Raw genomic sequence first — 72,089 nt, 5'->3', positions numbered from 1 at the left:
GGTTCTAACGGAAGAAAAATAAGTTTTCTAATCCTGTTAACGCTTGGTAACGACGAAGAATTCCTTAATCATTTCTTTTCTTTATTATTGTCTATTATCTCATAACCAAAAACCCCTTTGTTATTTACTTTATCTTTCTGATCAAATAACCTATCAATTACATAGCTCTCTGTGGGAACGATCTTTTACTACCGCTATATTACCAGTTAATTAGTGGGAAATATCTTTATTAATTTGTTGTGCCTACGACAACCATCAAATTTTGGCGCCGCTACCGGGGAGCAGTCACTAATTGATTTGTTATTTGTTTAGCATGTTTTTATTTTTGTTTTTATATTTTTGTCTTGATTTTATTTTAGTCTTGTAGATATGTATGTGAATATCCATAAGGTACGCTTAGTTACCGGATTCTATTCAACTAAGCCGCCTTGAGGTACTCTTATAAGGTGTAACTCAATCGAACGCTTTAGGGTTTATGAATTTAGGTTTGATTCCAGCAGTTAAACTCAGTACGCTCGGTTCACTTACTGATGTTGTTTCCGCACACGATTGCTTTACAAATTGCCGCTGCAAGGTCTCATGTTTTCTACTTGTGTAGGAGATGCACAATAATTACGGATCACTCAACTCACTACTAGCAATAGAATGATCAATAGACTAATCTGGTTGCGCACCCAAACCAATCTAAGAATCAATCATAAACCCTAGATATAATGAAAATAAACGATGATGATTAAAACCTGAAATAGACTTGTATTATTAATAAAGCTTCACGCTTAGAACATTGAATTCATTCATAATCAACAAAGGATTTAGTTTCTCATGATTACACAATTACCCGGTTTCCCTCTAAAGGGGTAACCCCTAAAATATTAATGAAGAACAAAAGTATAATATGAGATGATCGATTTTACATGAACTAATACCTTTTTATAGGTTTACATTGCTTGTACATCAAGTATTTAGTTTGGTTCAAGAACCCGACCCGAAAATACGACATAAACGACCCCAAACGTGACCTTAGGCCTTCCAAGGTATGAATACACGTTTTCCTACTAGTTAAGTATGCGTACCAGTACGCAAACTTCAAATTCCAGCAGAAATTTTCGGAATTAAAGTATGTGTACCCGTTTGCATACTTTACTGTCTTCGGTATTTGATAACAGTTCGTTTTGGCCACAACTTCTTCATCCGAACTCGGAACGACCTCATTCTTTTTGCATTATTTTCCTCTTTCAATTCTCTTCAAGATAACGATGAGAAATCCTTAATTTCAATGAATGATTTAAACTTCTTTTATTTAAGGGCTTGATATTATGGGTAACCCATGGGTCGGGTCTTATCCTAAGTTTCCCTAAAGTGAAAGGGAACATGGTGCTATTGATAAGTGAATAATTCGTATGATTTTAGTGTCCATTCCATACTTATTTTAGCTATTATTCTTGCATATTTTCGTATTATTACTCTTGTTTCCTCTTATTTTCCTCTATTAGGTGAATCATCCAAAAAGGAGCTACAAAGTGCTGAAAAGAGGTATTCCAAGTATCCAAGTTCCTAAGTCCAAGAGAAGTGGAAGAAGTGCGACGAAAAGGAGCAACACGCTCAAAATCAAGAGAAGGTCCAAAATTATGCATATCGTTATATTTAAAGACGTTGATACCGTTATGCATATCGTCAAGCTCATAATTAAACAAAATTTAAATTTAGGCCCAAAATTATAAAAATATAGTGTGATGATGTTCCAACCACCTCCGACCACCACCATCAAACCACCTCCGACCACCACCGCCAGCCACCTCCGACCACCACCACCTTCAAACCACCTCCGACCACCAACGAAAAACCACCACCGCCATCCACCACCACCGCCAACCACCTCCGCCCACCTCCGACCATCGCCACCCACCACCTCCAACCACCATCCATCGCCACCGCCGACCACTACCAACATATGTACGTGTACATAGAAGTTACACATGCATATGACATGTGTATCCAGACGTTACACATTCATATTACATGTGTAGTGAAAAGTTACACTTGTATATATATGTGTACTCAGTATTACACATGTGTACGGAGAAGTTACACATGCGTACGACATGTGTAATTAAAAGTTACACATGCATATTGATGTGTACTCATTAGTTATATGCATGTGTAATGATGAGTTACACATGCATATGCCATGTGTAGTCCACAATTACACATGCCATAACAGTTGCACATCAAAAGAAACATAAAAAAGTTACATGTATTAGCCTTATTAATTATTTACAATAATTTCTCAGTCTACCAATTATAGTAATCAGTTGTTATTGATAATAATCACGAGTTAAAACACTTGATATGCAATACAAAATCCTAGAAATAACCACCACATCCAATAATAGAACTGTTCCCATCCATTCTTGCCTTCATCGATACCAAAATTCTTGCATATCTGCAACATTTGTACAACAAAAGTTTCAAAAGTGATTTCATATGACAATCTCAAATACCTAGACTACCTACACGAAATCACTTTCTATTATCTTAAAGGAAATGTCTATTCACTATGATAAAATATAGATCAACAATCAGAAAACAATTAGAAGAAATATAACTTACTATAATCACCACCACCTCCTAGAATCACAAAACCAATATAGTAGTTACAACACTCTGCAATTCCACCACCACCACTTAAAATAACACCTCACTTATTTCTCCACCACTCGCATTACCTCCATCTCCAATACGACCACCAGAAACACTTTGCAATTCAAAATCATAATCAATAACAATAAAAAACTAATCAAAACAATCAAAGCGAAATACACTTTTCATTGAACTCTACAAACACTGAAAAATAAGATTCATACAGAAATTCAGATTTAGTTACACACCAACTGACTTGTGTAACTGAGAGTTACACATGCATATAGCATGTGTAATTAGGAGATACACGTACAAATGACTAGTGTAACTTGCAGTTACACATGCAAATGTCTAGTGTAACTAGAAGTTACACATGCATATGGCATATGACATTTATCATGAACTTGGAAGTCTAAGTTACCATATAGTCACATGCAAAACAACAAAAGCTCAGAAGCCAAGCGTAAAATAATTTCATATAATTTATGGAAATACAACAAGAGAGCTTGTATGTCAAAAAAAAAACATTTTATGTAGTTGATCGCATGTAGTTGATCCAGACCTTGAGGTGGTGGGAACATCATGACACTACATGCGATCAAACAGACCTTATATCATAGAATTTCATTGTTGTAAAGTAAGCTCGTTCTAAATAAAAGTTTTTATGTTGAAGCATTGTTTAAAAGAACCAAAAGAGTTGATTTGGGAAACAAGCAGTTAATTTTTATATATGACAGATGGTATGAGTTCATTTGGTTTTGCTTCTGAATTAGTGATCTTACCGTAGTCTCCAGTAGTTGTTGCCGAAATTTATGTGGTGCCGCCATCACAATTAATGGATTATTGATTAGTCTCTGAAATGGAAGCAACATCAAGGTTACCATCCCATTACCTTTGTTAATTATTTTGGTCTTTACAAGTTATTTTATTTGCATCTCTAGTCTCAGCAAAATGTCCTTATGTTTCTGTTAGTTTGCTTCCACCAAGAACTCAATTTGATTTGTTGAGAGTAATTGCTGCAATGAAACAAGAAGATGATACTTATTAAGGTAAGCATGGACATCGATCATATGAAGTGCAACCTATGTATGTACTCTAATTGTGTTTTCGTCTCTGGTCTTATGTGTTCCTCTCTTGCGTAACTCATTTTTCTTTTTGTAAATCTCAGGCAAGAGAATTATTATTAATAATATTTAACCAATACTTTATCACTTAACTTCCAGCATTGCTTAGCAAACCCTTTGTATCAACTTAATCATGAATATAAATTTGTGATTGTTTTTAATTTTATCTAATTTCTTTCTCCAATCTAATTTTTATGATATCGAGTTGTAGTGACATCCATTTGTTCCGAATTGCAGAATGGTTTCTTCTCTGTTGAATGTTTCTAACTTACCGACCCTGGTTTATGCTTCTCTGAAGTCTGCAGCACAAGTGTGAAGTTGCTCTGTCCATTTGTCCACGTGGTTGGATTGTGGTTACAACAAAGTTTTTATTTAGGTAGAATTTTTTGTTCATACTGTATTTTTTTCCACCAAGTGTTTTTCTTGTTTTGTGTTTTCAACTTCATGAAAGGTAAATGTGGATGTGTATTTAACGGTAGATATTGAATGATTTTAAATATTTTTACAGTTTAATTTCAATTGGGTCGTATTTCTATTAAATGATTATTCTCAGGATCAGGGTAACCTGAAACTTCAGAATACAATCAGGCTGACTTGAAACTGCAGAATATCTGCTGCAGGCCACCTAACAACACTTTTATTTTTGTTTTTAAGTAATAAATTTGTAGCTGCAATCATATATGACAAATTTGTGACACCAAAAAATATGGATACGTGTCGTTTTCTTAATGGCATGTTAAATGGTATTAAGTTATGTTACAAAATATTTTGTGACAATTACAACCATAAGAAAAAAACACATGTCATTTTCTAAGTGCTCAGCTAAATTTCATTAAAATGTGACAAAATATTGTATAACAGTTTCAACCATAACGAGATTGATGATAAGTGTAATATAAATTTTTTGGTTAATCTATAACAAAGTTAATGTAATGGATTGTAGTTATAATATTAATTATATACCTCCCTCCGTCCTAAAATATTAGCCCTCTTTTACTTAGTCAAGATATTAAGGAGACCGGAGGAGTGTACAGAATTGCCCCTATTAAATGCTATGTGATTACCAAAATTAAAAGGAATATATGGATTATGGAATGTGTAAGAAAAATAAACATTTGCTAATTTTGTTATTTATAGAAATGTTTAAATTGAAGATAAAAATAAAAATCTTTATGGATTGATTTAATAGATTTGTTTCTTGTTGAGGAAGATATCACTTAATATTTTAGATTGGTTATATTTAAAATTAATTTTATAATTATAAAAAATTGAAGAGTATTTGAGAGTTTGACTAAAAAATATGACTATAAACAGAAATTGACCAATATTTTAGAACAGACGGAAATAGAATAGAAGACAGAAATTTTAGGACAAAGGGAGTATTAATTATTTTATGTGACTGATTCAGTTGTTATATTAAAACTGTAACACTAACTACCACCATATTTTATGTGATGAATACCAGAATCTCAGAGTTCTAAGTTCTAATTTATAATACTTACTTACTTATTGTGTCATTATATATTTCTTAATTTCTTTTCTTTTTTGTTTCGAATTATCATCTCTTTTTTTCTTCTTTTTTTTGGATCTGAGTACATAATCAGTATTGATTTGTTGCAAAAATTGCGTAGGTTTGATTTTCCTCTTGCTATTTCATTTTAGTTTTGGTTCTATCATTTTCTCAATTTTTAAGTTTACGAGTCATCTCAAATCAATCTCTAATTTTTATTGCTGAAAACTTTGTCTAGTACTTGATGATGAAACGGAGCTTGCTTTTTCATTTGCATAATCAATTTGAATTATAGCTATATGTTTACATTATTGTATAACTCTATGCCTAAGTGAAAACATTTTATTTATTGGATGGATTACATGTCTACAAAGATGTTCTACAAAGCAGTTTTCATGGCACGTGCCTTAACAATCACAGTTGATCCATGTTCTGCTTTTTCCTGTCCATAGGATACGTCGATGCTCCATGCCTTTATATGGATGCAGGAATGCTGGCAATCATCTCTTTAGTCTGTACTTTTCTAGATGATCTTCATTTACTTTATATTTATTTTAGATTCCGTTCAGTTTTCATAAATAAGTAAGCATTCTAAGTTCATATAATTCAAGTTTCAGTTTCTTTATACAATAAAACATCTCCGGAGGAATACTCCATATAGGAATAAACTCCAAATAAGAATAGAGAATTAAGGTCCCGTCTTAAGGAACCTACCTCCATATAAGAATAATTGACATCATAATATAAATATATAGCACTTGTCATACATCAAAGTTTAAGATGAACGGATTCTTGCAACCATATTAAAAGTTCATTTTGCTTCAAAATGATTTTTTTGATTTTTTGTGCACAACTTAATACGAATATCTTCATACTCATTTGATTTCATTTGTCAATTTTCGATGTGATAATTGTGATGTATGTAAATTTTTTTATGAAAAAGATTTGTATATACATAATATATAAAAAAATCCTCATTTGAATAGTTTTTATATATACTTAGATATAGTTTTGTGTTTCCTATACATATGCATGAATATACACAAATAGACATATGAAAAAAATTCTTATGGTTTATTCAAGTTAGACCTCCATATAAGAATAGCTTCCCTATATAAGAATATTTTTTTGTGGTCCCTAGGATATTCGTATACATAGGTTTTACTGTATTCGATCGGTTGTTAATTCAATTTTTACCAGATTCTCAAAATTAATTTTTTGTATTATTTTGTTATTAGGTTGCTACTGAAAACCCTTCCAATGTCAAATTGGGGGTAATTTTTGAGACCCTCTTAGTCATTTTCATAAACTTCATAGTTTTCTTCTATAGACATAGCAATCTCGAATTTCTGGATAGTCGTCGATGGAGAAAAACTTGTGAAAAAAGGTTTTGTCCCATAATTTCAAACACAACCTTAATATGTGGTAACTGATAGGTCAACGCCCTATCAAAAAAGTTCATTTTCATAGTACATACATAAAAATTTGTGGAGAAAAATTTGTGAAGAAAGGTTTGGGTTTGATTGGCGATCCATAAGCGATTCAGAAGAATCTAAGGAATGTACAACTCCACTCTTGAGAGAATTCTCTCAAATCTTACGAAGAAAGGTATGAATGATTATGCCATGAGAGGTAAAAACCCTAGTTCTGATTGGAAAGGTTTTTATGACTCCATTGAAGGTTCCGTTGGTGCTTATTTTAGGTTGGAACTATTGCATAGTAAGATTAAACATGCTAGAGATAAATATCATAAGAAAATGAAGAGAATGATGGGAAGGTGTTGCTCTCTCTGCATCTCAAGTAGTGTTTTTCTATTTATTGTCTTTTGAGTTTCTTTATGTTCCGTATGAATTCAATCAATACCAGAATCTCATAATTCTATAATTGTTTGGTTTGTTATTGTTAGGTTACCTATATGAGAATGGCAAATGTTTTTGAACCGTCAGAGTGAAGAGGAATCTCATATCGTGAAATGTTCTTTTGTAAAGTAAGTTGTGGAGTATCCATATAGGTTAGTCATGGAGTCAATATCAGATGAACGAGCAGATTGACAAAGTGTTTGGACTTTGGAGAGCAATCAGAAAACCTTTTCAGGTTGTTTGTTCAAGGGTATTAGATTCACTACATGGGTCTATTGCTTAGTGCATCACTTTGGAACTTCCTCTTAGATGTGATTATGGTGCAGGAACCTCTTCACTCATACACACAAACACTGAATTATGATATTACCTCTCAGCTCTTAATACTATGTAATTATTATGTTGTTTCTTGGCTTTCAGTTTCTTTATGTTCTGTATAAATTCAACTAAGACCAAAATCTCATAACCTATATATGTTTGTTTGGTATTGGATTTCATATGAGAATGTGAAGACATATTTAATGATACATGTATTTTAGCTGTCAGAAATAGGAGATTTATTCTCTGAGAAAAACTTCTAATAATTTGGTTGACATCTTTGTCGATATATTTTCTGGCTAGTCAAATTGTCGGAGAACCAATAATACCAACTTTATCAAGATTGACGAAGTGTTTGGAGAGCCATCATAAAAGATGCCCTTTAACTGCGCAGATTTAGTGTTAAGGCCTTTTTAGGTTGTTGGTGCAGGCTAGGGTGTTAGAGCCACAAGCAGGATCTATTTCCCAGTGCATCCATTTGGAACTTCTTTTTTGAAATTTCAATGCTCTAGTCATTAGCTATTTTAAACAGCTTCAACTTCCTCTGCTTACATCGCTAACATTGTCAAGAGTACCATTAAGATTTATAGCATATATATTAATATAACTTACGCAAAGATGGTGATATTCATAGTATTGCTAATGCTATTAGGGGAATAGCGTAGTGAAATTAGCAGCATTACTAGTATTAACTAGAGTACTATTTGCAGTACTAGTGGTGGTGTTTGAACCAAGTAATCAAGCATACGGCATTTACTTGTGCAAATTTATGTTATATTATCTTATTAGCCCATTTCATTTTACACCGCAGATAGTTTGGTGAAAATTGTATCGAAAAACTTCAAATGCGGAAGGTTCCTGCTGATGAGAAGCCATCGTGGGCTGCAGTTGTTTTCCATTATGCAACCCCGGTCATTGCAATCATGCAAGGTAAACAAGAAATTGTTGGGGATGAAGAAATTTATGTCACTGGCTTTAAGTTGTTGTGATTGTATTTTCTATTTCAACATTAGGTAATGATTTTTTTCAAGGCCTCTTCATGTTGGTACTTCTAGGGATGAAGAATTTTTGATATTTTTATGGATTTAGTTCCAGGTCTATTTAAATTGACTCACTATTCATCTCGTCATTCTATTTCAGTGTCTGGTGAGTTACCTGCGGGCTCTCTCAAAAGTTTTGTCTGGTTATTGTAAAAAAAATCTAATTTGAATTTTTTTGAATCAAGTTATAATTTCTAGTCCCATAGTGGATTCTAAATTGGGAAAATTGGTAATATGTCCCAAAATCGACTGGAATCTTGGGGTATGCCCCAGGATTACATTTATCGGGAATATGCTCCGAGCTAACGGTTTCCATCCAAGTAGGTTAGAAAGTCAATTTCTCGTACATTGACCGGTCAACATCTCAGAATATGAAATCTCACCGGATATATGAAATGGCAGATTTAACCTTACACAGTTGAATATATACATCTTCTGGTGCCCACGTGTTTTCATCGGATCGAGTTTTAATCTCGAAGATTTTTAACGGCTTTTGATCAACCAAACCAATTCTTGGGTTTTTGTGTCTCATGGATTTGTATTCTTTTCTTATCTTCTCTTAGAAACAAAAAAAAAGAAAACAGACGATAGGGAAAAAAAACCAGTCGAGAGATTGAGAGGTTTGTGATGTGAGAATATAAGATTGGTGTTCGATGTGTTCGATTAGTTGGAATAGTTGATGGTAAACCGAGAATCCGTCACTATATTTGCTTTTACTATTGGTCCCACTACACCAATATCCTGATTTTTGCAACGCCAGAATATTTTGATGTGCAACGGATATAATTGTTGCAAATGGAGCAACAACAGTATACGTTGTGGAATAAGAAAACCATTGCTTCATTTATAAATTAAATCATAATAAGTGAGCATAATTTATGCACCGTTGATATAGGTTGAGATTCTAGGGCTATTCTATATCGCGTTTTTTCATGGGTTTTTCTAGAATTAATATTGTCTTTTTATTTATTTATGACAAATACTAAGTACGAGGCGTGAAAAAAATTCTCAGATATTTTGCAAACTCCTTTTCTGTTTCTCATCTTCCTCTAAACTCACTTCTGAAAATCTCGCAGATCTCATCAAAACCTCCATACGATTACATTATCACTTCAGAAACAAAGTAACACATCTCCGACATGCTTCAATCTCGGTACGCACTTAACACTTTTTCGCCAACCCTAGTAATTTATTGAAATAGACACGTAAAATGATAACATCACACTATAGTAAGTTGAAGATGGGAGATAATGTGGCCAAATCAAACAGTAAACATTTCCAGGCAACCTCACATCTAACTTTTAGATTTATGGTTACACTAGAAATAACCCGTGCCGTAACGGCACGGCATGTGACATAATAATTTTTTGTTATATTGATCTTAATAATTACCACATACTATGAGGCTTAATTCGACCCATGAGAACTTGTAAACATGAAAATCTTAGTCCAAATAATTATAAATTTGATTACGCTTAAATATTAGTTTAACAATTCCTCACGATATTTTTTAAACTTAAAATAGTAAATTTTTATAAAAAAAACTATTTTGTTTTCCCTTAAATAATGAATTCATTTTCGATCCGCATATATTGATGGTCTGTGATACTGATTTGTGTTGTATTAAGACTATTATGTTGAATCTTCATCTGATGAGCAGTTCATATCCTCCCGGAATTTCATCCTCAATCGCTTGGACTATCGTCCTGTTTTCGTTATCCATATGCTCTGGTGGTTATATTTCGGTGTGATCCCAAGTCCTTTCGGTTTCGACGCAACCTCAAACCCATTCTATCATTCTCTTCCTGAATCATCAATAATTATGCATACAGATGATGGTGCATGGCTTTTCCTCTATCTTCCTCCTCAAAGGAACATTGATATTCTCTCTTCGACATCGTCGTCTCAATTCTTCACGATATTATTTAACAACCTTGATAAGTTGCGCTATCCTCTTGTCGTCTTTATTAAACCGTCCCAACAGGTTCCCCGGTCTAAATTATGGCAGTGAACCATCTGTTCCATTTCATCTCGCTTTACGGATTCCAAGTATCTGTATGCCTCATTATTCATTGCATACTCTATGTTTCGTCGATGCTGTTTCTTATTTGATTTTTCTTGACCTCCTTTTCTCATCCTAGACATTTGGTTTGTTTCAGTTTTTGAACTACCACTGCGACATTGGCTTTTCCTTAGCTGAGACACGTCAAATACTAAAAGTCGGTGTATATATACTATGTAAAATTCACGGCCATTGTTAATTAAAGATGTTACAAATTTTTGGTTTTTTAAAGTAATACTGGAAAATTAAAATCAAAGTATCTTGAATCTTACACGACTCGGTATTCCCACAAAATGGTTTCTCCATCCCACCTTTTTGAGTTTCTATTCTTTTTGTTTGTGTCGTCGAGAAAAAAAAAACAAGGGTTTTTGCTCTTCTTTTTGTTTGAGTTTCTTTTTTTTTTTTATGTGTTGCAGATTTTGATTAAACTATTCATGGCATTAAGATCTGATGATGAGACAGTCATGATATTGATCAAGAATGCTCAACTATTCCAAATAATGGTAAATTTGTTATGGGTGAAAATAGGATATATTTTTCGATTGGTTAAATGTCTCAGTCAAAAATACATTTGTTATGAATGCTAGAAAATTATTCTAAAGTTTTTTTTTTTTTGCATTAGGTTTTACACGATTGCGAAAAATAAAATCAGGCTTATGATGTAAGCGTAAATTTTTGGTGAGTCATGTTTTGGATATTTATTTATTTTTCGTTTATTCCCTTTATACAATGAGTATAATGAAAATTATTTTTTGTTATTTTTTCCGATATATAATGAAAATTATTCTTTGTTTTTTTCGTCTTCTCCATAATGAAAATTATTCTATTTTTTAAGGGAATACATTGTTTATATTTTACAGATTGGTGAGGCCTGCTAATTAGACTATCGTCCTGTTTTCGTTATCCATATGCTCTGGTGGTTACATTTCGGTATGATCCCAAGTCCTTCAGGTTTCGACGCAACCTCAAATCCATTCTATCATTCTCTTCCCGAATCATCAATAATGATGCATACAGATGATGATGCATGGCTTTTCCTCCATCTTCCTCCTCAAAAGAACATTGATATTCTCTCTTCGACACCGTCGTCTCAATTCTTCACGATATTCTTTAACAGACTTGATAAGTTGCGTTATCCTCTTGTCGGTTTTAGACTTAGACCGTCCCAATGGGTTCCCCGGTCTAAATTATGGCAGTGAACCATCCGTTCTGTTTCATCTCGCTTTACGGATTCCAAGTATTTGTATGCCTCATTATTCATTGCATACTCTGGGTCATATATGTTTCGTCGACATGGTTTCTTATTTGATTTTTATGACTTCCTTTTCTCATCCTAGACATTTGGTTTGTTTGAGTTTTTGAACTACCACTGCGATCATTGGCTTTTCCTTAACTGAGACACATCAAATAGTAACAGTCAGTGTATATATACTTTGTAAAATTCACATTCATTGTTCATTAAAGATGTAACATATTGTTGGTTTTTTAAAGAATTACTGGAAAATTAAAATCAAAGTATCTTGAACCTTACACGACTCAGTATTCCCACGAAATGTTTTCTCTAGCCCACCTTTTTGAGTTTATATTCTTTTTGTTTGTGTCGTCGATTAAAAAAAAACGACCAAGGTTTTTTGCTCTTCTTTTTGTTTGAGTTTTTTTTTTTGTTTTTGTGTTGCAGAATTTAATTAAACTATTCATGGAATTAAGAACTGATGATGAGACAGTCATGATATTGATCAAGAATGCTCAACTGTTCCAAATAATGGTAAAAATTTTATGGGTGAAAATAGGGTATATTTTTCGATTGGTTAAATATCTCAGTCAAAAATACATTTGTTATGAATGCTAGAAAATTATTCTAAAGTTTTTTTTTCTCTTTTTGCATTAGGTTTTACACGATTGCGAAAAATAAAATCAGGCATACGATGTAAGTGTAAATTTTTGGGGAGTCATTTTTGGATATTTATATGTTTTTGGTTATCCCTTTATACAATCAGCATAATGAAAATTATTTTTTGGTTTCTCATTCCCGATTTAAAATAAATATTATTCTTTGTTTTTTTTTCGTCTTCTCCATAATGAAAATTATTCTATTTTTTTAAGGGAATACGTTGTTTATATTTTGCAGATTGGTGAGGCCCGCTAATTAGATTTTTTTAAAGATATGATTCAAATATTTTTTTTATTATTTTTCTATGGTTGTAACATTTAATTTTTCACTTTATTTCTTTCATGGTACATATTATAGTTTTAATTGATGAGCAACTAATTAAGAGGGTTATCAATATCTCTATAATGGAAGGAGGTTACAAACTTGGTGTCCGTTAGATGTCTTTAGCTGGGTTGAGACTGGAATAGTCGGATCATATATTTGTCTCTCAAAATGTTATCCGTCCGTCGAAGCTCAAAAATCTATTCTGTTTTGTATTATAGACTTGTGATAATTAATCCTCTAAGTAAACTGAAATGTAAATAAATCAAAGTATTTTGAAGTTGCACCATCATTAAAGTCGGTATCTTATGTGGTTTTAAATTGTTGGAATAGCGATTGGCCCGGTCATGAAAGTTGACGAGTTTTTTCACATTCAAATATTTTGTCCGCAAATTTGATTTGTATGTTCACATTATTTTCACTAATAGATATCATATCCGATAAAATAATCACATACACAAAAATCATATTTTTCCATCTAATATTTGCAGTAGCGGATCCCTTTATATGTGGTACTATATTTTATGTTTGTATATATCTATCTATATTATAAGGGACAATGGTGTTTTTCTACATCGACGGCTCTTTACAGTTTGGACACATAAAGAACGGTCCAGATCGTTTGCATTATTATAATATAGATAAATCTACATTTTAGCCGCATTAAGGACGTCCCAGGTCCAACTCATTCTCACACTCAAGTCTCAACTGAACTCTTGGCGTTTCAATTTCATTCCCAGGCGTTACGCTTAGCTAATCAATTGAAAAATTAAATTTTATTTATGGATCGGAAAACAAATAGTACAAATATGACTCTGGCTATGTCTCTCCGTTGAAATCAGTACACCTGCTTGGGTTTCTCTGCATCTTAATGTTCTCTGCTAGATTTGTGATTTATAACAACGCTCAATCCTCAAGGAATGAAAACATTATGTTCTCTTCCGTATACAATCTCAACTTAAATTTAATTTATGAAGCGACCAACAACGAATGAGTAAACCGGGGTTAAGGTTGATTCGATGTCAAATTAAATTTGATTTCTGAAAAAGAAAAGGTATTCCTCACATGAAACATTTTTTTCGAATGATAAGATGGAGTCAAGGATTTCGGGTTGCGCATTGTCGAATTTGAATGATCGGGTAATAGATTTCTATATGAATAGTTGTGAAATTTTATATTTGAATTGATTTTCATATACGAATTTTGATTAGTTGCTAAATGATTAGTATCTTATTGTTGGATTGTGTTTTTCTGATGATTTCAGACGTTTCCCTTCATTCTCATTACTCTTTATTCCCGACTTTCTTTCTTTTCCATTTTTTTTTAAAGAAAAGGGGGCTTCGAAATAACATGAACCATGATTCGAGATAACATCTTTGTATTCTTCTGCTACGGATACACCAAATATCTCCTTAATTATTGATCAGGTATATCTCCTTAATATCTCCATGGTAGTGGGTGAAGAATATTTTCCTTTTGACTTCCAAAGATCAGGTATATCTCCTTAATTATTGATTTATGTTAATCACTCTGTTGATCTTTCACATCTCTGAGTTTTTTCCCTAAAAAATGCCATGTACATAGTATGTTGTGAATGTTGTACAAATTTGTAACATAGTGTTGAATCCTTTATATCTTTCCTAAATAGTGATCATAAACCCCTAAACTATGCTGAATCAGATGAAGAACCAATACTGTTTTTTTGGGAAGCAGACTTGGTACCGATGTACACGTATCTAGATGAATATTGCAACTATATTCGTAATTAATGCTGAGGAGAAGTTACAAGAAGTTGATGAGTAGAAGCAGGGAGGGAGTTGAGGATCGATTAAAGGGTCTGCACTATTAAGAAAGACAATATTTAATTCAACACTATTTGTGATTTAGTTCTCCTCTTTGCAGGATGCACTATTAAGAAAGGCAGGATCCGCAAATATGCAGTGAGAAAAAGCTTAAGTCCTTCAATTTCAGATGATTATATTGATTTTTTAACATGTGTCTTTTATATGTACCACTGTGCTTAGTATCCCATCAAATATTTCTAGCCCAATTGTGAAAAATGCTTAATTTTGTGGGGTTAACAACTACCATTTGTTGGCTACCTTCGAATTCATGACAGTAAACATCAATGCTTAGTGGTTACGACCACTGATACGTCAACTCCCTTTCTGAGTTACACCACTATTCAGGTTCATCTTTTAAGTATTCTTTCTTCTTTTGTGGGGTGTTCATATACAGTTACCTCGAAAAGGCTCATATCTATGCACAAGATGTTTGAATAGGGAGATCGTAACTCCAACGATGGTTCAAGTCCACAAAGGTTAGTTTTCAAACCCTACCTGTCTTGGACAATGATTGCGTCATATATGGTTTGTTTTTCAACGTGCCTATTTAATTTTTCCATTGAGGATCAACACAATCCAATTATAAGTATATTTTTGTTTTAATTAGCTTGAAATTGCTGAGCATCAGTTTGTATGACCAGATTACGTTAGGCTTAGTGTTTTGAATATGCTACTGAACCAAAATGTCCACAAAGACTAGGTCGAAGGCCGAGATAAAAGGTATATAATGACCATAGAGTGGTATGGGAAAAACAAGATAACAGTGGACTGAATACATACTAGGAAGCGAGGTAAGTCCATGATGATCTTGGAGGAAATATTTAATTTAGTTTACGCTCTATGTGCAATTGTGTTGTGGTTTACATTGATGCAGTCTGAAGAAGGAGAAATCAACACGACTATAATGGCGCCGTGCAAAAAATGAATAATACTTGGTGGTTCTTTTCTTTTTATTAGAAAAAAAAAAGTTTAGGTGTGTTTCCCTTTCTGCAGTTCAACTTACGGGTTAAATATTGCACCGTACCCGCATGGGAAGGTCAATTGAATCCCAAATGGAAGATGGGAGGTGGCAGGTGACTTTTTCAGGATTTGTGCTGAATGAATAACTACCCCAGTAGGTACAATGCAGGTTACTGCTAAGAGAGTGTTGAAATTTATAGCAATATGCATTGGATGAATAACTATTTCCAAAATATGAGTGCAACATTGGGGTTTAGGTTTTACCATACTACACTAAATACAAAAAAAACTTGTGCTTTTTTGTTGCTGGGACAAAATTTCTTTTTTCTTTTTCCTTATTTTTTTTCTTTTTTATTGGTGGAACAGAATTTTTATAGAGGATCTGAGAGGTTTCAACTTTCTGACCATATGCTGTTAGTATAAACACCATCTTTTGTCTTAACATTTTATTTGTTGTTGTCACTTGATGAATTAAACAATACTTCCCATTAATGAGTTTATATGAGACTGTATACAGTACTCAAATTCCTTGAAAACACGAATGATTAGACTAAATCACTATTTGTTGCTTTAGACTATTAAGAGCCAATTAACCATATTAAACTTTTGGAAATCCCAAAACTGGAGTTAACCTAAATATTGTTTGTGAGCGATATGGATGTTGTTAAGACAGCGATACGGGTGCTCTTAAGACAGCTGTAGGGATTACTAAATAAAGAGGAAACAATGAGTATCGTGGCACAATTTGAAGTACAGTGATTTAAAATTAGATCTACAATATTTTTGCCTTACTTTGTCACTCACAACAATAATGTTACCTTCAGACCGCAGCTCTGCGACATTTCAGGAATGAACATTCGGCTTCATAAGTTACTGTTTCCTACGCCAGTCGATAGAATGTAACACCAGACTTCCAGAAAATGAATAATAAAGGTGCTAAGGAGGGACCGCGATTACAAAAGAGCGGATGAAGTTCACTGAAGATGCTAAAAATAGAGATTTTCCCAACCCTAATTGACGGACAAAAGGCATTCCCTTCATAGACCTTAGATGGGAGCTGCCACATATCCTAAATCCACAAAAAAAACGTTGGCCAACAATTGCATAGGATATATACGATCAACTTCAACATTGATCGAATTTTCCAGTATCAGACTTATATGCATTCAAATCAACAAAACATTGAATCGGGAAGAGTAGGATATTGTAGGTAATCCAAGTTGCCTGGCAAAGTTGGAGTTTCAAGTCAGGTTCAAAAATACAAACTTCGATCTCCATGTGATCATACGCTGCCGCACACAATATGATCGTCGAAACATTACATTCATTATACGGAGACAGTTACCTGACCTTATTTAGGAATCCAATAAAACATATACGACGTGACAGACAAAGGAAACAAATCACCTTAATTTCAAAAGTAAAGTTTGCTGTCGGTAAAAATTAGAAAAGTTTACCATATTTTTGGTAACACATATATTATATATGTGAAAAAAAAAATGAAATTTATATGAGTAGCAGTTATGGCTTGGAGATAACAAGGTCAAACACAAAGGACACAATTTCATACGAATTCCAAACTAAGAACTATACCAAAATCTCTTTAGATTGATTAATAGCACCAAAATCTCTTTACATTGATCTTAATAGCACATACGTCAGAAAACGAGGAGAAAATAACATATACTGATAGGGCACGGGTCGTAACCTAGTCCTTTATATGTGGTACTATATTTTACGTCTATATATATCATACACAAAACCTATCTCTATTAACTTTAAAGTGATAGGAAAAAATTGATGGAGTAAAATTTTACACTGTGTAATTGAGAAGTTGTGCAAGTTTTAGCAATTGAAGGAGTCGCATTACCGCTAAGGACCTGCACTGTGTCAAAGTTAGTCATAGTAGTTTGCAAACTCATTCAACACCATTGTACTTCCCATTAACACCAGGTAACTAGTTTTTCGCCAACATTAGACGATATACGAGGAGATTAACGTTAGGGGTTTGCTTAGTCTTAATTTTGTTGGTGAAATACTCATATGTCAATGTTTTAAAAATCTTAAAATGACAAGGGCCTAGAATTTGGGCTTCATCATAAATATATACATTTGGGCCTCATTCCATTTCTTTTAGAGCTTACTCTAGACTCTAGTACTTTATACAGTTCCCTGAGGCGTACAACATTATTCACTATACCTCATTCCGTCCTAAAATGAGTAGGAGTTTGATGATCATTCGATAAAAGTAGCGTGTTGGGATGTATTATTATATCCAATGCCATTATCGCTATACTGTAGTAGCATTCGCCTGAACCCAAAGCACCTATTGCCTCCACTGTAATCGGCCCCATTAGCCAATTCCCTTGCAGCCTTGCTCTTGTGTTTGTCTGCATCCCTGCGCTTCTTTAATAACTCCAAAGTTCCAAACACCATGTTACCCTTTTATTTGCTGACATTTAAGATTCAAGTTTTCCCTTGATGATAATTAATCTCCAGTGAAACATCAAGAGGACTCTAAACAAATTTTTGTGCTCAAACAGAATTAGACGTTCACGTAGAGATACGCACTGCGCGCGCTAAATGCTTGTGCACCCACTTGCGACTATATGAGATTGTATAACTAGCTTATATAGTTGTATGAAAGTTGGTTATACAAAGTATCTCGGCAAAAAATTCTTGGACCGATATATATCCAGCACTGAGGTGCTTTCACGGCCAATATAAAAAATGCAAACCATTAAACCATAGAGGTCTCTTGACAACCAATTGACAATTACTAAGAGAGCTACGCATAGAAAAGAGAGTTAGCATTAGCACATTGAAAAGTGAGTCTTTTTTTTTTTTTTTTTTTTTTTTTTTTTTTTTTTTTTTTTTTTTTTTTTTTTTTTTTTTTTTTTTTTTTTGCTAATGAACCACATCCGATAGATTAAAAAAGAACAGAGTTACAGATATCTTTTAGGTTCTCTTCCCTAATAAGAGAGTTCAAAAAAGGAGGAAAAGAGATCCAAAGATCCTTAAAACCAAATTTTCTAACCCGGCGTGCAAGCCGGTCTGCAAGTTTATTCTTCACACGCTTAATGTACATAATTTTAAAAGACACAGAACTTGTAATTAAATTCCGACACTGCTCGACAAGATCACTACTTCTCCAGGAAATGCTATTATTGGCACCGTTGCTGAACTGAACAAGCTGTAAACAGTCACTGACAAAGACAAACTTGGTAAGATGCATCTCATCTACCCAAGAGATGGCCAAAATTAGAGCAGCACCTACTGCATCTGACATCAAACCAAAGTCCGCTCGAGAGCTTCTTACATTTCCTGCAGGATCACACCAAATAACACTCAAACCTATATTATAATCTTTAAAGGAGACATCTATAAATATAAAATGGTCCACTTCAGCAGATGGGAACTTGTAATTAACAGCAGGCAAACAAACTGATTGAGACCGAGGAGAAATATAAGAACAAATCATTCTTTTGGTACCCAAAATGATATTATTAAGATCCAAACAACATTTTTGAAAATAACTTCACATTTGATCTTCCAAATACATCATAAGACTATAGACCCAATGCTAGACTAAGGGACATTATAAGGGGAGACTCCTAAATCAGAATCGTGCCAGTACAGAAAGTAGTCATCAATCCAATCAAAATCAAAGTGAATCAACTGTTGTAAGGACAGATCAAACCATATGTGTTTCACCACAGAACAATCAATAAAAATACGCATAACTGTTTCTTCATATTGGTGACAAAAAAGACATAGAGAATCAATTTCAGGGTTATAAGACCGAAACATGGAATTAACAGGTAACATACAAGCAAAGAATTTACATAAGAAAAAATTAATTTTAGGCTAGCAATCAATTGCCCGGACTTCCCTCCAAAAGGCAGAGTCAGCAGGTGACGGAAAGTCTTTCATATAAATTTTATAAGCAGACTTAATAGTAAATTTACCATTGTTGCTGTGAGCCCAAATTAACAAGTCATCTTGTGAAAGATTTATTCTAATAGATTTAATTCTAGTAGCCTTCTCATTAGTGAATAGAGTTGAGATTAAATTGACATTCCAACTACCATTCTGAACATCTAAAAGTTCATGAACATACACTAGTAGAAATATGGCTTTTGGTAACAGTTCATGCTTTTTTAAGGTGACAGTTCCGAGAATACCTGTTACTAAATATTTAGCTGTTGAATAACGGTAACAGTTTCGTAGAAGAACTGTTACATAAACATGTATTATACTGTAACAGTTTTGACCCGTCATCTTAGTTGTATAATGTATAACAGTTTTACAACAGCTGTTACTGTATACCTATGCTATGTAACAGTTTTCATGTGTCACCATATAGTTGATATTATCCTAACATAATTTTATGCTAACTGTCACTGAATTATTCGTGTCCATAGATAGTACTGAGGGCAGCCACTTAAAAAATTTCGAAAGCATACGAGTTTTTCTCCTTAAGGCTACCAGTAGGACCACTATTGCGGAATTAACAAACAAGCAAACCTAGTTTTGCTGGACCACCGGCTGTAGAAGAGTTCACAATCCACTTCTTTGTTTCTTCTCGCTGCAGTAGATCACCATCGGCTGTCCACAGATACTATGGCTATTAGTTAAAAGAAATTTCTTGGCCAAGAGAGAGGAGGAAAATGGTAAAAGAAAAAATTGGAAGATTATGTTAAGATTCGACCGGAAAATTAGAAAAGGTTAGTGAGGTTGCAACCGTACAATTGGGTGATGAACGAAGGAGATTGAGAAGTGTTGGGGGTTTCCAAGTAGGATTGGGATAGGTGGGTTGTTCCCATATTCGAATTTCCATCCAGAAATCGAAGAATCAACACAATTGAATAAGAGACGCGATATATACCTTACACTTTCAGAAGCAGATCTTGAAAACTTTAGTTCTTCCTTTCACAGGTTTGTTCTTTTAGTTGAAAACTTTGTCAATTTTTTGAGCTTGTTTTCAATTTTCGAATTTCTTACATAATCTGATTAGTTGGATGTGTATTTATTTTCGTGATGTATTGATTTTTGTTTCTCAATTTTGGAATTGCTTTCTTAAATTGTGGTTTAGCTGTATTTGATGTTTAGTTATGTGTATCGACTTTTGGTTCTTTTTATCTGTTTTTGAGGTAGAAAAATGATAAATCTTTTAGGTTACTCTCAACAAGCAGATTATATGAATTCAAATTCAATTTGATATGATTATGTTCTATTGTGTAGTTGTCTTGTCATACTAGTTGTTGGGCCTGCCGCTGAAAGTTAATCATTTTGTTTTGTTTGTGAACTATACAGCTTTTAGAATGGAAAAATCCTAGATGGATAAACATAGGTTGTCTCCAGAATATGAACCAGGTGTTGAGAAATTCTTGAGATATGCCATCGATCATATTCGTGACAGTATGGAGACAGATGAGATAAATTATGAAATTGATATATTATGTCCGTGTAGGGAATGCATGAACATTGGTTCTCTGCCAGTGCATAAAGTGAGAATTCACATGTATGTTAGTGGCATCAATCGAAACTACAAGAATTGGATTTGGCATGGGGAAGAGGTTACTGCTAATTCTAGGTCGTGTACTTCACATGACGATTTCCAATATGGGCATGGTGCAATGGGGATGAAATGGAGCTACCTGAAGATGCTGCAGCAGCAATAGATAGGGTTCAGGCTGCACATTAAGAGTTCACAGGGGATCCAGATAGTTTCCAAAAGTTGATTGAAGATGCAGAAAAACCACTTTACCCAAGTTGTTCTTCGCATACAAAGGTATCGACATTGATTAGGCTATTCAACATAAAAGCAAAAGGTGGTTGGTCATATAAGATCTTCACAGAATTACTCCGTGAAGTTAAAAGCATGCTCCCACCAAATAACGAGTTGCCTGAGTCTATGTACGAAGCAAAGAAAACTCTTAATGCATTAGGGATGGAATATGAGAAAATACATGCATGTCCCAATGATTGCCTGCTTTTCAGAAAGGATTATAAAGATGATAATACTTGTCGGACCTGCGGAGCTTCTAGATGGAAGAAGGCGCCATCTGGTACGAGTAAAGGGGAGCCTGAGAAAGTGATGTGGTATTTTTCACCTATTCCTAGATTTCGAAGGATGTTTCGGTCACCAAAGACATCAAACCTGATATATCATAGCCTCCCAAGAGTTGAAGATGGTAAACTTCGTCATCCAGTCGACTCCCCGGCATGGAAACTAGTTGACAAGAAATGGTCAGAGTTCGCTAAAGAACCACGAAATCTGAGGTTAGCTCTTTCTACAGATGGGTTCAATCCAAATAGTTCTGTTGGTGGCAATTATAGTTGTTGGCCGGTAATGTTGGCTATTTATAACTTTCCACTGAAATTGTGCATGAAAAGGAAATTTATTATGCTGACGATGTTGATATCTGATCCTAAACAGCCCGGAAACGATATAGATGTTTATTTGGCCCCTCTTATAGAGGATCTACAGAAATTATGGGATGAAGGTGTGGAAGTTTATGATGCCTACAATGAGGAGAACTTCAATCTCAAAGCTGTACTTCTTTGGACGATCAGTGAATTCCCCGCATATGTTAATCTTTCGGGTTGCCCTAAAGGAGGATATAATGCTTGTCTAATTTGTGCTGAACGTACTTCTTCCATCATGCTCAAATACTCCGGGAAAAATGTTTATCAAAGTCATAGGAAATTTCTTCCCAGAAAACACAAGTTTAGATTGGATAAAAAGGCTTTTCATGGTCAGCAAGAGTTAGGTACAGCTCCAAAACCTTACGACGGTGAAGAAGTTCTTAGGCAGGTTGAAGGCATTCAGAACGTATGGGGTAAGACAACGAAATCTATACCCGTCTATTGGAAGAAGAAGTCAATTTTCTTTGAACTAGCATACTGGAAGTACCTGCTTGTCCGACATTGTCTAGATGTCATGCACACGGAGAAAAACATAGGAGAGAGTATTGTTGGGACGTTACTAAACGTACCTAAGAAAACAAAAGATGGTTATAATGCTCGAAAAGACCTTGAGGATTTAGGAATGAGGCCTGAATTGGCACCTAAAGAGAATGGAAAAAAGGCGTACCTTCCACCGGAATGTTTCACATTGACAAAGGATGAAAAGATTAAGTTCTGTAAAACATTGTCTGAATTGAAGGTCCCAGAAGGTTACTGTTCGAATTTTAATAACCGGGTATCAATGACAGATTTAAAGTTGTACGGTCTAAAATCGCATGACTATCACATGCATGCTTATGCAGCAATTTCTTCCGTTAGCTATAAGGTACATTTTGCCTGAGCATGTGAGAAATACTATAATCAGGTTATGTTTTTTTTTCAAGGAAATCTGCTGCATTGAGGTTGATGTCATGCGCCTGACTCAAATACAAGAGGACTTGGTTGTTACCTTATGCTTATTGGAACAATATTTTCTCCCTTCTTTTTTTGACATCATGGTTCATTTAACTGTCCATTTGGTTCGGGAAGTTCAATTATGTGGGCCGGTTTGCTTCCGATGGATGTATCCTTTTGAAAGGTTTATGAAGGTTTTGAAATGCTATGTTCGAAATCGGAACCGTATAGAAGGTTGCATAGCTGAGGGTTATATTGCAGAAGAGGCGGTTGAGTTTTGCACTGAGTACTTCAAAAATGTTGTAACTATTGGTATTCCTATTGTTGGTACTGCAACAACGACCGAAAATTTTGGTGGCACGAGCCTTTTTTCTGACGGGAAGAAATTATCAAAGAGCACGTTTGCTGATCTTGATGTTAATGGACCAGTGATGCGGCAGGCACACCAAACCGTACTAAATAACACAGAAGTCGTGGAACCCTACTTTGAGTAAGAACCTGAATTCGCGAACTTAATGTTTTTGATTTCTGATAACAAGGTTTTTAAATAAACGCTTATGCGCCTTTCCTTATACATTATGTATTTAATTGGGTTTTGTTGGTTCATTGGAAGGATCTTGGGTCAATATTTTTGGTAGGACATAAATCTATCCTGAAAAGTTTGTTTGTCGTGTGAAGTTTAAACAAACATTTCTACCAGTATTAGAAACATGTTTACTGTTTAAGAATTTGAAACCATTTGTGCACCTCTTTTTCCTAGTAAGTGAAATGTGTTCACTGTCTCTGATATACACATTCATATTTCAGGTTACACATGTCTTATTTGAAGGAAAAATTTCCACATGAAACAGAAAAATGGTTGGAGAAACAGCATTGTCAAACATTCCATGATTGGTTACATGAAAAAGTAAGAATGCTCTTCATTTTTCGTATTATGAAAAAGTGTTTGCGGTGAATATCCATTGGTGTTGTGAATTGGAGTGTTTACAGTGAATATTCATTGATCTGATAATTTACAGGTTGAAGAAGAACGAAAGGATCCTGATAATATTATATCTGAAGAATTGAGATGGATAACATCTGGACCAAGTAGCCAAATACTGACATATGAAGGATTCAAAGTAAATGGATGTCGATATCACACAAAGGCTCGAGATGATAGAAGAGTTACCCAAAACAGTGGAGTATGATTAGTGGACACAGAATACAACAGTTACTACAGTGTGATCAAGGAGATATGGGTTCTTGATTATCAAATGATAAGGGTACCCTTGTTCAAGTGTAACTGGATGCAAAACCGGGCAATAAAGATAGATAAACTGGGATTCAGACGAGTTGAACTTGATAGGTTAGGTCATAAAGCTGACCCATTCATTATGGCTTCCCAAGCGAAACAAGTTTTCTATGTACAAGACCAAAGTTATTCTAATTGTTCGATTGTCATATCAACACGGGAAAGAGATATAGATGAATGTGAGGTGGAAGAGTCACTGGCCTTAGAGGGTAATCCCAGTTTTGAAAATGTTGTTCCTGAGGAGGGTTCCTTCGACATTGGTGATGATTCTCAATATGCTTACATGCGTGATAACAATGACGGTATATGGATTGAAGACATCTCCAAGGAACAAAAGAAAACACATGTGCAATATGACAACCCGATGGACGAGGATGAATCATCGGATGATGACAGTTCCATGGACGACGGTTACAGTTCAATGGAAATTGAAGCAGATGATGATGACTGAATTTTTAAAGCATATATGTTTTCTCCCTCCAGAATGTACTTGATTTTCTTTGCCTGATTTTTTTTTTAATTTTGAGAGTATCATGGAAGCTTCTATTGTTACAACACTTCATCAATAGACTTGGCATCTTCATTTCTGTTAGCATCTTTATCTATACTTGCTTGAAAATGAGCTCAACAATGGTGGGATAAAAGGGTGCAAGGTTTGTTACAAAGTTAAAAAACAACATTTATAAATCATGTAGGTATGTGATCGGTTAAAAATTAGACTTGTATTGTGTTTTACATGTGTCAGGTAAATCTAGCTCAGTCAGTCTCTTCTGCCTTGCAAAAAAAAAAAAAAAAGTCAGTCTCTTCTTAAATCCTTGGAAACTCAGTCGGCCCCAAGGAAACTACATATTTATCTCGACTCTATCCAAACACAAAAGAGAGAATAAAATCTCGATGAGAAATATTTCTCCCGCTAAACCTTTCATTCCCTCCCACAAAATCTTTTCGTCACTCAAATTTTCCATTATATCCGGTCCCTGATGGCTATCTGTTTTGGTATTTTCATCGATAATATCTCTTATATAAAAGATCCCATATTCTTTTGCCCTATTCTTCTCTTCAGTCTTCACCATATCGATTCTTTTTCTCATTTGTTGACTGCTTTGTATCGACCTCAACACCATTGCAGGTTTGCATATCAATCTGACCTTTTCAAATCATTATACTAAACTTTAGTTTATGAAATCTGTTTTATGGTGCAAAACCCTAAAGTGGTTGTTTTCATGTAAGACTTTTTTCTGGTCTTTTGATCTTAGGGATAATTTATACATTTTAGGTGTTTGTTAAAATGTGTATGAGAATTGAATGTTTATTTCTGCGATTGCATCTATTCACAGTCATGTTGTATTTGACTATTGTCTATTTTAGTCGATATGTATAATATTTTTATTTGGTCTATAATCCTTGTAATTGGTTTCCGCTCTCTCTTCGTATATCTGCTTCCAGAAGTCTCTTCTTTTCTAGGAATGGATGCTTTGCAACTCCAACCTGGTAGCAGTCCGATGGGTAAAAAAATATTAGTTTATTTTTTATTTTCTTTCCTTCAGTTTGTCGCATAACTTTTATTTTTGTTCTCATATATGCCACTGTCATGCAATAAGTTTATATGTATAGTAGTGATTTAAGTATAGGTTTCTTTTCTATAGTTAAGAAGAAAAACACCCGGAGCGTTTCAAGGCTACCAACTCTGGTGAAAGACAATAATCCTGACAAACAAGATATACTTTTGAATGATCATGGTTTGCCTCGGGTGACGAAACATGCAAAGCTGCCTAGTTATATGGGCTTAATGGCGAGGATGCTTATCCCGATTCATATTGACTCGTGGAATTATGTTAACACTACACAGAAAGATGCATTGTGGGATTGTATTAAGGTATTATTGTGCATGAAACTCAAGTGTTCGCGTGAACTTTATGTAATATGTTTTTTATATTGATATGTTGAAAATCTACATTTGTTATAGAGTCGATTCAATATTGAACCACACCTGAAAAAGACGATGTTGCAAAATTGCGGAAGTCTGTGGAGAACTTTTAAGTCCCGACTCACAAAAGACTATGTTCTGCCATTCAAGGATGAACCTCAGATTCTTAAGAAGCCTCCCCAGTTGTACCCATATATCAAGCAACATCATTGGGACGCTTTTGTGAAAAGAAGATTATCTTCTGAATTTAAGGTGTTTTTATATGGATGTGAATTATTATTTATTTATATTTTGTTATATTGGTTTCTCTTAACATAATATATGATTCTTTTGTGCAGGATATCCATGATGAACAATCATAGAAGCGATCTCTGAACATTTATGGCTGCCGCACCGGCCGTGCCGGATACACAGGACTGGCGGAAAAATTAGTACGAAATTGTTTTAATTCTGTAATCATTTTATATAATTTATAACTAGCTATATTATATTAATGTCTGGTCATCTCTTATATTTGAAATGAGCAGATAGACAGTGGTAAGTACACACAGGATGATCGATGTGTGTTATGGAAGGAGGCACGTATGAAAGAAGGAGTGTATAAAAATGATGAGTGTAAAGAAATGGCAGCCAGTATTGTAAGCTGTTGTAGTTTTCAATTTATGGTTGGCCTCGTAATTTTAGTTTTTGTTAATCTACATTAAATTTATATTTATGCAGGATGAGTTTCAAAAGCAACGAATAGATGGGACAAGTGATGTGCCTAGCGATGTCGACGCGACCACACACTTTTTTGGTCCAGAGCATCCTGGCAGAGTTAGGGCTGCTAGTAAACATATTACCCCAACTACATTCTTTGATAAGCCTAAAGCCCGTGCCAGAGTAACAAAGCAAAAGTATGAGGAGTGCCTTGAAGAGAATAAGCGACTAAAATTTACAAATGATGCCTTAGAGGAGCAACTTAGACAAAGTCAACAGGTAAAATGTGATTATAATATCCGAGAATTAAATTTCTTAACTCAATTTTTATTAGTGTTGGTGCTTAATTACATTTCAATAGTACTGATATTAATTTTAATTCTATTTTCAGTCATCTGTCGCATCTCATTCTGTTCTAGCCCGGCCAACACTATCTGAATCATCAAGAAGCCCCCAACCCAAAAAGGTGAATGATGCGGTTTGCTTTGACTCATTATGAGATATCTTTTCTTTTGTTGCTCAGAGTTTAGAATTCTGTTTGTGTGACTAATTAAATCTTTTTGTAGAAATATGGAGCACCTACTCCGGCGAGAACCACTATGGGTGATGAAACTAGAACGGCATGTCTCCTAGCCTCTGATTAATTTGTTTCAACTCATTTGATTAATTTGTGATAAGGATTTTACTAGTAATTTTAAACCTTTAATTCGTAAATGTATAAATCATTTGTTTATAATTATCTGAAATGTCGCTTTCAGATAATGGCTAATTCTCTGCCAAAACAAAGTATACCCAAAAGGAAGAGGTCCGGGAATGGTATGACAGAAAATTCCATGCATAAGAAGGTAAAAATCTCGTCAAGAGTACGGCTCTAGTTATTAGATTCTCAGTTATATAGAAAACTCTCCTTAATAGTTGACACTATGGATGTTGAATCCGTCATATGATATGTTTGCAATCCGGTTGTGAATGGCTTTCCTCAAACTCCTGGACTTGGGAAGGTAATTTCTGACATTTCCATACTAAAGTTTTACTGTACTGTTCTCTTTATTATATTAATTGGTTTGTTTAATATAGGGAGATCCTTGTGAGTTGATGATAGACTCTGATGTCGTAGCAACGGGAATTGTCTTCTATTCTGACCCTGAGGAGGTGGTGAAAGATCATAATGAATATTTGAGCAAATATAATTACCGTGTCATGGTTAAATATGCTAAGAAACCTGCAGTCCTCGTCCCGGTTCCGGTCCCTAAAAGTGATATAGAGATAGACAAAGATGTTGTAGGGACGTTCGTGCAATGGCCTAAGAAACTCGTACTCATATCAAATAAGGTATGTGTATTTCTGTATTCATGTTTTTTTGTTTTTTTGTAACTTCTTCAATATTTTTAGTTATCTGTCTTACTTTATAGGGTGAAGACACGACATCTTCATCAGATTTGCTAGAGATTTTTTTGAATGATGCAACTAATCGTCTATCCGAATTGGACGGAGATATTTTGATGACTATTGGTTGTGGTATTTTCAACTCGGTAACTAACAACACGTTGAACGTATTGGTGGATGATATCACACGTGTCTGCAAACGAGGACGATATGCATCTGTTACCAATGTTGTTATATACATCAGGTGATGGTATTCACTATCTTCAATTGTATTATAATCAGATCATCCATGAGTCTTATACCTTCGCATGTCGTATTATCCAGGATTTTGCACGAGAAACTTCTTTCATCAAAAAACCAAAGCAAATTTGCTTTTGTGGATCCAGCAGCGCTACAATCGAAGGCATCAAATTCGACAAAATTCACTCTGGATCTCATCACCTGGCTTAATAAAGCAAATGCAGAGTTCTGTTTCCTTATCTAAGGAAGTAAGTTTACATATTTATATATATACTAGATCATCTCATTGTTCTTGATGTGATTTAGGTTGGAAATGTTCAAGTTTCAACGTCAGTATTTGTTTATTGCAGACCACATCATTGGGTCTTATTGGTTATTAACTTTAGTGCTCGGAAGGCATGGTGGATAGATCCAGCTGGTGGCAAAACCGCAAACTCTGAAATTCATAAAAATATCAAGAGGTTAATATATTTTTATGTTTACATATGAAATTCAATCTCATCAAGTATTTTTTCAATATATTAAACTTATTTTCATTTTCATCCAGGGCTTTGAAAGGTTGTCTACAAGTAGGAAAAGGAAACTCAGGCTTTTCATTTTATGAAGAGAAGGTGAACAAGCTAACCTAGTGTTAATAACTTGTGAATTTAAATAGTATTGACGCATACAATTTATGAAAAATGTAGTGTATCCCTCGACAAGAGAACCACTGTCAATATGGATTTTATATTATGAGGTACATGAAAGAACTTGTGGAAAGACAAAGCTCTGAGCCTGCATTCATGGTAAGTTATATTCTACATCCATAGTATAATATTCAGCAATAACTCAGATTTTGATCTATCTATGTAGATATCTTAACTAGTTCTTAATTATTTTCAGTATTTTCCAAAGAAAAAGTACGATGAGGGAGATATGATGGAAGTCCGCAAAGAATGGATCGATCACATCAAACCATATATAAAAGAGAACGATGCAGCGGCTGATATGGATTAAGAGAACGATGGAGTGACAGATATGGATTGCTTAGCGGAATAATTTAAAGCTTGTTGTTTCTTTTCTTTTTTTCCTAAACGATTGTGACTACTTATTAGTTTTTTCTTTTGATGCGGATATTGATATTCAAGATGTTTGATTTTATGAATAATTTTAAGATTATCTTGAATACATTGACTTATTTACGCTTGTGCAATATTTTATTTTGTCTTGTTAATAATATCAACTGGCCCAGTCCCTAAAAATATTTACACTGAAAGCTCGCTCGGCTCGCCTTTCCAGCCCGTATCCATCAATTGATAACAGATCCGAAGATCGTGAGCCTGATAATAGATCTGAAGATCGTGAGCCTGCCCCACCCCTGCCCAGTCGGCCTACCCTCTACCGTAACACCTTATAAACTAAAATGTTACTCTAACCATACATATAGTAACTTGTTTCGGAAAAAATGTTACTGTAATACCTCCGGACGTAACATTTTATAAATTAAAATGTTACTTAAGCATCCATATAGTAAGGGTTTTGAAAAAAAATGTTACCGTAACAGTTCATAGTAACAGTTTTGTTGGAAAACTGTCAGCTTAATACCGTGTTCAAGTCCAAACATAAAACATATATGAGAGTATCGTAACAGTTTAAGACTTGATGTGTTATAATTACTCTGAAGACAGTAACGGTTTGTTCTCAAATATGTTATAGTAATCTGCCAATCACAACAGTTTTTCTAAAAACAGTTACAGTTGTAACTATTCAATAACATAAATTTGTATAAACTGATACGGAAAACCACTAACGGTGACAGTTTAAAATTTATGCAACATTTCTATGCAACGATTTCGTAACAGTTTTTATAAACTTTTCGTAACAGGGGTTTTAATAACACCGCAGAAAAATTTAAAACTGTTACAGAAACTATACGGTAACAGTTTATACCTGTTACCAAAAGCCATATTTCTACGAGTGATATTCATACTCACAATGAGTAGGAATTCTGGGAACCGGGGGATGCAAATTCCCTAGAATCCAGTTATGAAACCAAATACGAGTAGAAACCCCATTATATATCTTAACTACAGAGTTATCTTTAATAAATTTCAAACCCTTTACAACACTTTTCCATATCCAAGAACAGGAATCGGCGGCTTTATCAATTTCCAGCAGATTCTGATTACGGAAGTATTTGTCTTTCATAAAATGAGAAAGAAATAAATTTGGTTGCTTCATAATTCTCCAACCAAGTTTACATATGAAAACTTTATTCGTATCATAAGTGTTTCTAATTCCTAAACCACCATTTAATTTGGACTTACCTATATCTCCCCAAGATTGAAAATATGCAGCTCTCTTGGGATTTTATTTACACCACCAAAAAGCTCTTTGAATGGAATCCATTTTTGAAGTAATAGTCTTCGGAAGAGGGAAACAGGCCATTTCGTAGACTGATAAACTAGATAAGGCATGTTTAGTAACAATGGTTCTCCCTGCCACATTGGGATTGCTCTTTTTTGTGGTACCTAATCTAGTGTAAATATTTTGAATAAGAAAATTGAAAGAATTGGTTTTATGTTTAGTAATAAAAACAGGTGTTCCTAAGTATTTTTCAGAGTTACTAAGGAACTTCATTTTAAGAATTCTAGCCAACATCTTAATATGCTTATGATGCATTTTCCTACTAGTAATAAATCCAGACTTTTCAAAGTTAATTGCCTGACCTGATGCCTGAGCAAAGATATTTACAATCTTGAGGAGATTCGTAGCATAAGGGACAGAAGCCTTGCAAAAAAGCATACAATCGTCAGCAAAAAAAGAGATGAGAGATCGAAGGGTTGTCCTTTTTAAACTTGAAGCCTTGTATCAACTTCTTTGCATCCATTTTCACCAACATTTGAGACAACACTTCCATGCATAAGATAAAAATGTAAGGCGACAGACAGTCACCTTTCCTAATACCTCGAGAGGGATAAAACATTTCACCTGGTGAACCATTAACCAAAACAGAATATGATACAGTACTTATACACTGCCCTATCATTTGACACCATTCTTCACAAGGACCCAACTTTTTGAAGACAGCCATAATGAAGGACCATTCCAGCCTATCGAAAGCTTTAGAAATGTCAATCTTGATAGCCAAACAGTCATTCCTATTGGATTTCTTTCTTCTTTTGAAGGAGTGAAGAATTTCTTGAATAATAACTACATTATCATGAATCTGTTGATTGGTAACAAAAGCAGACTGAAAAGGCGAAATTAATTTATCCATAAATGGTTTCAAGCGATTAGTTAAGATTTTGGAAATTATTTTATAAACTGAATTTGATAAGATAATATGCCTGAAATCATGAGGTGAAGATGCATTTTTTATCTTAGGGATTAAGGAAATGAAAGAGAAATTAATTTGTTTTAGCAGATATCGATTTCTAAAAAAATTATGAACATGCGAAACAACCTCATCTTCCAAAATCTCCCAGTTATCCTGGAAGAATCCAGCCTGAAAACCATCAGGCTCTAGCGAGCTCCATGAGGCAAGGTTATTAACAATATCTCTAATTTCCTGAGGGGTGGGAATGGAAATCAAAGTGGCATTAATTTCATTATTAATAATGGGACTAACATACCGTAAGGCTTCCTCTATATCATCAAGTCTAGGATTGGAGGTAGAAGAAATTTTTTAAAATGCAAAGAGAGCAACTGAACTGTTTGATCCCTGTCCTCAAGCCAGTTCCCTTGATCATCTCTAATTGTATGAATTGTGTTGTACATTTTCCTAAGATTCACCGTGTTATGAAAGAAGTGAGTATTCCTATCATATTGAGTGAAGTAATTTATCCTAGATTTATGTCTATACAAGCTATGTTCAACTTCATACCAATAATCTAACTGCTTTGAATAATTCAAAATGAACTGACCAACTTGAGCAGAATAAGGAAGAGATTGTAACCTTTCTAACTCATCATTAAGTTTACATATAGTAGTTTTAATATGACCAAAAGAGTTAATGTTCCACTTACATAATTCAAATTTCACATTCTCGAGCTTTATTCACAACAACATAATATTAAGTAGGAGAACCAACCACTCTGTTAGACTAAGAATTAGATAAAACATATTTAAACTCAGTATTAAGTTGCCAACATTTAAAGAATTTATACGGAACATTCAAGTTCTTTACCCAATGAAAGCATTTAACCAAAACAGGACAATGGTCTGAAAAATCCTCCCTAAGTTAGTAGAACGAGTTTGAGGTAGTACTGTGACCCACCTATCATTCATGAAGGCCCTGTCTAATTTTTCTAAAATCAATTCATTCGGATTCTTAAATCTTCTGTTGCACCAAGTATAGGGATTTCCAAAAGAGACTACTTCATTCATGTTCATATCAAACATCTTGCCTTTAACAAAATTAGGAGGGAAAGAGCTCGTATAATTACCCCCCAGTTTGTCCGAATCATCCAAAACAAAATTAAAATCTCCTAGTAGTAGCCACGAATTCTTATTATTATCATTCATTTCACTAAGGAAGTTCCACTGATTTCTCATGCCCGCAAGGTTTAAGGAGCCATAAACAAATGAGACAACACAGTTTTTGTTTGCAGGAGTAATATCACACAGAATATGTATCATATTTAGTGAGATTCCTAGTATCTCTATGGAAGATTTCTCAAAGTAACCAAAAGCCAGACCTCCAGATTTTCCAATTGATGGGATTATAGTCCAGGCATCATAAGGCAAATGATGTGTGTATTTCTTAACAGTTTTCTCATTCACCATTGTTTCTATTAAGCATATACCATCTAATCTATATTTCCTAAAAATATTAAATAAATGCCTCCATTTTTTATCAGAGCATCATCCATTTATATTCCAACTTAAGAACTTCATAATTAAAAGAAAAAAGCACTTTATATAAGTAATAAAAAAAGAAGCAGCAAAATAAACAGAGAATATCAAGGGAATCAAGAAAGTCAAGCTAGGTTTTATTAACTTACAGGGTCATGAGCCATGGAGGTATTCTCAGTCATAGAGTCATCATCCATCATCATGAGATCAATTTCTCTTTCAAAATCTTCATCAGTAATAACCGGTTCTGGTGGAAGAGAGGCTAATGGCAATGGTTCTAGAATAATAGTATCCTTGAAATCTTCATTCTAAGAAGGTACACTCGAAAGTTCATGTTCAAAACTATTGGCATAAAACCTTCAGTGAAGAAATTCATTTCTGAAACTGAACTGCATGCATAACTTGAAGAAGAAACAACAGTCTGAGAGAAAGTTGAACAAAAAGTAGCCCAGCAAACATTACTAACCGCATAACTCATACTAGAATGAGAACCTAAGCTTCCAATATTGAAAGAAGAGGCAGCAGCGTGAAAACGGAGCAGATGAAAGAGGAGGCCAACGTGGAGTCGGCATCATTGAAGAGGACGATGAGAAAGATCCAGTCTCCAAATAGACAGATTCAAAAACAGTTCTTGGTCTTTTACCTTTGCGGTCATGCACATTACCATTATCTCCCAAACTAAAATTATTGAAAGGCGACACAAAGCATGAAGTGGCTCGGGGAGAATTAGTGGGAATAAGAGGATTCAAAGGTTCTATAATAGTTAAGGCAGACATGGCAGGTAAAGACGACGGAAAAACAAGAGGAGAGAAGGTTGAGCTCTTGTTACCGATGCTACCCAATGGATGGAGAGTAACAGAGAAGGCAGAAGGCCTTGAATGGTCCCTAATTAAGGGCTCACTTACAGAGACATTTGACTTTGAGCTTTCTCCAACTTCAGCCTGCGACTTTGCATTAGTAACAGCAACATGCGTAGCACGAGGAAAGGGAGCTGGAAGAGCCCTGACAAAAATCCTTTACTGAATCTCCTTGCACTTTGCCTCATCATGATACAACACAAAACACTTCTTGCATGCATGAAAATGAAGTTTAGGGTAAAAAGAAGTCATAATGTAAGGTCACTTACTACTATTAAAGACAACTTTCCTTGTAAGTGGTGTCTTCAATGGCACCATCAACCTGGTTTCATACCAATTCCCAGCCGGAGTGTCGGCTGCAACAAATTTTCCAATTTGATCAAACACTTCTCGCACCTTTCCTTTGTTGACCATATCAGAGTGGATATGTATCTGCACTGGCATAAGAATGACTTCCCAAAATAGATCAAAAATAGACTCTAGTGAATTAAGAGTTTGTACAGCGAAAAGTTGACCAAATACTAAGGTTGTCCTAGCAAGAAAAGCAATGTCCCTATCTTGACTCTTCTTAAGCATTACTACAAACAGATTCTGATTACCGATTCCTTGAATATAAGGCTTGGAAAGCTTAAAATCACCTGCAACAATAGGCAAGATCCTATTAAGATGATGCTTGACAGAGGTTTTATGATAGCTTTTGTTATCATCACATAGTAGGGAAGCAAACCTATGTGGGAATTATTCTACATCTTCATCTAGGTCTAAAACTCTAACTTGAGCAACTGGTATTCAAGGATATTGAATGAAGCTAACAGATAAGGGATAAAAATTGAAGGAGAGCTGTGATGAAGTTGAGGGAGTTCTTGTAGTATAAATATAACTCCACAGCAAACTCAATGATAGATGAAAGTATATTAAGCATGAAACATAGCAGTAACGATACAGACATAACTTTAATATTGAGATGACAATTAATTGCAGGCTAGTGAGCGGACCTAAGAGTCTAAATACTTCTCTCAGTAACTCAGTTGAAGGAAAAGAGCAATTGAGCTGCATGTTTGCAGTTAAGATTTGAAAACTCTTCCTTTAAGTAAAGACAACTAATGACAGAAAACTATCAGAACAATATTCGTATTCTTCAAGTTCAGCTTGTCAAATGACTGAGCCTAACCTAGAAGAAATGCCAAGTGTAGTAAAAAAAATGAGACAGCCACCCTCAACAAAGATTCCATTAGTTAATCTTTATCAGTTGCAGACAACTTTGAGTTTTAAATTCCAAATAATTAACATTAAAAAAGAGTAACACAACTTTTTATGGCTTGTGACAAGTAATTAACTTCAACAAGCAACCATCAAGAGAGATTAAGCTTCATATTCTTGTTAATCTTGTTACTGAGCTGAACAAAATGAGACTAAAAAGCATCACCCTAATAAGAAAATTCCATTCCCAATACAAAAAACTGGTATACATTAAGTATTTCTCTTAACTAATAAAATCATATAATCCCTACTCTAGGTAGGATCTCAAATCATCCTGATGAAGCTCCATCAATTAATAATTAATCAAAAACCTTTTAATCGTTCTGAACATACCATTCAATGAATCTGAAACAAAGAACTGTAATAATACCCATATCTGTGAACCAAACCCATATGCTAATATTAGCCTGACAACCCTAAAATTACTGTTGATTTACGATTCTCATGATGATGTCCTTAAATTTTATGACTACACCTCCATTAGCCCATGACCTGAAATAAAGCGAAAGGAAGAACTAAATTAGAAGCAACCAAAAAAATGATTAGAGATGAAAGAATCAACACAGTAATCTAAATCAACTTTTCAAACATAACATGAAACTCTAAATTAACAGGGAAAATTGGGGAGGACGCAAAAACCCTAAATTAGGTCATAAAAGAGAATTGACGATACTAAAAATCCTGCACCAAAAATAAAATTAAAAGTAGGAAAACATGAGAGAATCAAACGAAGAACATGAAATTTAAAAAGAAAACAGAAGGAATTTGCTAAATCAAATGAAGAATCGAAGTGAAAATTTCTGTTTGACTAAGTCATCGTCGTCTGACTTATCGCCTCTTAAGTCCATTAAGTTGAAACTTTAACTGTACTTCCGTTTTGCGACAGTTGATTGAAAAGTGAGTCAATGTGTATACTATAGCCTCTTTTGTTTGCCTACGGATAAAAAGAGTAACATTTTCCTGAGAAACTCACAATGATGTGACACGTAATAAGGTGGGTCGCATATGAGATATACCCCAAATTTTCATCACGATGATCATGGGATATCTTACAAGATGGCAAGATTTAAGGCTTCATATTTCATAATCCAGTCCTACTCCCAAAGTAGACCGACAAAAGGAAATTAAATCCCACAAGATCGTCCGAAACAATCTTATTAAATATAGTCATGTGCATACAGTATCGTGGTTTAACTACTTTGATAGACCTTGAGATTGACTCTGTTGATGACAGAAGGAAACTCTGATAAAGGACTGAGTCTCTATCAGCCAAACAAAAAGTCTCAACAGACCATGAAAAAAATAATGGGAAAATCGACCTCCCTCACACTCTCCCAGTGGTGGGCCCTATAATGGTCCTTGGTAATCTCTGAATGTGAGGAATCGGTTCCATGTGAAGAGACGGTTTTTACATGATTTATTTACAAATGTCTGTATAAGAAGTTCACTCTATTTTCACTAATAAATACGATTGACATTCATAAAAACTATATTTGCCATGTAGTATTTGTGATAGTAGATCCATATTACATTTTGGGCTTACATATATGTATGTACATAATTTTGTATCTGTTCCACAATTAAAACCTATGTTTATTAACTTTAAAACCAATGATAATAAGAAGTTGATGGAATAAAATTTTAGGTTATGTACCGTGTAATCGAAAAATTGTGCAAGTTCTAAACGCGTAGGAAATAGTTTTTGAGATATTGGAGAAAAATAAAAAAATGAAAAAAATAAAAAAAAATCAGATATTGATCCATTACTCTATTTGTCGGGGGCAAAATACAAGGTATGGACAACCAAAGACGTTACATTATCACACTAAACGGACTTGCAATGAATCAAAATTGACAGCAGTATATTTGCAGTCTTAAATTTTGTTACTGATCACCAACAAGCAACTGTTAATATTTGTCATCTCCTGCAGATTGGGCTTCAATGTAAATACAGACATTCGGGCATCATTGTAAATACATACATTTAGATCTTACTCTCGGCTTTATACTTGTGGTAATTGAATATTTGTCCCTATTTTTTTGATGGTCTATACAAATATCCTTATCACACAATAAATATGTCCCTCTTCATTCCTAAGCCCATCAGGGGTCCAATAAGGTTTTTATTTCTTCCAAATTTGCCCTTTTATCTATTGTTTTTATCTAGGTCTATCCCTACTTACTTCTTCTTCTTCTTCTTCTTCTTCTTCATTTAGCAGCGAACCCCCCATTGCTCCACCACCACCAGCAGCATCTCCATCGTCACCATCTCTGCAAATTCTCCTATCTTCGCCGCCGACAATCGAGATGTATCAGCAACATATGAAATCTTCTTCTTCTTCTATAATCGATTTTTAAAACATACCCAAAGAAAACGAGATCTGATTTTTTAGGTTTTGAAATCAAGTTTTGAGCAACGTTTGCGAACGATTTGGTGGTTCGATTCGATTAAGAAAAGGGGATCTGAGAGCTGCTGCGACAAAATTGATTTCGAAAGGGTTATGGTGTGTGAATCAATAGGATATGTTGGAGATAATGAACTTGTTGTTGCTGAGAAGTAACGGGTGTGTCCGAATATGAAGTTGTTGATGCTTCTAATGGATTAATTGTGATTAAAATGAATAGATGAATGTGTAAGAATTACAGGGAATATAGAATTCTGAAGAGAGAAGTAAGGATGATAATGGTAGCGGCGGTGGTGGTTCTGTTGGCGACGGTGGTGGTGGTTTGAATTGGTGTTGAAGCTTCATAGAAGCCAGTGATGGTTGCTGCTATGGATTATAAATGGTGGTTGATGGTTTTGTTGGTGGATCTGAAACTGCAGCTGGTGAAATGGTAGCATTTTTCCATCAGCATGGATAAACATCCATTGTTGATCCAACTAAAATGGATAAAATTGTACTGTTGATCCAATTGCAATGGATAAACTTCTACTGTTGATCCAACTAAAATGTATCAATTTCAGTTTTATGCCACTTAATGTTGATCCATCATCATGGATAGACATCCATTGTTGATCCAACTGAAATGGATAAACATCTATTGTTGATCCAACTGAAATGGATAAACTATTGTTGTTGATACAAAATTATCTGAACCGATGGCGGCGGTGGCGGTGGTTGCTGCTATGGATTATTAATGGTGGTTGATGGTTTTGTTGGTGGATCTGAAACTGCAGCTGATGAAATGGTAGCATTTTCCATCAGCATGGATAAACATCCATTGTTGATCCAACTAAAATGGATAAACTTATACTGTTGATCCTACTGCAATGGATAAACTTCAACTGTTGATCCAACTGCAATGGATAAACTTCTATTGTGAAATGTATCAATTTCAGTTTTATGCCACTTACTGTTGATCCATCATCATGGATAAACATCCAATGTTATTGTTGATCCAACTGAAATGGATCAACTACTGTTGTTGATACAAAAATATCTGAACCAGTGGTGGCGGCGGCAGCGACGGCGACAGCGGCGGACCAGTGGTGGTGGCGGCGACGGACTAGTGGTAGTGGAGGACTATTGGTGGTGTAATGGTGGTGGTGAAGGAGTAGTGGTGGAATATTGGTGGTGGTGGCGGTTGGTAGGTGGTGGTTGTTGAACGGTGGTTGTGGAATGGTAGTTGAATGTTGGTAGTGGTGGTGCTAGTGGTGGTGGTGAAGTGGTAGAGGAAGAAATTTGTTCCATTTTGAAATAAAGAAAAATATTACATGAATGAGGGTATTAAGGTAATGTAATATTAAATAGATAAGATTATAAAAAAGTAGGGACATATTTATTATTGAATAAGGATATATTTGTTGGGTTTGAAAATGAAGGACATATAATTAATATACCCTTTATACTTTACACAGTTCAGAGTCCACGACAACATTCCTTCCCATGTTTACCACCACTTTACCTCATTCAGTAGATTTAGGTAGAGGTGTAAAACGTTCTGGCCCAGCATAGCACAAACCATGAACTCACGTGTTTAGCGTGCTATGTGACGTGATGTGCTGTGCTGGAGATTATAACGTGCCGTGATGTGTCGTTCCAGAAGGCGTGTTGTGTTGGGCTATGCAAGAAAAATAAACGTGATGTGTCGTGCTGTGCTATGCCGGGCACGTTTATTTTATATTTTCCAATATAAACTTTTTCCAAATATTTAGGTATTATGTGTGTTAGTGTGAAAATAAGTCAACATAACGATAGTAAATGTCAATAATTGGCAAGAATAAAGATTTTTTTGTGAAATATACACAAAATGAGATGTATTGTGCCATGTTTTGTTGTAATTTATACATATAATGTCGTGCTTTCTTAACGTGTTGTGTTGTTTCGTGTCACGTGCTAATCCGTGATGTGTGTTGTGCTGGGCTACTGCGCCGATTAGTCAAACCCAGCACGTCCCATTTAACTAACATGTTCTGCCGTGTTGGGCTAAGTTACGTGCTGGGTTGGGATGTGCTCAATTTAACGTGCTGGGCTGCGCTCGTGCTGACAGAACCCGATTTACACCTCTAGATTTGGATGATCTCTTTGATCATTCAATATAATTTTGATGACATAATTGTCTAATAACTTTACGGCCATTGTATTTGCCCGAACCCAAAGCAACTATTGCCTCAGACTGCAATCGGTCAGCAATTAGTCCATGCAACCTTCTCTTCTCTTAGGTACGTAGCCTTGCTCATTTTTAACAACTCCACCATGCAAAGCTCTAAATGGTCGAGAACTCGAGATGATACTTTATAGCACCATCCATGCTACCCTTTACTTATTGATGTTACTTTGGGGTTTCGCAACCAAATAATTGAGCGAGCGGCACAAACGGCCAATTAGCTGGAGAACAAAGAGGATGGTCAGGTTTGGACTTTGAGTACCAAGGCTAGATACGTATAATTACTGACGAAATCTTATTTCTAGGGACAACAAGTTACCTAGAGATAAAAGAAAAGCAACACGTGCCCGACATGCTTCAATCCGCGGTACTCATATAACCCTTATTACACCAACACTCATTATTTCTTTGTCATAGACGCGAAGAAAGACAATCTCTAACAATAAGATAAGGTGCCAGCAGATGAGAGATCCACCTTGGTAACAAATCGAAACAGTACAACATTTCCACCTCACATCTGACATTTCAAGTTAGCCCTCGCCTTGATGATTAATCTCCTGCTAACACTCAATAGTCTGTTTTCTGAGTTGTGAATTTATGACAAATTTTCTAGTACTCGAAAGTGATTAAAAATGTCCCAACTCTTTGAAATTGTGTAACTAGTGAAGTAGCTTATAGGGGGTTTTACAGAATGATCACGCTCTCCTAATTAATTTTACAAAATGATCATAGCTTTAATTAGTGTTTACAAAGTGGTAGTTTTCCATCCGATTTAACTGTTTTGAGAAAAACAGTGTGATTTTTGTCTGAAATACCCCTCCATAGTTGTTGAGGTGATGGAGATGAACTAGTGGTGGTGGTGGCTACACCCAAGAAAGGAAGTGGAGAATCCTCTTAGGGAATTTGATATAACGATCCTGAATGCGGGTTGATGTTCCGGTGCCATGTAAGGATCCTGATTTATTTCACCATCAGCAGCAACAACAAGAAGCAGCGCCACCACCACCTGCAAGAAACACCACCAGCAGCAGCAAGCAACGCCACTGTTCATAACCAGATTCATTAACAATTCATTCCATTAAGAACCCCCAGTAGACTAGATTCAGCTGTTATGCACCCCACCTCAACCACGGTAACACCATCTTCTCAGCTTCTAATCCACCACAGACAACCACCTCCAATTCCTTCTTCTCTGTAATCAACAGATTCAACCCGCAACTGCTCGATTAAGTTCATCACCATTCAATCAATATCAGTACCACCACTGCAATTACACAAAACCCGTACTCAGTTCTTAATTCTTCATTTAAACACCCTAATTCCACCTGAATCTACACCCCTTCATCAAATTCCTATAATTCATAACTCAACCATTACCACTGTTTAATTATTGATTCAAAATCACAAAATAAAACTAGGGTTTGTTAGATCTTACCTCTTTCCATCTCCCATCTTCAAAATCACAGAATCAAATTAGGGTTTGTCTTTAGAAAATTATTCACACGGTTACTTCCATCTTCAATCACATCAACGACACACAAAACTGTTAATGGAAACATCCAATAATTTTCATCTCCTTCAAAAATCTATCGATGCATCTTTTTTTGGTAAATACAGTTTCAGAGCATGAGCTAGCGGGGCGAGAGAAGAACGAAGCAAAAATGAAAAAAAGAATTAGGTTTAGCTTCTTTTTAGGGTTTCAGGGATAAGTAGGTAATTTCGGCACTGATTTAACTCTGATTCATGGCCCCCCGTTGTCAGTAACTCTGAATCAAACGACCAACTGATCATTCTGCAAATACTTTGTAACACTGTGACTTATTTGTGAACCGGTTACAGAAAGTGGGACTGTTTTTGTAAATACCCTAGCTTATATAGTTATGCATGGTTGGGTTGGGATTGTAGTTGCAGGAAATCCTAATACCACACCCTATATGAAATCTTAATAACAATTCAAGAAATCATTTTAAATTTCGTACATTCATTCGTAAAATCTTCAATATGATTACAAGATTTGAGATGAGTTCTAACTTGGAGAACAAATAATCTTTCTCTTTCCTAAAATTCCAAGTTTAAGCTCTCAAAAAGATCTCTCTCCTAACAAGGTCGCTCGGTCCCTTTATATAGGGGTTTACATAGTAGATGACAGCTAATAAAACCTTTATTTTGGGATCTGACGTGCGTCATTATCGCATGCTTATCTTGACTCTTCTCGCACATGCTCTATAACTTCGCACGGCTATCACACTTTATTCATGATTCTCCTTACGTCATCTGATGCGTCATCTCAAACATACTATATGCGATACCCTTCGCTCGTTTTTCGAATTTATTACTTCGCCAAAGTATTATGACGTGCGGTATTTATTATCTACATTTTGCCTCTTCTCATGTCGTTTCTTTGGAAAGGGAGCGATATGAGAAATTCCAATTTAAAATGCCGCACTCATTCATCTTTTCATATTCTTTTCAGCTGACATATTCCCCTAATTTAAGCGTGAGTACTTATAACTTCTTTTCATATTTTTTTCAGCTACTCTTGATCTGACACGTCTTTTATAACTTCTTTTTCTTATCCGTTCATTCTCAATCTTCACATTAATGAGTGAATATCTCGGGAATCGAGAGTAAATATCTTATTTACTCTCTTTCTTCTTCATACTTCTTTTTACTCTTGGTCTTTTCTTTACTCTCTGCAACTATTTTTTTCTGCTACTACTCCCTTGATTTCTTCTCGCACTTCTTCTGTTTTTTCTCTCCCATTTTGATCTTTTCATTATTCTTCATTCCCATACTTAAAAATGCCTGAAGCTCGTTGGAAGAACAAACATGCATTTGATAGATTGAAGAAAGAGTTTGGTCCACGGGGTTTTTCGTTATCTGTCCCTGCTGGATCAAAACCTTCATCCAAACTCGGACCTGAATAGTTTTCTCTTGAGGAATGGAGTGATCAAAAGATAATCATTTCAGTGGGACAACTTCTTGCAGGTCTTCCTGTTCCCCTTTATGATCCCAAAATTCCCTTGTTTTATGAGATCCTTTCGCATGCGAGTTTTTCGCGTGGTATATTTCAACTTAGCGGCGATATTATTAGAATAGCTCTTGAATACTATCGTCGCGCAGGAGGTTTAGAATCTCAGTATCCAATGGATAAGAGAAATCCTGATCATCGAGATGAGAAAATTAATCCTGCTGATTATACCCTTGGAATTGTTTTCAAGAATTACGAAGTTACCATCATGAAAAGTAGCGCCTCTAAATGGGGTATTCGTTTGTCAAGAAAAGATGGTATTGCTGAAGAGAAAAGGATCATGCGAGATGTTGATTGGCATGATTCTTCAAATAGTACCGCTCGTTGGTCGAACGAAAAGCGATGGTTAGAGTACCCAATCATCTTGGTGGGCCCATACATAACTGGTAGGGATGAACATGGCTTAATTTTCCCCTTCCTGAGGGACTTCCTGCTTATGATCCTTGGTTATTCATATGGCCCGAAGAAGAGAAAGTGGTATGTTATCTTTATTCATTATTACTTCCTCTGTTTCCTTTTATGTTCTACCACTCTTACCTATTTTCCCCATTTCAGATGGTTGATCAAGCAAAAAAGGCCAGAAATTTGTCTCAGGTGACATCCTCGCACAATAATGAAGTATAAAAAACATTTCGTTTAATTTTAACAATATTGTTGCATCTGTTTCTTATCTTCCATTATGTGCGTAGGAGGAGATTGTAAGTGTAAGCGTGAAAGGAAAAGGTGTAATTCGCATTAAAAAGACTGCTTCCAAATCTTCTTCCAAGAATCTCTCTAAGAAGCGGAAAGAACCTTCCTCTTCAAGCTCTCTATCCGACAATGATGATGACAGTATTCTTGGTGAAGATTCCTCTATTAAATCTGCAATGGATCAGATATCGCGTATTTTTTCTGACTCCATGACAGCAGTTGGAGATGATTCTTTGGCTCACACATGTAAGACTCTTTCGAAGATAATAGATGCTCCTACTTTGGATGATGATTCTCTTCGCGGAGCTGCCCCATCTTTGAGTCCCAGTTTTCAATATTCGCTTGCTTCTGTGGTAATTTCTTATAACTTCGCACTTTCCTTAAAGTTACATCATGCAGAAGTTTCTCACATTTATTTAATAACCTCGAAGGAGGCTCGCTCATCATATGTTGTTTCTTCAGACTATGAAAGAAGGCTTTGCAGGATTGCAGCTAAAAATAATGAACTTAAGTCCCAAGTTTCCATTCATGAGAATGATGCTGCTGATCTTCGCAAGACGAACCATCAACTTTAATCTGACGTTTCTTCATGTACAAACAAGATATCTGATCTTCAAAAAAGAAACGATCAATTAATTGGTGCGTAATGCTTTGCTTCTTTTGTCAATATGTTTATTTATGTCTTTTTCTCCCATTGTAATTATCTATCCCTGCAGAGATTTACCTCCTTACTGATGAGGCGATTTCCTTATTTTATTCTCTCACTCCTCTTGTTGATGATGATATTCTTCTAGAATATCTTAATTTTCTCTAAATAGCTTCGCTGATAACAAGTTGAATACCTTTCTTTGGAGGAGCTTAAGATGAAGTACCAAGATCTTAATGTTCACCATAGGAAGGCCTTATCCACTAGTAATGATTTTAGACGTCTCTTTTTAGAAATTAAAGAGAGAAACAAAGCCTTGCAAAACAAGATTAGTACTCTTATCGATGAGAAGGATCAAATTGCTTTTAATGGTGCCAAAGCTTTAAAGAAATTACAAGAGACTATTCTTCAAGTTCAAGTGGAACGAGATCAAGCTTTAAGTGAGAGGGACGCACTTGATGATCAAGGAAAAGTGATCCGTTCTCAACTTCTCATAGAAAGTGATGTTGAATTCGACTGGGCTGCTAAATTCTTAGATAATGCTAGAATGACTTAGCTGTGATTGTTAGCCTCGAATCATATCATTCCACTTTGAGTAAAGATATTATTTCCAATAAAGAAGGTCGTTTATTATGCCCTTCCACTTATTACCCTAATAGACACATTTTGTGTCTGAATTGTCCTCAGTGTCTCTATTGCTAGTGCTTGATTCTGTACTTATTATGGTGTTTTTATGTTTGTGTAGGTGTTTTTGGAGAAATACACTTGTATGGAAAAAGTTGCTCAAAAAGTTCTATTTGGACCCCTGGAGGACATTTGTTATACGGACACCAGATTTGGCTAAGGGGCACCCAAGGTTATGTGTAGCCAAAATTCATCCTCAGCACACATCTGCTATTCACACCCCAGAACAGGATAAGGGGCACCTCTCATCTTCACCGTTTGAATACAGTTTTAGCGGGAGAATTCTTCACCGCCTGCGTAATTCTCTGGATCGATATTTGGACGAGATTCTTGAGGAGTTTGTCCTGGATATTAACTGGCATCAATCTTGTACGACAAAACAAGGTTGGTAATACTTTTTGAATTAAGAAAATAGGAGATAAGCACCGGTTTTGAATAATACTGGAGGATTAGTTTCAGATATTCTGTTGATGATTTTGAAGATATGTTGGACCTGAGATGAGAGAATTGTATGTTGTTTGATTATATATAAAACAGAGAATGAGATAAAAAGGGAAGATATCCTCTCCTTTTACAAAACAGAGCATTCACGTACGGGAGAGATACTCTGGATTCTGTGGAGATATTTTGGAGAGTTTGCATGTCCTTACAGCGTGTTGACTCAATCATATGCCTGTACCAGCATGTGTTAGAGTGCATCTGTAGCATTTTAACGCATGGGAAGGTAAGAAGGGAAAGAAAATATTTTCTTTACTTCCTGAAGTATGAAGAGATTATTCGGAGTAATGAGGAGATATTCGAAGGCCTGTGTAGTATATATAGAGTGTTGGCGTATCAGAGAAGGGTTACTGAGAGTTTGGTGAGATTATAGAGCATCATAGAGTCGAAATCAAACACCAGGAATACTTTTCTGCTGCTTCTCATCTGAAGAACGCGAAGAACAGACCATCCAGGACAGTCTTTTTTCAACAGTGGAAACGACACACAGGCGAGGGTCGATAACCAGCGACAGTACTGTTCTATCGTTCTTTTCAGTTTGTAACACTTATAACTGTTGCAAACCCGGTTTTTAATAGTTTTTCTCCATTTCATCTTTGTAAACACCCTTTGAGCAATAAAAATGAATCTTGAGTGTGTTTTCAACATGATGATGAGCTAATTCTCCCACAACCAAGGAAATGAGGAATCTATTCACGCATGAGTAATGGGTAACTATTTCATTCTCTCTAATTTTTAATTAAAGTTTACTGAATCACTGCTCTTGCAGAGTTTTTAAATGTTTACATAATTTTCTTAATTACTTGTGATTCAATTTGATAGATTATACTTTGTTTAATCAATTGATGGTCTATGCTTGGGGAATACAACTAATATTTGAGAATATGTTTGATTAATTGTGAATTAAGAAATAAAGGACTTAAAAGATAATTAGAGTTTTGGATTATTTGACATAATTTATTCATGTGTGATAGTGGAATCAGTGTCTTGGTTATTCCTAATAATCTAGAATTAAGTTTTGTTTTTTTTTTTAAATTTCATTAAATCTAAAATCTTTTGTTTTCACAAGTCTCAACGAACTTTTTACTACAACTCAATTTGAAATCACATCAATTTTTGGATTTATGCTAGAGTTTTTAGATTTTATTTTATTTTATTTGTTTTTCATTTTTATTTTATTTGTTCTTCTTTACGTTTCTAGGTTTTTGTCTTTTCCTTACAGATTTTGGAATTTGGAGCGAAAGAAAAATTTGCCAAAGCTTTTGGTGAATACTCAAAGATTTGGAGTAAAAGCAAAGCGAAAGAAAAGGAGAATAAAAATTAATTAAAAAAAGAGAGAGAGAGAGACAATTTTTTTTATTTTTTTAGAATTTCTTTTAGATTATCTTTTTCTTTTGTACTTTATTTTTGGACTGTGGACTTTGGGACTTTATGTTTTTAAACCCTACGAAAGGGTAGTTTAAATATCAACTGTTTGCAGAGAAGGATGGCGATTAAGATATCGCCTCGGCCCCACGGGTTCGTACATGACATAGGAGTCGTGGCCCGAGTCGACTGCAGCGGTTCATCCCCCGTATGGTACGGGAGGTAAGTTTGTCGAAACACTCGTGAATCCCCTGATAGCGAGTTAATGGATTCCTTCGTTTGCATATATGATGAGGATTTGAAAACGGATACTTTAATTTCCTAGTAAAGGATAAGGACTGGCCATACAAGATAAGGGTTCGGATTTCATCACCGTTCCCTTCTTGCCCGCCTTAGGAAAACGAAACCAAACGTGAACCTAAGCATAAAATTTGACTAGAAAGAGACCTATAGGGTAACGAGCTTAATAGAAAAGTCATTCGAAAAATATTGGTTACCCTTTTAAGCATGCTTCAAAGTTCATGATGGTTTCTGCGAGTTGAATACGCCGCCTTGTAACGCCGGTGAGGCCTTGGGTATCAAAGCTCCATTGAGCTTCCCTCGTCTCGATTCAACTTACTTAAACTCGGATTGATTCCAGAGGGGTTTGCTTAAATTGTAACGAATTCCCTTTCGAAGAATTAGAAGCTGGTCTAGAAACAATCTAAGTGGAGCCATCATGCTTTTTGTTTGCTAGAAATAAGTAGGTTTGTTGTGGTGGAGTCATCCTTGTTTGTGGTTGCATAGAACTTCCCTTCCTTTTAGGATTTCTTTCTTTTTCTTTTATTTTTCTAGTGTATGCCCAAGGTTATTAAATAGCGGGCTTGGAAAAGAAACACTCTAGGTCGTTTGATTAGTGATAAGCCTAGTAGTTCTTCTTGTGAAGGCGGAGAGCTCGAAGACTCTTATTTTGAGAGCCCTGTTTTTGGAAACTTCAGTTTTGAGAATCTGTCTCTTCGTGAGGAAAATACCCCTAGTACTTCAGCTGTGTCAGCGATGGAAACTTTGAAAGATTACATGTTCCCAACTAGGTCCACCCGAGCTTCGTGCATTAAATTGCCAGCCACTACGGCTAATTTCGAGATAAAACCTAGTACTCTTTAGATGATCCCTATATTCTTAGGGAAAGATGATGAGAACCCTTATTTTCAAGAGAGTCTGTAAGAAATTGAATTGAATTGAAATCAAAATCATTCTTAACCTATGGATATTGTCTAACGACATTTACTCTCTTAACATGGTATCAGATACCGAATCACAACCCTAATTTCATTCTTTTTCTCAAATTTGTTCTCAATGGAAATATATGATAAACACATCCCTCTGACCTTCAATCTATAACCAATTATACTTTATGGAAATCTCAAATTGCTCCACCACTCAAGAGCTACAACCTACTTCGATTTGTCGATGGATCTTTCTATTGTCCTGTCAAATACTACCGTCGAACATCTGCAGAAGGAGCTAAGATTATCGCTAATGCAGTTTTTCTTGATACTGATCCAGAGAATGAATTCGTTCCAAATCCAGCTTACAACTATTGGGTAAATCAAGACTCTGCTCTTTTATCTTGGTTATTTTCAGCTTGTACCGAAGAAATTCATTCTCAGGTTATAGATTGCACTTTTTCTCATGATATTTGGAATCGCTTGGAACACAATTATAATTCATCCACTAAATCTCGTTTGTTACAACTTAAAACTGATCTGATTAGTTTAAAAAAGGGTTCAGAATCGATGTTAACTTATTTCAATAGAGCTCGTTCCATTTCACATCAATTAGCTCAGATCAGTAGAGCAGTCTCAGCAAAGATCTAATAATTCATATTCTTCATGGTTTGCCGTCTAAATTTAATGCTTTCAACACATCAGTTTGTACTCAACAACTAAAGAGGGACAATCTTATCACCTCATTAGAACTGCTAGGCTTGTTGTTATCAGATGAAGCTCGAGTTAACACTGAGTCTAAACTTGATCTTACTTCTGCGTCTGCAAATATATCACATCAACACAAGCCCTCTCCACCACCTTCTCAGTTTGACTACCACCACAATAGCTCTGATGCCTATTCACACAACAACGCTCAACATACTTATCATTCTTATCCAACTGGTCCACATCCTATGGTAATTCTTCATGGTCTAATTACTCTCCTTCTCATGAATATGGAAGATCTCACTACTCTGGTTCTAGAGGAAATAGAAATGGTGGCAGATACAGAGGCAACTTTAGAGGTGGGAGAACTAATGGCAGATTTGGCTTCTAAGGAAATCATAATAACTTCTTTCCTCATTCAAGGTACAACAGTTCCATAGAATGTCAACTCTGCAAGAAACCTGGTCATTTGGCTCCACAATGCAAGTACAAATATGTCCCTAGTGACAATTCCATGATGCAAGCTTACTACACTCCCAGTGATTCATATGGTGATTATGATTATGATGACTATTGGTGCCCTGAGCCTGAGGCATTTTCTATTTATCAAGATAAATCTTCTGCTTCTTCCTATTCCTCTGGATGGGTACCTGATTCTGGAGCCACACATCACATTACTTCAGACTTATCAAACCTTAAATTGCACTCTGAGTACCAAGGTTCTGATCAAGTCAGAGTAGGAAATGGATCAGGTTTGCCCATTACCCATGTTGGTTCTTCTATTTTACATAATGAAACTGTTAAATTCACCATTTCTAATGTGCTTCATGTTCCATCCATCACCAAGAATCTGATTTCTTTCCTACAGTTTACTAAAGAGAACAATTGTTATTTCCAGTTTATTCTGACAAATTTTTTATTAAGGATTTGGTTACCAACAAAGTCCTTCTTACTGGTACTGTTAAATATGGCTTATACCACTTGGAGTTTACATCATCACAACTTAAGCAAGACTTTTCATCTGGGTTGTCTTCTTCAGCAACTTGGCATAACAAACTTGGTCATCCAGCCTACAAGACTCAAGCATGTTCTGTCATCAGTCAATGAGGTTATTGATTCTCATTCATCTTCTACAATTTGTGCATCTTGTCAGTACGCTGAGAGTCATGCTCTCCCTTATACATCTTCTTCAAAAACTAGTGCAGCTGGTCCTCTAGAATTGATTTACTCGGATGTGTGGGTTTCTCCATTATGTTCTGTGATGGCTACAAGTATTATGTGTCTTTCATTGATTCCTTCAGCAGATTTACATGGTTGTATCCAGTTACTTATAAATCTGAAGTTCTTCTACTTTTATTAAATTCAAAAATTTTGTTGAGAACCAACTATCTGGAAAGATTAAATTTGTTCAATCAGATTGGCGAGGTGAATATAAGAATGTTTCTACTTTTTTTGAATCCTGTGGAATAGGCCATAGAGTTTCTTGTCCACATGTTGATGGTTTTCCAAAAGTTGTTGTAGTTGTGGTAAAAACTGGGTTCTTTTCAGACTTGTGAAGGAAATAATTTTTAGACTTAATAAAAATAAAGATAAAACAAATTAAATTCAAAGGTGAAGTAAATATTATGGAAAGACCAGGGTTCAGGATTTCACCATACACCAAAATTCATGTGATTCAATGATAATTCTTATCATGCAATTCTAGGCATTATAATTCCAATCAAAAGTAATTTTGATTCTAATCATTGCCTAAATCATATTTTCAAAACATCCATTGTTAATCGCAAGCATGAAATATCAAAAGCAATAAACCAAGCATATTTCATCAAGAGAAAACACAATTAATTAATAAAAATCATTTATTCAATTTTCATTCGGTGCAATTAATCATAAAAGGATTGCATAAATAAATTTAAATGAATTTTACCACATAACTTTTGGAAGAATGGCTTCCTCCATCACCCCTGGGATTGGGTTTAGCTCCTCATCCCAAAAACACACTCACAAGATAAATTCATGGCTAAAATAGGTGTTTTCATTGATGAATATAAGATGAAACAGGAATTTGCAACGCTGTAATGGTGTTACAGCGCCACTGTTACAAAGGGGAAAGGGCTGAAAATCAACGATACAACTCAAGTGTTGTAAAACAACGACACTGGGTTCTACTTTTAAGACTGTTGAAGAACGACTGTCTTAGCTAGTCTGTTCTTCGTCTTCTTCTTCCTCCTCGAGCAGCAGCAGCAGCAGCACTGTAACTCTCTGTAACTCGATTCTCCCTTCTATGCAGACCTCTAAACTCTCTCCTAATGGTTTCTAACCCTTCTATGATGAAAACACAGCTACTTATAGCTATCCAACTCCCTAGAAACTCGATCAAATCCGAGAATAATCTCATTATTCTTCTCGGGCAGTTTGGAGAAAAATCACTTTCCTGTTGATTCACGTGGTTCTGTTGGCTATTCTCTCGTATCCAAACTATTCTCTGACTTGAACAAGACTAGGTACATCTTTATCCAGCGTAAAACTCTCCCAAAATTCTTCATAAAATCTTTGAAAATAAACAGAAAGAATACGTATCCCTGAACTTTGATTCAGTTCTCCCGGACATTGTAGCCCAATATGTTCGACCCAAACGCACACACAAACCCTGTTTTGCTCTAGTAAGTCCAGCCCAATCGAATTCCACAATTGAATCTCTTTAAAACTGCCCAAAGATTCTCACACAAAAATTGCTCCTCGCTGCTGCCAGTTTCCCGCCAAAAATTGTATTTGAATTATGTAGATGACCTCCCCTTATCCATTTCGAGAGTCCCTTTAGTACATGCCCTGAAATGGGATGCCCCTTATCCAACTTAGGGGTGCCTTTAACAATTCTTCTAGGATGTTTTCCGCACTTTTTCGGGGTTCCTCCGGGGTGTTTCTGGGGTGTCTCCAACATACTTCTGGGGTGCTTCTGGTAGTTCCTCTCGGGGTGTAAATACCACTTTTCGAGCCCATTTCGCCGCAAAAGCTTATTTCTCCAAAAACACCTACAAAAGCGCAAAATAACCAAATAAGTACAAAAACGAGCACTAACAATACATGTAAATGAGAACAAATAGACACATAAATGCGTCTATCAAATACCCCCAAACTTATTATTTGCTAGTCCCGAGCAAATCAAAACTACAAAATAAAATCCTAACTCACTGTCACAGGCATCGTCGATTGGATTTAGCATATGCAATAAGCCTTTAAACCCCTAGGTGTCCCTAGTGTCCGAGTTATAGTCTCGGGAGGGATTACAAGAGATATACCCACAAAACATGTACTCCAGATCTTAGCTATCTACGCAGAACCTTGGAAGGAACTAAAGAATCTCCTTGGTTGGCATACTTATTGACTACAGGAAGAAGTACCCTGATGCGAAATTCCAATTGTTGTACACGAGTTTGCACTCAAGCATACTAAAATTCATATAAAGTGACAGAGCTCTACTCAGATAGTTGCACTATGGACATCATATTCGGAGTCAAAACTAATCACATGGATAGATCAAGAAGATGGATATAGAAAAACATATATGGTTTTGATGTTTACTAAGTGAACGGCGTTTCCCACATCTGTCTGAAGGCCTCCGCCAAAATGAACCTATCCTAATGGATTGAGATACTAGTATGACTAATATCAACACACTGGCATATACAAGGGTACAAGTGGTCGATAACCTAACTCTAGGTCAACACAACTGCATATACAAGGGTACGAGTGGTCGACTTTATTGAATTTATTCCTTTTGGTCAAATGGTCTGGTGTCAATGTCTTTTTTATTTTTCAACTTTTTTTTTTTATGGTATCTCAATCACTCTAATTCACCCTAGCATTGGTAACAACTTGAATCGTGAGCCCCACCAAATCACTTAGAAACATATTTAAAAAGAAAAATAAAAATAGAAGTGAAAAGGACTCAACGAGATATGGTGAAACTATCATGTTATTTATAACACCTGAGCTCTGTGCTTTTATGAATATACTGTTCTAGATGTTTCCACCTAATCAGATTGGTTCCTCAACTCCTACAACCAACATGCTTTCATCCACTTAGATTAGTTAGTGCAATCCTCAATAGACATAAATTTCTAAGCTCTGGAGTTTATTTATTGCAAAAAGGTGACAAAAAGTGTTTCTTCCCCACCCCCAAACTTAAATCTAACATTGTCCTAAATGTTCTAAAGATGAAATTAAAAGCATGAACAAGGAGAAACTATTACCACTAGAGGAAAAAGAAATAAGGAAGGATATTACCATATCACATGAACGCGGGAGCCTCCCAGTAAATGCTAAATTTATAGTCATTAGCTAGACATCAAATACCTCTAAAAGAATTGTCACCTTCCAAAGTCGTATACCAACAGTCGAAACAATTGTGGGTCCATAAGACCAAATAGAACTGCCACGAATAGGAGACAAATGCTCAAGATCAGAAAAATGAGCAGATAGAGCACAACCTGATCTAAAGTTTCTCGCAAAACAACTGGATTTATCTGAGGTGCCCACTTGGGCTTCATATGAGTGTCTCGGCAAACAGATTCATCCGAAAAACGGGTCTCTAACATATGGATTTTCTCCTGGACAGTATCAGGAGGATCGGGTTGTGGAGTCTGAATAGACTCAGGGAATACCTCACTAGGCTTGAGTCCCAAGTTAGGGACTTCCAATGGGGATACTTGACGATCACAAGAATCATTACTACCCCCAAACTTAGGGTTTTCACTACTCTCAGACGAACCTTTAATTATTGTTTGGATTTCCGGATCTTCCCAGTCCTTAAAATGCCCAAGAGATTCTTCTAGTTCTCTACCCCCAAACTTAGAATTTTGGGTGCCTCTACATGGACTAGTCACAATGTTCCTAATTTCTAGACCATCGGGTTCTTGAAAAAGGTCAATTGCTTTCTCTGAGTTATAATCAGGTTGTTCATCCTCTACTTGCTTCATAGCTACTATGGTCCACTCTAAAACTTCCTTATTTTCTTGAAGCACGGTCTCTGGCCTATTTTCCTGATCACTATCCAAATCGGATGCTACAATCACAGGAAAAGACTTGGGTGGGCCTAAAAATGTATAATTAGGCTCCAACTCAGGTGGCTCTTTTAAACAAGGTATTAAGGTAGACTCGGAAGCTAGTAATGGTTCAAACCTATATTTCCATATATCAATATCTAACACAAGAATGGAATCTAACAGAGCATTTACTTTTTCAATGTTACTACCATCGTCGAAATCCAGGCTAAAATGGGATAGACAACTCTCTAACGGATCTTTCGATACGATGTTTGGTAATGACTCCTGAACTAAGGTTCCTATCGTGTTTACCTCTTCTACGCTCTATTCATCTAGCTCGGAGGGTAGCTTACTAATATTAAAAATGTTCAGCTCAATAGTCATATTACCAAAAGACAAATTCATTATACCATTTCGACAATTAATGATCGTATTGGATGTAGCTAAAAACGGGCGACCTAAAATCACTGGTATTTGGTTCTCTGGGTCAAGGACAGGTTGGATATCTAGAATAACAAAATCCACCGGATATATAAACTTGTCGACCTCTATGAGAACATCCTCGATCACATCACGAGGAATTTTAACGGACCTATTAGCTAACTGAAGTGTCATCTGGGTAGGTTTCATCTCACCAAGTCCTTAGTGTTCACTTCAAACCTGTAAATCAAAGACAAAAAGAAACGTAAAAAGGAACAAATAAAAATAAACAAAAAAATAATAATAATAAATCTAAAAAAATGCTACCTAAACACAAATCCGCGTCGGCGGCGCCAAAAATTTGATGGTTTTCCAAAAGTTGTTGTAGTTGTGGTAAAAACTGGGTTCTTTTCAGACTTGTGAAGGAAATAATTTTTAGACTTAATAAAAATAAAGATAAAACAAATTAAATTCAAAGGTGAAGTAAATATTATGGAAAGACCAGGGCTCAGGATTTCACCATACACCAAAATTCATGTGATTCAATGATAATTCTTATCATGCAATTCTAGACATTATAATTCCAATCAAAAGTAATTGTGATTCTAATCATTGCCTAAATCAGATTTTCAAAACATCCATTGTTAATCGCAAACATGAAATATCAGAAGCAATAAACCAAGCATATTTCATCAAGAGAAAACACAATTAATTAATAAAAATCATTTATTCAATTTTCATTCGGTGCAATTAATCATAAAAGGATTGCATAAATAAATTTAAATGAATTTTACCACATAACTTTTGGAAGAATGGCTTCCTCCATCACCCCTGGGATTGGGTTTAGCTCCTCATCCCAAAAACACACTCACAAGATAAATTCATGGCTAAAATAGGTGTTTTCATTGATGAATATAAGATGAAACAGGAATTTGCAACGCTGTAATGGTGTTACAGCGCCACTGTTACAAAGGGGAAAGGGCTGAAAATCAACGATACAACTCAAGTGTTGTAAAACAACGACACTGGGTTCTACTTTTAAGACTGTTGAAGAACGACTGTCTTAGCTAGTCTGTTCTTCGTCTTCTTCTTCCTCCTCGAGCAGCAGCAGCAGCAGCACTGTAACTCTCTGTAACTCGATTCTCCCTTCTATGCAGACCTCTAAACTCTCTCCTAATGGTTTCTAACCCTTCTATGATGAAAACACAGCTACTTATAGCTATCCAACTCCCTAGAAACTCGATCAAATCCGAGAATAATCTCATTATTCTTCTCGAGCCCGTTTGGAGAAAAATCACTTTCCTGTTGATTCACGTGGTTCTGTTGGCTATTCTCTCGTATCCAAACTATTCTCTGACTTGAACAAGACTAGGTACATCTTTATCCAGCGTAAAACTCTCCCAAAATTCTTCACAAAATCTTTGAAAATAAACAGAAAGAATACTTATCCCTGTTGAGATTTGATTCACTTCTCCCGGACATTCTAGCCCAATATGTTCGACCCAAACGCACACACAAATCCTGTTTTGCTCTAGTAAGTCCAGCCCAATCGAATTCCATAATTGAATCTCTTTAAAACTGCCCAAAGATTCTCACACAAAAATTGCTCCTCGCTGCTGCCAGTTTCCCGCCAAAAATTGCATTTGAATTATGTAGATGACCTCCCCTTATCCATTTCGAGAGTCCCTTTAGTACATGCCCTGAAATGGGGTGCCCCTTATCCAACTTAGGGGTGCCTTTAGCAATTCTTTTAGGATGTTTTCCGCGCTTTTTCGGGGTTCCTCCGGGGTATTTCTGGGGTGTCTCCAACATACTTCTGGGGTGCTTCTGGTAGTTCCTCTCAGGGTGTAAATACCACTTTTCGAGCCCATTTCGCCGCAAAAGCTTATTTCTCCAAAAACACCTACAAAAGCGCAAAATAACCAAATAAGTACAAAAACGAGCACTAATAATACATGTAAATGAGAACAAATAGACACATAAATGCGTCTATCACATGCCCATGCTCAGAATGGCTCTGCTGAAAGAAAATACAGACATATTGCTGAAACTGGTTTGGCTTTACTTTCTCATGCATCTCTACCTATATCCTTCTGGTCATATCCTTTGAAACTGCTAATTTCTTGATAAACAGACTACCTACATCCAAACTGAATCACTTGTCTCCATTGGAGTGTTTGTTTCATCTCAAACCAGACTATTTGTTCTTACATACTTTTGGATGTGCCTGTTATCCCTGTTTAAGAAACTTCAATAAACACAAATTGGACCCCATATCAGTTCAATGCATCTTTTTAGGATACAACCATCTTCATAAAAGGTATAGGTGTTTCAATCCCATTTCAAACAAAATCATTATATCTAGAGATGTTAAGTTTGATGAAAACAAGTTTCCATATGCTTGTATGTTTACTGAGGAACCAACTGAAGTTGCACTGCAAACTATGTTTGTTACTTCTTCACAAGACCTTGATTTGTCAGCTGCTGATAACTTACCTGTTGAGCCACTCAAAGACAATGTTTCATCTTCTACTTCTACAATTACTTCCACATCTGCACCAGTACCTCCTCCAGTCATTAATGAACATTCCATGAACACTAGAAGTAAAATGGGCATTGCCAAACCAAATGTAAGAATTTATACATATGAAGTTCAACAGTATGTGAAGATATCAGTGTTCCTACATGCTACACCGAAGCTTGCAAGGATCCAGACTGGAGGGATATTATGGATGAAGAAATCAATGCTCTCATACAAAATGGAACATGGAAATTGGTCCTTCCTGATTCAGGATACAATGTCATAGGGTGCAAATGGATCTTTAAAATCAATAGAAGAGCAGATGGGTCCATTGAAAGTTACAAGGAAAGACTAGTTGCCAAAGGATACAATCAGGTGGAAGGTATTGATTACTAAGACACATTCGGCCCTCTGGTAAAGCCAACAATAGTAAGAATCATTTTATCTATTTCTCTTCACAAGAACTGGAAAATTAGACAGCTGGATGTCAAAAATGCCTTTTTTTATGGTCATTTATCTGAAAATGTTTACATGGTTCAACCACCTGGATATGCTGACAAATTTTTTCCTCATCATGTATGTCAACGCAAAAGGTCACTCTATGGACCGAAACAGGCTCCAAGAGCTTGGTTTGAGAGATTAAGTAATTTTCTCTTCTCAAATGGTTTCTCTTCTCCAAGACAGATACATCTCTCTTTTTCAGAGTCACATTTGCTTCAGATCTCTACATATTGATTTATGTTGATGATATTTTAGTGAAAGTGAGTGATCCAGCTTCCATTGAATCTCTTATTGCTGCTTTGGGTAAGGAATTTTCCATCAAGGATCTGGGAGAATTGCATTTATTTCTAGGCATTCAAGATATCAAGACTCCTTCGGGTGTGTTGTTATCTCAGCAACAATATATTACAAACTTGTTAACCAAAACCAAAATGACCAATGCAAAGAGCTCTGCAACACCTTTTCATGCTTCTACTGCTATTGATTCTACTTTGTTTGAAGATCCAGTTCTTTATAGAATCATTGTTGGTGCCCTTCAATATTCCACTATTACTAGACCAGATATAGCTTTTCTGTCAACAAAGCTTGTCAGAAAATGCTTCATCCTTCCCTGACAGATTGGTCAGATGTAAAGAGAATTTTAAGATATCTAGTTGGCACTATTTCTCATGGATTGCGATTCAGAAGAGCTTCATCTCTACAGTTGCAGGCATACTCAGATGCTGATTGGGCAGAGGATCTGCTTGACAGAAGATATACTAGTGGATTAGCAATCTTTCTACGACCTAATCTGATTTCTTGGTGCTCCAGAAAAAATAAAACTGTTTCCAGATCCAGTATTGAGACAGAATATCGTGCTCTAGCTGATGCCATTTCTGAGTTGATATGGATTTAATCTCTACTAGGTGAGTTGCACTTTCCTTCTCCCATAGTGCCTGTTTTGTGGTGTGATAATATGGGAGAAACATATCTGACAGAAAATCCCATATTTCACAATAAAATGAAGCACATTGAAATAGCTTTTCATTTTGTTCGATAATTAGTTGCTTCCAAATCTCTAGTTGTACGTTTCTTATCTACACATGATCAATTGGCAGATATCTTCACCAAAGGGCTCTCTACAACACGCTTCTCCACTCTGAGACTGAAGCTCGGTGTCTCTGCCCCTGCATATATATTCTGAGCTTGCGGGGGGGGGGGGGGGGGGGGGGGGGGGTGTGGGTGTTAGGAAATAGAAATTCAAATATGTCAACAGAACGTGTGTCTGGTCAGCATGCGAAATGTGTGTGTATGTAACTGTCAGGTGTCAGTCTGTAGTTGGTGTGTGACAGGATGTGTTGGATTGGTTACCTATTTAACCATTCATTTATTTTCAGATGTTTATATTGTGAGTTCTTCAAGAGAGTCTTTAAGAAATTTAATTGAATTGAAATCAAAAACATTCTGAACTTGTGGAGATTGTCTAACGACATTTACTCTCTTAACAACTGGATACATGAGAACGTGTCCCTGAAGCGGCATCACCTCCTCAGCTGCGAACCGGATATTTGTCTTATGCTGACAGTCCAAATTTTGTGGCTCCCTGAAACAATAGTTTACCTTTATCGAAAAAAATCTAGTATGAAATTACAAAAAATGTATACGGGTTTCGTTTTAGACAGTTCATGTAAATATCGTTTATCGACATGAGATATATATTAACTTGTGGAGGTTCTTGTAAATTCTATAAATAGTTTTTTTTTGTTTGTAGATTTGTCCATAATCAGGTTTAATATGTAAATGCATCTTTTAGAGTATTTTAGAGTTTGAAAGGAAAAATTAGAATGAAAGAAAAAAATTAATAAGATATTGGAGGAAACTGGAAACCAAAATAAGAAAAAAAAGTTAAATTGAATGGGCAAAAGCTATTTGAAAATGAAGAGCTACAAGATCTTATACAAAAGTCCAAGTAGAAATGAATATCATAAAGTTTAGAAGAGCCAGCTGACCCAATTGTTCAACTATGATTCCTGCTCTTGATTGCTTGATTTATTTCCAAGTTTTTATCAACCTAGTTTTTTTTAGGATGTATTTTTTATGAACCTAATTTATTTGAAATGATTTTTTATAAACCTAAATTTTTATTTTTTTTTTGATGCAGAAGGTTAATGGGACGCGTTCGGGTGACAGGACCTTATCTCACAGAGTTTGACAGGGTGACGACGATCGTTGGATCCTGATATCTAAACGGTTAAGATTATTTTTGATGTCTGATTGATTCGGGTTATCCAGTGACCCATGTACAACATTTGTACGATTTTCTCTGTCTTCTTTTCTAATCTTTACCCAGAAGAACATGAAATTATTGTTTGTGATCAAAGGATCGATAAATCGAATCAAAATTTTGTAACTATCAAGTATCTAGTGTTTTCCTCATACAATTAAGAAAAAATTGTGAAAGAAAATGCTAGATGTAAAATATGGCAAACAGATCTACAAATTGATTCCAGTAAATGATAATAAAATATCACTTTGTTTGATTTGATTCGTAGTCTTTTTGAACGATAGTGTGAAAGTAGCATTAATCCCATAAACATGATGCTCTATTAAAATGATGGATTTGCAGAAGTAATTCAAGTCCAACAAAAGATACTAAAACAATCATATTTTGAATGACATGGAAATCTTTACCTTCAAAAATTGTGTCATATGAAATTGTACGAACTCTTTAGTGCAAAATTCAATTTATTGACTAGGGTTTCTCTACTAATGTACAACAAATTGTCTTATTACCTCTGAAACAAAAACTTCAAAAATCAATAGCAAAATCTAGAGAGAAAACAGGTTGTGTTTGATTATCATGTTTCAAACTTGGGTTTTGATTTTAATGTAGGATTTGGGTCTGATTCTTTCTTATTATTAGACTTCTGAACGCATCAAGTATGATCAAGTAATAAAACTTCTTGATTTGATCATACCGCTCCAAGAAGAAAAAAGTCATCACGGTTGTGTTCTTCAAAAGTATCGACGGAAGAGAAAAACAACCTTCAGAAAGGTATCGAAGTTATTATGGGTCAGGGAACAACCCGATTACCCAGATCATTACGGAAAAATCTCAGTCGTCTAGATATCATGATACAATGTCCACCGTCACCCTGTCAAACTCTGTGAGAATCATATCATTTACGATAAAGATTTTAGAATTTTTCTTTAAATGTTGCCTAGCTGGTAAGAGAACCAAATCAGATGGTGTTCTGCATTGCACATTTTATGGGGCGTTTTTAAAGCATTGAGAATCATATCATATACGATAACAAAATCCTCTTGATATAAAAGTTTATTCCAGTTCCGCATTCATAGGTTTGAACACTTTTCATCGCAATTAAAAAGATTTTTGTTAAAGGGAGAACAAAAATGGATCCGAGGAAAATGAAAACCGTAGTTGACTCACTAGCCAAACTGATTCCTGTATTGAGTCAAGTTTTAGGCTAATATACCCTTTAACCTAACCGTACTTATTAACCAAACTAGTTTGTCACCAGTGCTACGCACGGGTTTGTTTTTAGTTAAATCATATACTTATTAGAATTTGTCCTAATAAAAACTTTTAATGGGATAAATTTTTTATTAACAAAATTAAAGTTAACTTATCCAATAATATTAACAAAAAAAAGTAAATTATTAATGGGATAGTTCTTTTTTGTTTTTTTTAAGATCACTGTTTTACAATGCGGAGAATAACACTTTTACCCATTGGTAATCCCAATACATAGAACGCTTTCATAAACCACCCGATTCTCTGTAGGGACATTTTTTTTTACTCAGAAAGAGAAAAATTTATTTAGAGCAAATACATCACTAAGAAAGTAATGGTATTGTTCAAAGCACTTCCCTGCGGTGCAACAAAATTATGGATTTGCAGTCAATTATTGTCAGAGCCTATAGTGCTTAATCCATCCCCATGAACGGATTAAAAGTGCGGCTCCCGTCTTTTCTCAAAATATTGATTTTCTTTGAATTTTTAGGGAGAACCTGTAGGTTGTATCTGGGACTAACAACCCTAAAATATAATACCCTTCTTATTATTATCAAAAAAAATCAAATAAAGATGTGATTTAGTTCTGCCTCTCCCTGTGTTGTTCACCAAAGAATAACCTGCAAGAGGAAAATGTCTTTAATGTATGCATTGCATTCTATTCTCAACAAATGATATATAAACCTAGCTTGAAAAGATAAGCTAAACTGAGAGTCTCAAACCGTAATTCAAAGACTTAAAAAAAAGAAAAGAAAAAAAAAACATAATTAAAAAGAGAGAGAGAGTGAGATAGGCAAATAAATACTCCCTCTGTTCCGATTTACTTGACGTTGTAGAGTTTTTCACGGATATTAAGAAATATCAAAGAGAGTAAAATCTTTCCAGTAATACCCATATTAATTACTACTTAAAAATTAAATAACCTAGTTTTATGTTTCTAGAATATAAGGAAAGTTATCAATCCCATAGTAATGTACTTGGGATGTAAAAGATTGAGTATATATCCTCCATGGGGTATATTTAGAAGTTAGAGTAATTGTTTTTATGTTGATTACCATGAGAATTAATTCTTTGGTGTGATTCCAAAGAAGGGGTAGATTAGTGAAAATTGGGAAAAAAAATACTGAAACTATCATCTAATTTGGAACACAAAAAAAACCCTAAAAAAGCAAGTAAAATGGAACGGAGGGAGTAAATCAGTAGAGGAATTAGAATTATTTACGATAATATTTCACATTCCCAGAGCATGTCTCTGCAAATAGCAAGAAGGCACCCGATCCCAGATTAAATTCCATAATTGATGCATGTGCAGTAATGACCTTTAGAGGCCGCCTATACATAAATTTTATGGATTATATCTCAGATTAGACTACTGAGAGCACTCTGAAAAATTCCAAGGACATAAAAAAGAAAATCAAACATACTGAAAGCACTAATCATGATTTTGAATTTTAACTTTATATGGTTAAGTACGAAAAGTTTCTCATGCACTTGGATTCTTTATTGAAAAGTTTTGGTTGTCCTTTCAAAATGATGAGTACGCGTACGGAAGAAGACCCAATTTGGTGGCTAAAGAGTGTGGTTTATTTCTTCCCTTCTATGAATGAAAATGTAGTTCGATCCGCTTCGATTTTGTGCAGATGTTGTAGAAGCTTAGATTGCTACTATGTTTCTATTGCGAACGCTTCGATCTCGCTGGTATACCAACCATCAACGTCGTCAATTTTTTAGGTGGAGATGCTGCGAAAGCCGATGATGACCCATCTCACTTTAGGCATATCTGTTAAGAATGAGGAGGAAATACATCTCCTCTCTCTGGTACACATTGGATCAACATCATCAGCAATGACCCGCTTTAGGCAATTTGGATATCCATCATCTATTAATGAGGCAAGGCAGGTCTATCAGTGATTCGATCGCAATGAGTATTTATACTACATGCACATACAAAAGAGTTTAGGTCTACAATACGTTGAACTTTAGCACAAACAAATCATTCAATAAAAGAATACCCTATTAGCTTCTGAATAGCTACAATGTAAGTTGTGTCACCCAAATCTAAAAATTGGATTTTGTTGTAACGTACAGACTCTTCCACACGCAAAAATAAATTACATTCTATCTTAATCCATGAGAAAGTTTTCCACACATTTTCGACTCAAATAAAAAATAAAAATATAAGGTAATAATATTCAGCTAATATATAAAATAACAAAAAATCATGGTCTATGAAGAGGAAGATTGAAAGAAACCAACTCTTTTTGCATACTCTCAATGGCCTATGTCTTTTTGCTTATGATTCATAAAAGAATAATCAAGATCCTTGCTAATTCTTTTTGCATTATGATATATATACACCAAATTTATATTAGCAACAAAAGAATTCCTAACTTTGTCGATTAGAAAAGATTGTAACTAGATTTAATGTAAATTTCAAAAATATTATGAAATACAGGCAAACTCGTGTAAACAAAAGTTCAGCTTAAGTTTCAGTAGTTAAAGAACAAACTTAAAGACTAATCCAGACTAATCAAATGGAAAGATACATAGAGAAGCAACAAGCCTTATTATTGGGAACTGGCACTCATAGAACCAGACGAAAAAAAGAACAATGGATATGTTAAATATTATATCAGTAACATTATTTGGAAAAAACGAATAATTAATGTCAACGCTTAACTTCATTAAGTGTACCTGAAGAGATAAAAAGGGCGACAACAACACCTATAGAATGAAAATGCCATGAAAATGTCTTCTGAAATCATTGAACTAAACAATCCCAACCCTGGTAGGTTGAGAAGTTTTTTTTTTTGCGTAGATGAGTAGCCTGCAATGACAAAAAAATGTGAGATATAACAGCCATAAATGTTAAGTTACAGTTTACAGTTTACAGTTTTCTTACCCGTACAGGTTGTATCAATGCATTTTCTTTTCTTTTTTATAACTTTTCATGGGTTTGCGTTGAATGTTGTGCTTGTTGATCGACTAAAAATTTGTCTTGTCGATATACTTGTTCGGAATCTATGGCTTGTAGGAGGCTTGTTTTTTGTTTTGCTTCTTTTTTCTACGTGCTTGCTGTCCCAAGCACCTTTCCGGTAATTTTTTGTCATAAAATTGTCGTCTAGTGTTAGTAAATTTGTGTTTTAACAGATTTTTTTATTTTCATTAGCAATGATTTGTCAGGCTCAGATGATCAGTTGGTCTGCATAAGGTATGGAGATAGCAACGATTTGTATTAAACCATTAAGATAACAGAAAAAACTCAGAAAACTGATTTTGTTGTCAAGAAAAATTAAGATATAGTTATAGAAAGAAGCAGACTACTGCCTACTTTCTTTCCCGTTAAGGAAATTGACTACATGAATTTGATGATCATTACTTTAAATCCTCCCCTGGCTAATACATATACATGTTTTGGTATTTACCAGTGAAAATAAAAATTTAGAAAAACTAAAATATTATTTAGGTTTAAGTTCTTATCAAATTCAGACTCAAGATCTCTCAAACCAATAAAATTGATTAGTCTACCAACAACCAAATTGTTAAAAGAGAAAATGAGCGAAGAACAATCATCCAAACACGATCAACAATAAAATTGAACAAACCTTTATTTTTCTGAATGAATAATAATTAGCAAAACGCGTTTGATGCATCAAAAGACCTGCAAAACAAAACATAAAAATTGTGTTTCATATCGGAATGACAACAATATTTGATATACCTTGATATTGCTTGACTATGGAAGGCTACAAAAGCTACATACATGATCGAGGATCTCTGTAAACAAACAATGACAATGGATCAGATAAAACCATATAAATTTCGGGAAGAAAAAAAATCTAGAAGAAAGAAGCACCGTCGAAACAACTCGGTTAGGCTTGTTCACGAATGCTTTATATAGAGAACCACCAAACCGACAAATTCCATAAAAAAAAGTTTTGGAAATATAATATCAATTAATTATACCTGAAATATATTGAGTATCTTTTCAAATGGTTTTGGAATAGAATCAATGTTTTGATTATTTTGGAGATGAATCGTATCGTGAGAAATAATAACCAGTATATCATGCATATTTTTTTAAGGTAAAAATATTCATTAATCATTTATTTACGGAATGAAATGTTACCTAAAATATTTATCACGATTTTGAATAGTTTTAACAAAAATATATTGAAGCCCATTCATATTTTCTATTGCATTTTTTGTACTGATATTTTCTCTTTCTGAAAGTTTGCTTGATATTGTTTAACACAAATTTGTTTTGAAATTTTCTTCACGATTTTCTACTAATAATTTTGTATTTTGGTTGGCAGGATCATCAACTAATTTTTTCGTAGAAGAAAGTATACTTCAACTACGGGTGCGTATCCACAACTTTATATAATTTGATTTTAGAATTTATTGATTGATCTAAGTATGATTGATTTTTTTACTTTTTTATTAGTGGTTTGTAATTGTAATTAAAATCAACTTATTCAAAAGAACTGTAATCGGGATTAGACATTGAACTTTTTTGTTTATTTATTTCTTGTTTAATTACTTCGTGATTGATTTAAATTTTAGATGAACCGTGATGAACAATAATATCGTGATTTGATTTGCATATCTTAATTATGGATTATTAGGATTAACTTAATTATTGCCGATTTTTCGTTTTTGATAATTTTAAATTTTTATTAGATTTTGATATTTTAGGTAATATATTTCCTTGAATATCGTTGGCTAGAAAAATATATTATGGGTCAAAAGATTCTCCTCATTTTCAATGTTAGATTAAATTAGGTGTAAATATATTTTTGATGATTTTTTTACATTTATTTAGTAATCTATAAAAATAAATTACCAAAAGAAATATTTTTATAATCATTATACAAAGCTTTTGGTTGGTAACCTAGCAACAAGCTGGGCTCCAACACCTTTTTGAATAGCAACGCCTAATCTATGAAAAATAAAGCTATCAAAACCACTACTAGCGTCGTTACTAACTAAACAATTCTTCAGACGCTTGAAAAAACACAAAGTATCCTCACCCAACTCTCCTAGAATAGAGAAAGCCAAACACACTCAATCCATGGCCATGTGAAATACACTTGTCCAAGTATTTAGAGTGTTTACGTGAAACCGCATTAGATATAGCTTTCCCTGGGACGAAAGAGCGAATTTCATCACCTGCGAAGGGCGAAACACCAGTGACATCCATACAAACATCCTTTCCATCTTCCCAGTTAAGCACAAGAATATCAGCAGGTTTCAGCTCTTTGTCATCATTCGTCAGAAATCCCAAAAAAACTTCCTTACGAGCAGACACACTAGCTTTAGTAATTGAATAATATTTTGCGAAAATTTTCTCTTTTTGATAATAACTTCTCATAAATGTGTATTTTCAGAAAATATATTGTGGGACAAAATAATATTATCTTAGATTTCTTTTTTTGATACTATTTAAAATTACCAAAATAAATAAAATGGTGGGGCCAGAATCAACCAGAAGCTCCGGTTAACCACAGCTATCGAAAAAACTCTATTTTTATGTAAAGAATATATCTAATTAAGTTAGCCCCAGGTATTATTACTGAAACGGTTATTCTCACCGATAACCAAAAACACATTTAAACCCCAAATCCAAAGTCATGACTTCTACCAGTGATTTGGTAGAAAACCAGGAATTAATTGACACAAACCAAGAATCTTTGTCTTAAAATATATGCTACTTTACAGGGAACCAATAATTTCAGGTACGTTTAACATTTCAACACCATTAGGTCTTAGGTCTTTCTAAATCAAACATGAAATATATCAAAATTGACAAAATAAAAAATTGGTTGTTGACCTCGGGAAACTTTTACTAATATCAAAAATGATAATACGAAGATCTGTTCTACCATGAGAACATTTAGTGTACAGGCGCTTCCAACCCATTCATACTGGTAATGACTTTTTGGCATCGATCAATGATCACTACATAACTGGCTATAGATGTTTGTTTTTAACTCACTGAAATACATAGATTTCGTCGAAACTTATTAGAACGTGAACCACTTATTGGATGTTGGTTTCAATAATCAGTACATCACATGGATTTCTCTTATGGTGAATCATAGATGTCCACTGTATAGAAGAAGAAGTAAGAAGAAAGAAGAAAAGAAGGGGTGGGTCCGACTGCTTGATTTTTTTGGATTGAATTGGGTTTGATTAGTAAGCATGCAGGCGGAGCGTGTGAAGGGTAAACTTGTCCGAGTCTAAACTCAATATAGGAATCAGCCTAGTTAGTGAGTCGATTGAGGTTTTCGCTCTCCTAGATCTATTTTTGCTCTCCCTTTAACAAACAATTCACAAAATTGGTCAATTAACCCAATAACGACAGTTCCTGGATAAAAAAGACATGTAAAATTGATATTGTTTAAATGGTCGAGAATGTAAAAATAAACAGAATGTAAACAGTTTCATTCTACCTATTTTCAAATATTTTTTCTTATTTTTAATTTACATCAGGATGCATCCAGTTTCACTCTTGCTATTTTTTAAGTTTAAGCCAGGATGAATCCAGATTCATTCTTGCTATTTTTTTGGTGTCCATTTTATTCTTATTAATTTTTACTCGTCCATTAATTAGAATCATATTTTAGAAATATTTGGAAAATTGACCCAATTTCGATCTTTGGTAGAAAACAAACATAAGATGAAACAATCAAACGTAAAATGTGGCTTCTTTTTCTTTTTCGATTTACAAAACTAGCTCAACCGGATCCCAAGCCCATTTTTAGCCAATTTAACCATTTTAGTCTATTTTGCACCCCTCGATGCGTTAGCCAAATCTAATCATTTCAGCCTATTTTACACCCCCTAAATGCGCCCAAAATGGTGATTTGCCAACCCTTCCTTTAAAACCTAGCTCGGCCGTTGTTTGGTGCCGATGAGTTTGAAACTCGACTTAAATTTAACCACTTTGGCATATGTTGCACCCCCTCAACGTCGGTAGACAATTTTAGTCATTCTGGCCTTTTTCAAATCCGTTCAGTGTCCCCCATAAAGGTGAATTGCCCACCCTTTCTTCAAAAAACTAGCTCTGCCAATATTTGATGTTGGCGAGTTTTGAACTCTGATCATTGGTACCATCACTCAATGAATTTATCACTGCAATACAATTTATATATATGTCTGCGTTATCAAGTGGAACTAAACATCTTTGCAAGCTTTAAAGATGAATAAAATAATGTTCGAGATATCGAAGGAAACCAAGATGATGAAAAGGAAATATTGTTTATGATGCATTTGGATATTACAACTCTGATCTTACAATTCTAATCTATCATTTCCATCCCGGAAACGTTTAATCTCTAGGATTTTGCAAATGGTAGTTTTTGAGTTTGATGATATAATTGTCCCCGCAATTGTATTTGCCCGAACCAAAAACAACTATTGCCAACCTTGCTCTTGTGTTGGTCTGTAGCCTCGCTCTTTTTTAATAACTCCACAATATGCAAAGCTCTTAATGGTCGAGAACTCGAGATGATACTTTATAGCACCATCCATGCTACCCTTTACTTATTGATGTTACTTTGGGGTTTCGCAACCAAATAATTGAGCGAGCGGCACAAACTGCCAATTAGCTGGAGAACAAAGAGGATGGTCAGGTTTGGACTTTGAGTACCAAGGCTAGATATGTATAATTACTGACGAAATCTTATTTCTAGGGAACAAGTTACCTAGAGATAAAAGAAAGTAATACATGCCCGACATGCTTCAATCCGCAGTACTCATTTAATCCTTACACTCATTATTTCTTTGTCATAGGCACATCGAAAGACAGTCTCTAACAATAAGATATTTCAAGCATTTTCACCTCACAAAGGGAAATAGTAAAACATTTCCACCTCACATCTGATATTTCAAGCTAGCTCTCGCCTTGATCATTAATCTCCTGCTAACACTCAATGATCTGTTTTCTGAGTTGTGAATTTATGCATATAAACATGCGCTAAAAGCGTGTGCACTCTGTCCCGACTCTTTGAAATTGTGTAACTAGTGAAGGTAGCTTTATATAGTTGTGCATGGTTGGGGTTGGGATAGCTTCGTAGTCCCATCGGCACCATGTCTGACCTAAGTAACCGGAAATGCAAACCATTGAGCTAAAAGAGATCTCTTGACAACCAGTTGACCACAATAAGAGTGTCTGCTGCCGTCAATAAATATAAAGGTTTTAAGATTTAATGGTTTGGTGTGTGTGGTCACTTCAGTAGTAGTAATGTTAATTTACTAACCCACCGCCAGCACAGTAATGCTTTGTATCCCGGGAAAAAGTCCCCGGAATACTACCGTAACTCACAGCCGCGGGTCCCACCTATGCGGATTTATAATCCCAATGTTCAGAGGCTTTTCCCTCGCCCGTCAGATCCTCTCACGGGATTTCTCCCGCTTATTTCCAGCGTCAACCTAGCATCACTCTCGCCAGCACCAGCACCTCCACCTCGTTTAACTAGCCACCTGCCTATTGCATCTTCCGCCACCATCAATCCTTTTTGTCGGCCTCACGCTGCCGTTTCCTCTTTCTCTTGACCCCTACCTCCCTCCAATTTAATTTCATTTCAATCCATCTCTAGCACACTCTGCTGCCCTTTACTTCAATCAATACACAGTGACAGACCAATATCATACATACATATACACGTATAATTCCATGACCTCATGCATAGACGGGCCATTTTAGTGTCATGATTCCTCATGAGTATAGCCTATTTTGTTTGCCAAAGAGACCTTGATTATTGGTTCACTTCATTCACTTTTCATCACCATTGAAGTGTAGTAAAAAATAATTAGTGGGATCCAAAAGATATTTTCATCATGATCATCATGGGATATCTTGCGAAATGACAAGATTTAAAGCTTCGTAATCCATAATCGATGCGATTTGTAGATAGTGGTAAAAGTGGTTCGATTCTCAGACTTGTGAAGGATATTAATTAGACTTAAATTCTAATATTAAAATAGAAAAATCATTAAAAATTATAGCAAACTCAATCAAAGTTGATATCAATATTAAAAGAACACTGAAGCTAAGATTCCACTATTTTCCAAATTCAAAGTGATTTAATTCAATATTTATATCCATGCAATTTTTTTCGTTCAATTTGATTCTAAACTATTGCAACAAGTAGATTCTCAAAATAACAAGTGCAAATCCGAAGCATAGAACATCGAAAACCTAGGTCCAAGCATGCTCTATCAAAAGAAATAACAATTTCTTAACAAGAATCATTCAAACAATTTTCACTCAAGACAAAACAATCATAAAAATAATTGCGATAAATAAATAAATAAGAATATACAACTTTTTCTTGGAAAAATAGCTTCCTCTATCGCCTCAGCAATGGGGTTTAGCTCCTCATCTTAACCATGTTCTCAAAATATGTTTTTATAGCTCAAAAGTGTACAAGGAGGTGAAAAAATGATAACACAGCCGATTCGCAACAGTGTGAAGATGTTGCAGAATCTCTGTTACAAAGAGGAAACAGTAGCTAAAGACCTAATGCAATTATTGTTGATAAACGATAGATGAGTTCTGCTATTGAATAACGATAGTGTTCTGCGACAGATACTTGTGCGTCAATGTTCTTCGTGTTCTTCCTCTTCAGCAGCAGCAGCAGCAGAATATTGTATTTTTCTGCAACTCGATCTCTAGAGCTTTGTGGTTTCTAAACTTCTCTGAAAGGCTTCGTACCCCTTATATGACTTATCCCCTCTCCTTTTATAGTCCACAACTCGATTAAATCTCCCCCAAAATCTTGGTTTATCTCCACAACAAGTTTCGGAGTTTTCTTTCTGCCAAACTCTTTTCACGCGTAATTGACCTCTCCCAATACTTCCAAACTCTTTACTAGATAACTACGAATGTTGGAGAAGCTTTTCTAGCCTTTAATCTCCCTGAATTGTCGAAAAAATATTCCAACAGCAACCCGTGACCACAACACCTCTGTTTCCTTCTCTCGGTCGATCTAACCCAATTCATTCGATCCAATCACATATACCAACCATGTTATGCTCTAGGAAGTCCAGCCCAACAAAAATCAGCCATTGAATCTCGTTATTTCACGTCCAACTGATGCTCCCAAATTCACGCAGGTAATAAATAGAGTTTCCCGCCAAAATTGTTTTTGAACGATGAAGAAAAAGGGGGCGCCCCTATCCAGAGTAGGGGTTCCTTTAGCAGCTGCCTTAAGGGGTGTCCTGGGGGTGCCCCTTATCCAAATCGGGGGTCCGAATAGCAAGTGTCCTCCGGGTGCTTTCCGACAACTTTTCGAGCCAATTTTTTCCAAAAATGTTTATTGGCCAAAAATACCTACAAATAAATAAAACACCATAATAAGTACAAAAATGAGCCTTAACAATATATAGAATCGAGACAAATCAGACACAAAAATGTGTCTATCAATAATCTAGTCCTCTCCCAAACTAGACCGACAAATGGAAGCAAGATCGTCCGAATCAATTTATTTAATATAGTCATGTGCATACAGTATCCTAATACAACTACCTTGTGAGGCTTTTGGTCGCTCGTAAAGATTGACGGTGGGGATTGGATCAGTTTTGGGTTTCTAAAGCTGGGAACAACTAAACTTCATATGCTTTGATCCCATGGAAAAACAAAAGGTGCCATTATTATTCGTTTTGGCCAATATATACATGACACGTAGGTGGGGGAAGAGAATGGTGGAAGGGAGTGGGGGCCATCTAGCATTTTCGGAAGTTCTGAAAAAGCAGGGTACAACAACCACACCCAATATTTCGATTAGCAATCTGTATGGACTAACTCCAATATACTTTCAAGAGAATCAACTGGACTCAATCTTAATAAAGTATATCAAAGAGTTATATCTCTCTTTCTCGATTCAATTCTTACTCAAGCAAATAGAAATCTGTGAGTCTAATTGAATACAAGAGAAATCACTTGAAAGGTACCAAAGACCAATGTTCAAGGATCAATAAATTTCAATCAACAACCAAAGATCGGATTTCCCAATTGATTGATTCAAACGCACGACCTGTGACATTTCAATTATAAAGATAAACAATATAATGCGGAAAAGAAATAACACAGACACCCGAAATTTTGTTAACGAGGAAACCGCAAATGCAGAAAAACCTCGGGATCTAGTCCAGATTGAACACACACTGTATTAAGCCGCTACAGACACTAGCCTACTACAAACTAACTTCGGT

General features: G+C 35.2%; 1 protein-coding gene and 4 long non-coding RNA genes across 6 annotated transcripts; 3 read left to right on the top strand and 2 right to left on the bottom strand.

Annotated features, from left to right (window-relative positions):
* Window positions 1–20,133: 20,133 nt before the first annotated feature.
* Window positions 20,134–24,799, top strand: LOC113341439. 2 transcript variants are annotated; one of them, XM_026586315.1, is made up of 4 exons: window positions 20,134–20,507; window positions 21,043–23,424; window positions 23,742–23,841; window positions 23,954–24,799. In XM_026586315.1, the coding sequence occupies exon 2, from the start codon at window positions 21,454–21,456 to the stop codon at window positions 22,879–22,881; it is 1,428 nt and encodes a 475-aa protein (XP_026442100.1). In that variant the 5' UTR covers window positions 20,134–20,507; window positions 21,043–21,453; the 3' UTR covers window positions 22,882–23,424; window positions 23,742–23,841; window positions 23,954–24,799. The 2 variants fall into 2 exon arrangements, with proteins under 2 accessions (XP_026442100.1, XP_026442099.1); XM_026586314.1 differs by having other exon boundaries at window positions 20,886–23,424.
* A 1,088-nt stretch (window positions 24,800–25,887) lies between these two features.
* On the top strand, window positions 25,888–26,586 carry LOC113341445. Its single transcript, XR_003355928.1, has 3 exons — window positions 25,888–26,104; window positions 26,195–26,407; window positions 26,494–26,586. It is a non-coding gene; the product is annotated as an uncharacterized LOC113341445 (long non-coding RNA).
* Window positions 26,587–27,623: 1,037 nt separating this feature from the next.
* Window positions 27,624–29,605, top strand: LOC113341442. Its single transcript, XR_003355925.1, has 8 exons — window positions 27,624–27,855; window positions 27,932–28,186; window positions 28,267–28,484; window positions 28,565–28,728; window positions 28,831–28,941; window positions 29,028–29,091; window positions 29,167–29,265; window positions 29,363–29,605. It is a non-coding gene; the product is annotated as an uncharacterized LOC113341442 (long non-coding RNA).
* Window positions 29,606–40,752: 11,147 nt separating this feature from the next.
* Window positions 40,753–41,681, bottom strand: LOC113341443. Its single transcript, XR_003355926.1, has 2 exons — window positions 41,477–41,681; window positions 40,753–41,393 (listed from the first exon to the last, which is right to left on the bottom strand). It is a non-coding gene; the product is annotated as an uncharacterized LOC113341443 (long non-coding RNA).
* A 20,476-nt stretch (window positions 41,682–62,157) lies between these two features.
* On the bottom strand, window positions 62,158–64,554 carry LOC113341444. Its single transcript, XR_003355927.1, has 3 exons — window positions 64,475–64,554; window positions 63,564–63,696; window positions 62,158–62,748 (listed from the first exon to the last, which is right to left on the bottom strand). It is a non-coding gene; the product is annotated as an uncharacterized LOC113341444 (long non-coding RNA).
* Between the last annotated feature and the right edge of the window lie 7,535 nt (window positions 64,555–72,089).

Source organism: Papaver somniferum, unplaced genomic scaffold (assembly GCF_003573695.1).
Source record: "Papaver somniferum cultivar HN1 unplaced genomic scaffold, ASM357369v1 unplaced-scaffold_29, whole genome shotgun sequence".
Taxonomy (NCBI): Eukaryota; Viridiplantae; Streptophyta; class Magnoliopsida; order Ranunculales; family Papaveraceae; genus Papaver; species Papaver somniferum.
Note: the sequence above shows the minus strand (reverse complement) of the source record. Positions and strands in the feature narration are given on the sequence as shown.

What these genes read in the sequence shown, in the direction of transcription:
- LOC113341439 (XM_026586315.1), top strand. Translation starts at nt 21,454, where the DNA reads ATGCTCCCACCAAATAACGAGTTGCCTGAGTCTATGTACGAAGCAAAG.